The sequence below is a fragment of the Myotis nattereri genome, assembly GCF_964212035.1.
Source record: "Myotis nattereri genome assembly, chromosome: 15".
Classification (NCBI taxonomy): Eukaryota; Metazoa; Chordata; class Mammalia; order Chiroptera; family Vespertilionidae; genus Myotis; species Myotis nattereri.
Window position 1 is genome coordinate 34,730,108 of NC_138090.1, and position 72,089 is coordinate 34,802,196.

Sequence of the window (72,089 nt, forward strand, 5' to 3'; positions counted from 1 at the left end):
AGAGTGTCTGTATCCGAAATGTCCCATGAACAGGATTCAGTGAAAACAATCAAACAAACGCCGGACGCGGAAACGGGGAAGGCTTGGTTTCTGTAAGCTTCTTCTCTTACCGGGACTGCATGGTCTGGTCAGCTCTTCAGGCTGCCCCCTTTAGGCTCAGTCCTCTGTGATCACAGCACTGAGCTCTCAATTCCCCCGGCGGCGCCAGGAATCCCGCGGTTCTCCTTTCCCCCGTCAGGGGCTGTGCCTGTCCCAAGGGACGCGGCTGCCGCGCGGTCTCCCTCCGACTCTCTGGGTTCAGAGGTCTGGCAAACTTTCCTGCCCAAATCCCTGGGTTTTTTTTACCTTTCCTGGGGAGTTCTGCTCTTCTAGGCTGCAAACCGTCTCACCAGCTGAGCAATTTCGCCAATTCGGTGTGGGTGTTAGTAGTTTCAGCTGCTGACTCCATTTGCTCCGGGACACGACCTGGGACGCGTCTGCCTATATCGCCGCCATCTTCCGTCCTCAACAATTACTTTTAAGGCCAGTTCTGAAAATGTAATCTTTCTGTGTGCCTCCACCAGCTTTGATAAATACACAAACTTGTTATTAAAGTAATGCTGAAATCAACCTATTTTAAGTCTCTAAAATATGAACAACTGTCCCTCATACCACACCCAAAGTTAAAAAAAAATACCTTTAAGTCTCCAGCCAAAGACATGGTTGTTGGAAAAACATTAATTTGTCAAGTCCAACATTTACATAGTATCTTGAAGAGAGGGCAATCCTATTCCTTCAACCTCAAGCTCAATGAAGGCAGTGGCCACCTTCTTCTGCATCCCCCTAAAGGACTTAGACCTTAACATTTAGAATAGTTATTGGTTTACAGGTACGCAGGTGGGAGTGTGAACTCCACTTCCTCTTCTATAATCCTTGGTGTTGCCCTCCTTTCCTCTTGCCACCCAAGTCAGGTGGCCCAGAATTCATCTCGCCTCCCAAGCCTCCTTTCCTCTTATCCCCCTGGCTGAGCGGCCCTCCTTTCCTCTTGCCCCCCAAGACCCTGCCGGCCTCCCTTTCTTTTGCCCTTTTGGCTCATTTTTCTCCTCTTGGCCGCTTCCTCCTGGTCCTCCTCCCTTATCTGCTTATTGGTGCCCTTGTCACATCCAGCTGAGGCTTTTTTTCTGTTCCGGACTCACAGCATCTCCAAATGGCTCTTTTTCTCTGCTACCAAGTTCCTGAAAAGGGGTTGAAATGTCCTCTTCTTGCCGGGATCAAACCTGCAACCGAGGGAGATGCCCTTGACCATAATGAAACCTGGGATCCTTCAGTCTGAGGGCCAAAGCTCCAGTCACTGAACCAAACTGGCTAGGGCCCAATTGTTGTTCTTAATCCCTTCACCTTTTTCAGCCATTCCCCAAACCTCCTCCTCTCTGGCGACCATCAATCTGTTCTCTGTGTCTGTGAGTTTGTTTCAATTTTGTTTTTCCATATTTTTTGTTCTTTAGTTTCCACACATAAGTGAAATCATATTGTAGTTGTCTTTCCCTGACTGACTTACTTCACTTAGCATAATACCCACTAGGACCATCCATGCTGTCGCAAATGGCAAGATTATTTATGGCCTAGTAATATTCCATTGTATATATGTATCACAGCTTTTTTATCCACTCATTTATTGATGGCACTTGGGTTGCTTCCATATCTTGGCTATTATAAATATTGCTGCAATAAACATAGGGGTGCATATATTCTTTCAAGTTTATATTTTGTATTTCTTTGAATATATACCCAGAAGTGTAATTGCTGGGTCATAAACCAGTCCTTTTAAAATATTTGAGGGAACCTCCACACTGTTTTTCATAGTGGCTGCACCAATCCGCATTCCTGCCAACAGTGCATGAGATTTTCCTTTCCTTCACATTCTTACTAGCACTAGTTGTTTATTCATGATAGCCACTCTGATAGATGTGAGGTGGTATCTCATTGTGGCTTTAATTTGCATTTCTTTGATTAGTGATGTTGACATTTTTCATGTCTCTTGGCCATTTGTATGTTTTCTTTGTTGAAGTATCTATTCAGATCCTCTGCCCATTTCTTAATTGAATTGTTTGGAGGTGCTTTTTGGTGTTGAGTTCTTCATAAATTTTGGATATCAACTCCTTATCAGACATATCATTGGAAAATATATTCTTCCATTCAGTAGGTTTTCTTTACATTTTGATGGTTTCTTTTGCTGTGCAGAAGGTTTTTAGTTTGATGCAGTCCAATTTGTGTTTTTTTTTTCCCTTTGTTTCCCTTGCCCGAGGAGATAGATCACAAAAATTCTGCTAAAAGAAATGTCAGAGAGTTTCCTACCTATGTTTTCTTCTAGGAATTTTAGTTTTGAGTCTTACTTTTGTCTTTTATACACTTTGAGCTTATTCTTGTATATTATGTAAGAAGGTGGTCTAGTTTCATATATATTTTTTGCATGTATCTGCCCATTTTTCCAACAATATTTATTGAATAGACTGTCTTTACCCCATTTTATGCTCTTGGCTCCTTTATTTAATTTTAATTGACCATATAGGCGTGCATTTATTTCTGGGCTATTTATTTTGTCCCACTGATCTATGTATCTGTTTCTATGCCAGTACCATGCTCTTTGACTACTATGTGGTCATGCCTAGTAATACTTCAATTCTTCTACCGGTCACACGTCTTAAGATGATATGTACAACTTTTAAGAACAGCCTTATGAAGTAACTATACCAGTGGAGATATAATTTAGTAATCATTTCTCCCCTTTAAAAAATATTGAAATTTTGTTAAATTGTTCACTAATAAGCTTGACATTTAGCTATGACTCATTTAATTTACCACATAATGCATGTTTGCATTAAGTTTACTCAAAATATGTATTATATTCTAAGGTGTGGTGCAAAAGTGTAATCCACAGTATGAATATTCCAAACATTGAGAATGTCTAATGATTATGAAGTATGTTTAAGTGGACAACTGGAGTGACTTCACAGTAGTCAAATATGCATATGCTGCAATAGTTTCTTGTTTATTACTTTCAGTGGTAAGTTATTTTAGTTTTCAATGTCTAAACACTATATTTACACACATTTTTAAAAAATTTTTCAGAGAGGGAGAAATAGAAACATCAATGATGAGGGAAAATCATTGATTGGCTGCCTTCTGCATGCCCCTTACTGGGGATGAAGCCCAAAACCTGGGCATGTGCCCTGACCAGGAATTGAACTGTGACATCCTGGTTCATAGGTCAATGTTCAACCACTGAGCCATGTTGGCTGGGCCACTAGTTTATTTTGTTCATTAGATTTCTTGTTCGCTTATTTTGATTTTTAGATTCAATTGTTGATAGATATGTATTTGTTGCCATTTTATTCATATTTTAAAAAATCTTTTCTTCTTTTTTAAAGAATACCCTTCAACATTTTGTGTAATACTGATTTTGTGTTGAGGAACTACTTTAGCTTTTTCTTGTCTGGGAAGTTCTTTATCTGACCTTCAATGTTAAATGATAGCTTTTTTGGGTAGAGTAATATTTGTTGTAGGTCCTTGTAATTCATCTCTTTGAATGTTTCTTGACACTCTCTTCTGGCCTGCAAAATTTCTGTTAAGAAATCAGCTGACAGTTATATGGCGCTCCCTAACTGCTTTTCTCTTGATGCTTTTAAGATTCTCTCTTTGTCTTTAACCTTTGGCATTTTAATTATGATGTGTCTTGGTATGGGCCTCTTTGGGTTCCTCTGCACTTCCTGGATTTGTAAGTCTATTTCTTTTACCAGGTAGGGGGAGTTTTCTGTCATTATTTCTTCAAATATGTTTTCAATATCTTGTTCTCCCTCATCTCCTTCTGGCACCCTCATGATTTGAATGTTGGTACACTTGAAGTTGTCCCAGAGGCTTCTTACACTGTCTTCATATTTTTGGATTTTTTTTTCTTTTTACTCTTCTAATTGGGTGTTTTTTGCTTCCTCGTATTCCAAATAGTTGATTTGATTCTCGGAGTCCTCTACTCTATTGCTGAATCTCTGTCCATTATTTCAGTTAGTGAACGCTTAATTTCTTTCTGGTCCTTTTTCATGTCTTTGATGTTCTTACTAAGATCTGTAAAAGTCTCACTAAGATCCTGGAAGCTCTCATGAAGATCCTTGAGTAACCTTATAATCATGGTTTTGAACTCTGTATCCAGTAAACTGCTTGATTCCATTTCTTTCATTTGTGATATGTCTCCACATTTTGGCAGCTTCCCTGTGTTTGTTTCTATTTATTAAGTAGAGCTGCTATGTCTCCTGGAATTGGTAGAGTGGCCTTGTGTATTAGGTGTCCAGTGGCTCAGCCTCCCCAGTCACCTGAGCTTGGAACTCTAGGTACACCCATGAGTGGACTGTGTGCACAGTCTTGTAGATAAGCCTTGACTGCTATTGGCATCACTGGGAGGAGTTGATCTCCAGGCCAATTGGCTGTGAGGACCAGTTGTGACTACAATGAAAAAGCTGCTGTGCAGAAAACACCTCTATGACATAAGACAGTGATGGCAAACCTTTTGAGCTTGGCGTGTCAGCATTTTGAAAAACCCTAACTTAACTCTGGTGCCATGTCACATATAGAAATTTTTTTGATATTTGCAACCATAGTAAAACAAAGACTTATATTTTTGATATTTATTTTATATACTTAAATGCCATTTAACAAAGAAAAATCAACCAAAAAAATGAGTTTGCATGTCACCTCTGACACGCGTGTCATAGGTTCGCCATCACTAACATAGGACTTGCTTCAGTGGGGCTTTGGTGCTCACTGTATCTGCTCCTTGAGTGTGTCACTTATGGATATGTAGAGTTGTATTCTGGTGTGGTCTGAAGCTGTCCACCGGGTGTACTGGCTCTAAGGCCTTCAGGGAGGTGCAAAGTCAGCCACTGCCTTGGGCCACTTAGCAGGATGAGATCTGCAAATGGATGCTATTTGTATTGGGCTTAGAAGTGCCCAGGTGAGGCCCAGCTGTGAAGCAAGGCAGGCTGGTGCTAGTGCCAGGTCTTGGCTTTCATTAATAGGTTTGGGGCATGCTGATACCATCTGCAGCTTTTTGAGAGATTTTAGCAGTCTGAAGCCTGAACTAGGACAGGACATTCATATTGAAAAACTGCTGCAAACAGCTTGGGTGGGGCTGCAATTTGGATGGGATCTCAGGGAATCACCAGGGCAAACAATTTAACCCCTAGAATGCCAGGGAGAGTGATTGTGCTCCTCCTGTCTTTCATCAAAAGTGCCGGGAGCGCTATCAAAGCTTCGAAATGGCGTCCAGTTCTAAGTCTGCTTTGATTAGTGATGACGATATTGCTAAATATGTCTATTTAGTAAAGGTTTCCTTAAGTTTTTGGATATGTAACTTCATTTACTTGCAACTCATAATTTTTTTTCCTAAACTGCTGTAAAATCAGCAAAAATGCCTTGGCAATTTTAGCATAGTTCCTAGGATATTGGTTGGCATTCAAAGGGTTAAGCCAGGCTGATGGAGACACAGATATAGATCTTACCAGCCAGCTCTGCAACAGGAGCAATGACCCCTGCAAGTACCCCCATCTGGGATTAAGCTACTCCCAAGTACCTGCCCTGATGCCAGACAATTCAGTCCAATATGTTTCTGGGTTCCCAAAAGCTGCCCAGTACTGGAGCTTAGAAGGATTAAGTCTAAGTAAGTTTGTGCACTGGCCCTTTAAAAGGAACACTTGGGTAGCAACCTCTGTATCATGCATCTCCAATCCCAACTGATCTTTACAGCCTGTGGTTACCAACTCTGGAACCCTGGGCTAGGACCCCTTGCTCCTGACGGGCAGCCTCCTCAGCAACGATTCCCGCTTCCAGCTTAAAAAAAAAGGGCACACATGGGTATTGGACTAGCCCATTCCATGCCTGTGCCCCTCCTACCAGTCTCAATGTGCTTACTTCTTTACTTCTCTAGTTGTAGGACTTCCATTCAGCTAGCTTTCAGGTGGTCCTGAGTAATGGTTGTTCTATATTTTAGTTGGAATTTTGATGTGGTTATAGGAGCAGTGTGTACTGACACCTACTCGCCATCTTGGGTCTCTTTACACCTTACATTTTCAAACAATTGGACAGGTCAGGTCACTTTATTCAGGATAAAAAATTTCTATTACTTTTCTATTAGACTACTACATTTGACTTGGCATTTTATTTTATTTTTTAAATACATTTTATTGATTTTTTACAGAGAGGAAGAGAGAGGGATAGAGAGTTAGAAACATCGACCAGCTGCCTCCTGCACACCTCCCACTGGGGATGTGCCGCAACCAAGGTACATGCCCTTGACCGGAATTGAACCTGGGACCCCTCAGTCTGCAGGCCGATGCTCTATCCACTGAGCCAAACTGGTTTGGCTTGACTTGGCATTTTAATTTGAATATTCATATACGATGAATACAATGTACTATTTTTTATAGCTGATTTGGATACTTTCCTTACCCAAATTTGGTCAACGGGTTATGATTCTTTGTATATTGAACACTTAGAAGATTTTATCTGTAAGATACTCTGGTAATGGAGGAATAACATGGTGTAGTTCTTTAATTAGTTTTTTCTTGATTCTTACTTGATTCAGGAAAATAATACTTTTCTAGGATTTCAGACAACTGTAAAAAGCTGAATATAAACAGGCACACTGCAAAATACTCTAAACACATGTTTCCTATGAATTACCAAATCACAGTTGAATGTGCATATACACATATATGCATATTGTAGTTTGCTTTATTGCATGTCACAGATGTTACATTTTTTTTTGTTTTTACAAATTGAAGGCAAGACTCTCCAAAAGCAAAAGTATCATGACTCATTTTAATGCCATACTCAATATATTGTAGTGCTCTTATACCATACCTGAAATATGTCCAAGGTATTAATATATGTTAAAGAAAGTAATGCTTTTCCACAATTTGTTATACTGTAAAAATATGAATATAAACAATGTCCCATCTTACTAAATAAAGTTGAATAAATGTGTATATTTATAAAAATATTTTTTCCTGAGACTCAAATATATTATGAAAAGTTGAGTATAAACTTATAACAGATATGATGGAGTTTCTTATTTCACACAATTCCAAGAACAGGGCAGTTCTGAATTGTTTCATCAGCTCAACAATGTTAAGGACAAAGGTAATTCCAGCCTATCCCATGCCAATCTGTCTCTTACCCCTCTGGTTGCAAAATGGCCATAATTCCAGGTATCACAGACATATAGGCATGCATTCTGTATAAAAGAGGACTATTTCCTCCTATTTTGTTAGGAAATAAAACTTAACTGAAGCTCACTTGCAGACTTTTGCTCAATTCTCTTATGGCCAGGACTGGTATACATACGCCAAGATGCAAAGCAAACTAGGTGAGCAAGCATCTCGCATTTAGACTTAAGTGGGTGGCAGGTAACCCTGGCAAAGGGAGAATAGTTAATACCAATGAATAGGCAAGCAACAGTATCAGCCACAATAATATTGTCTTATTCCTTTAAATATCCTCCACTTTTGTAGTTATATATCCTCTCTTATTCATGTGATTTTTTTCTTTATAGGATACAGTGTTTTTCATTTCAAAAAATGTTTTCAAGTTTTCTTTCATTTTTGGCCCTACAATTATTTTGTTAGAACTTTTCAAGATATGATGGTCAAATGCTTATTCATTCATTCTCTTATTCCTTCAATCATCAATGTTTACTGGGAACCTACCAGGAACAGAGAATAGGCAGTGTACCAAGTATAGTTAAGTGGGAAAGTATCCTGGCCTTAATTTTTTCTGTTTCCTACACTTATTGAAAGAAGTAAATTTTCCTCAAGTATCGCATTGCTATGTCCTGCAAATTTCAACATGTGGTCTTCTCTTTGTCATTCATTACTAATGATAATTTGCCTTTTAATATAAAAATATTTATACAGTTATCTTTTAAATTTCCACATAGAAAAAAATGGATTTAGACTAAGGTTTTGTTATTTTCTAATTATCCAGAACAGAAGCCATAGAGTGTGCCCTATGTCATTTTTTTAAGTTCTTAATATATCATCCAGGTCTTCACCCTGACCTCATAGCTACCCACTTTTATTCTACTGGGGTTCTTTATATTATGAATCTTCTGATGGGACAAAAATATAAGCTATGATAAAAGTTTGTTTTTAATTTTTCTCCAGAAGGAATTACTTACCATTCAATAAAGAAAGACATGAATTAAGATGTTCATAGAGTCACTGAACCCCAAAGGCTTTCCTCTTGTATAATCTCTAATAATACACACTTATGAAAATAAAAACGCTTATTAATAATAAAGGCAGCTCTTATCTAGCAGACTTTCAATACAATACAGACACTGTTCTACAGGATATAATGTAATTACTTAATTTTCACAATGCTACTAAAAATATGGTGCTAATATTACCAATTTGTAAATGAGAAAATTTAGACATAGTTAAGTAATTTGCCCTATAAAAAATGAGTTATAGTGGTGAAGGCAAATAAAGACTAAATATTGGTTAAATCTTTTCCCACTCTGATTTAGTTCAAGTTAATTTTAGAAAATAAGTTTGCAAATCTGAACAAGATTTGGGCTGGGTAAACTAATTTTCTACAATTTTAATATTAATATAGCCTTCATCAAGTATGACTATCAGATAAATAACTTGTTAGTTAAAGCAAATTGGTGTCCCACATATATGCCAATTATATTATAAATCCTTTTATTTCCCTTAAAGGTTAATGACCTTGATGTTGAGAAAGGTTTAAATGATTAATGTCTCTAACACATTTGCTGCCTTCACACTTTCCTTACATTCATGAAGGTTTTTGCCTTTGCACCAATTGAACTGATATCAAATAAATTTTAAAACACAAATAAATGCTTCCAATTCCTAACATTTATAAGGTTTCTCATCAGTAACAAATGCTCAATAAATTCTGGCCCTTAAATAAAGACTTTATATATACAGTACGAACTCTGATATTAAATTGTTATCCTCAAATGCTTTCCCACATTCCTTATAATCACAGGGGGTTTTGTTTGTTTCTATTTTACTACTATGAACTTCAGATTACAATTAAATTCTGAACTGTCCCTCATGTCTTCATTCATTCCTCTATGCTGCATGAATTTTTTGATGTTGACTAAGGTGTGATCCACGAATAAAGGCTTTTCCACATTGTTTACATTCATAAGGTTTCTCACCAGTGTGAATTTTCTGGTGTCGATAAAGTTCTGAGCCACGACCAAAGGCCTTCCCACATTCCTTACACTCATATGGTTTTTCACCAGTATGACTTCTCTGGTGATGAGTAAGTTCTGACCTTCGTATAAAAGCCTTCTCACATTCCTTACATTTATGGGGTCTCTCACCAGTGTGAATTTTTCTATGTCGAATAAGTTCTGTGCTACAAGTAAAGGCCATTCCACATTCCTTACATTTATAGGGTTTCTCACCACTGTGAGCTCTCTGATGTCGAATAAGTTCTGAGCCACGGCGAAAGGACTTCCCACATTCCTTACATTTATATGGTTTCTCACCAGTATGAACACTCTGATGTCGAATAAGATGTGAATCAGAGATAAAAGCTTTCCCACACTCCTTACATTTATGAGGTTTCTCACCAGTATGAATTCTTTGATGCAGATTCAGCTGTGAGGCACAACTATATGCCTTTCCACATTCCTTACATTCATAGTGTCTTTCACCAGTATGACTTATTTGATGAAGACTAAGTTGTGTATCATAACGAAAAGCTTTACCACATTCCTTACATTTATGGGGTTTCTCACCTGTATGGATTCTCTGATGTCGAAAAAGGTGTGAGGGACGGGTGAAGGCTTTTCCACATTCCTTACATTCATAGTATTTCTCATCTGTATGAATTCTCTGATGTAAATTAAGCTGTGAGGTAGATGGAAATGCCTTCTCACACTCCTTACATTTATAGGGTTTCTCACCAATATGAATCCTTTGATGTTTTGTAAGTTGTGAGCTAGAATGAAAGGCTTTACCACATTCCTTACATTTATGAGCTTTCTCACCAGTATTAATGCTCTGAGGTTTAGTAATTTCAGAGTCCTGAATAAAGGCACATTTCTCAGGTTCATTACTTTTTTTTCTTTCATGAATTCTCTGATGCTTAATCAAGTCTGATCTACTATTAAAGGCTTTCTCATAGTCTCCATACTTAGAGCTCTTTTCCTTATTATGACTGCGTTCATGTTGGAGGTGGTATGCTTGGTAACTGAAAGCTTCCTTACATTCCTTGCATTCACATTTCACTCCAGTATGAATTATCTGAGGAAATCTATTGACTGTACACTGAATAGAAGCAGACCTTTCTTCAGAGGTCATTACCACTGGTTTGAAATGTCCATCCTGTTGTTTCTCCAAGTAGCATTTGATTTCACTATTATCTTTGACCCTAGTGCACACAAGGTTAGAACTTATAGGTCTTTTTGTTATCTTTGGTTGCAATGATTTAATTTCATAACTACCCTCCTTTGGAGATAAATTCTTGGTTTCTCTTCTTGACTCCCAATCTGTAAGATAACAAGAAAATAGGAGGTATTTTTTATTGCAGGAAAAAGGAAAGTTTTTCTAAGGTAGAAATTACAAACTAAAAATAGCAAATAAATAGCTCTTAAGATTGCTTTGCAAAAACAAACAAACAAACAAACAAACAAACAAACAGGGGGCAGAGGAAAATGAGAATAGAGAAAAAAAGGTGAACTTATAGAAGTAGTTCTTTGGAGAAATGTCTATTTAGGTCCTTCACCCATTTTTAAATTGAATTGCCTGTCTTCCTTTTGTTAAGTTGTATGAGTTCTTTATATATCTTGGAAATTAACCTTTTGTCAGATGTATCATTGATATATATGTTCTCTCATACAGTGGGATCCCTTTTCATTTTCTTGTTGGTTTCTTTTACTGTGCAGAAGCTTTTTATTTTGATGTAGTCCCATTTGTTTAAATTTTCCTTTGTTTCCCTTGCCCTAGGACAGTGGTCGGCAAACTGCGGCTTGCAAGCCACATGCGGCTCTTTGGCCCCTTGAGTGTGGCCACGAAGTTTCAATTGCACTGTACGTGTGCACCAGCACGTGGTATTTTGTGGAAGAGCCACACTAAAGGGACCGCTGTTTGCCGACCACTGCCCTAGGAGATGTATCAGCAAACATATTGCTATAAGAGATGTCTGAAATTTTGCTACCTATGGTTTTCTCTAGGATTTTTATGGTTTCAGACTTACATTTAAATCTTTTATCCATTTTTAGTTTATTCTTGTGTATGGTGTAAGTTGGTGGTCTAGTTTCATTTTTTTTTTTTGCATGTACCTTTCCATTTCTCCCAACACATTTATTGAAGAGATTGTCTTTACTCCACTGAATGTTCTTGCCTCCTTTGTCAAATATTCTCCAAAGATGACATACAGATTAACCAAAGAAATTATATGCATAACCCATGGACATAGAGTGTGGAAGACCTGGGGGTAGAGTGGGGACAGGGTGGAGGGTGTCAATGGGGGTAAAAAGGGGACATCTGTAATACTTTCAACAATAATTTTTTTTTATTATTTAAAAAAGTGGTTCTTCACCTCTGGTGAGAAGCTGAATCAGCTGAGGAACTTGTAAAATACAATGTCAAGGAACCATCTAAGAGGAGTAGGACATTACAACTAACAGCAAGTCCTCCCATTTCTAGCGTCAAAATATATCCAGATTATGTCTACTTCTACCAGTATCTTTACCACCTATCCAACCATACTAAGATTAACATGCTATCATAATGGGTCGCCCTACTTCCACTGTTGCCTTCCTAATATTCCATACCCAGTATAATAACTAGCGTATCCTTATTAAAATAAATCAGATCATGTCATTCTTTGGCTCAAAAACCTCCACTGAATTTCTTTCTCAGGAAGAGTGAAAATACCTCCAAAGGAAAGAGCAAGAGATTCCTCCAGAAGAAGAGATAAATGAAATGGAGATAATAAATTTATCTGGTTTAGGGTTCGGAATAATGATGGTGAAGATGCTCAACAGTATTAGAAAAGATATAGGAACTATAAAAAAAGAACAGTTGGAAATAAAAAATGACATAGCACTAATAAAGAACACATTGGAAGGAATTCACAGCAGATTAGGGGAAGCTGAGGATTGGATCAGTGAATTAGAAGACAGGATTAAAAAAAATCACTCAATCACAGAACCAAAGAGAAAACACATTTAAAACAGGACAGAGTAAAGGAGCTATGGAACAATATGAAACATAACAATATTCACATTTTCAGTGTCCCAGAAGGGGAAGAAAGGGATAAAGAGATAAAGAGCATGTATAAAGAAATAATGGCAGAAAACTTCCCTAACCTGGTGAAGAAAAAAGTCACACAAGTTAAGGAGGCTCAGAGTCCCAAACAAGAAGAACCCAAACCCACATCTAGACACATCATAATTAAAATGCCAAAAATTAAAGAAAAAGAGAGAATATTAAAGGCAGCAAGAGAAAAGCAATTTATTACGTACAACAGAACTTCCATAGGCTTACAGCTGATTTCTCATCAGAAACTCTACAGGCCAGAAGGGAATGGCATGAAATACTTAAGGTAATGGAAAGCAAAGATCTGAAACCAATATTACTATATCCAACAAGGGTATCATTCAAAATAGATGATGAAATAAAGAGCTTCTCACACAATAAAAGGCTAAAGGAGTTCATCACCACAAAGCCAGCATTACAAGAAATGCTAAAGGGTCTGCTTAATAACAAGAAGAAATAGAGTCCTAACTGATTTGGCTCAGTGGATAGAGCATTGGCCTGTGGACTGAAAGGTCCCAGGTTCGATTTCGGTCAAGGGCATGTACCTTGGTTGCAGGCACACCCGCAGTAGGAGGTGTGCAGGAGGCAGCTGATCGATGTTTCTCTCTCATCGATGTTTCTAACTATCCCTCTCCCTTCCTCTCTGTAAAAAATCAATAAAATATATACATAAAAAAGAAGAAATAGAGAAATCTAGGCATACAGAATTAAAATGGTAATAAATAAGTACCTATCTTATATAATAAAAGCCTAATATACTAAGTATCTGGTCATCTGTTCAACCAATCAAAGCATAATATGCTAATGATATGCTAAGGTCGCTCAATTGCTTGCTATGAAATGCACTGACCAACAGGGGGCAGACAGTTGACCAATCGCTATGACATGCACTGACCACCAGGGGGCAGATGCTCCGATTGGTAGGTTAGCTTGCTGCTGGGGTCAGGCCAATCGGGACTTGGCAAGATGGGCTGGACATGCCCTGGAGCCCTCCCATGGCCTCTCCCAGGCTGGCCAATCTCCTGTATCCCTCCTCAGCCCCGATTGTGCACTGGTGGGGACCCTCAGCCTGGCCTGCGCCCTCTCGTAATCTGGGACCCCTTGGGGGATGTCAGAGAGCCGGTTTCGGCCTGATCCCACAGGCCAGGCCAAGGGACCCCACTGGTGCACAAATTTGTGCACTGGGCCTCTAGTCAATAACCTTAAATGTAAATGGATTAAATGCTCTAATCAAAAGACACAGGGTAACTAAATGAATACAAAAACATGACCCAAGTATAAGCTGTCTACAAGGGACCCACCTCAGAACAGAAGATTCACACAGGATAAGAGTGAAGGTATGGGAAATTTTTTTTCATGCAAATGGCAACAAAAAAACCTGGGGTAGGAATACTCATATAAGACAAAATAACCTTCAAAATGAAGGTCATCATGAGATAACAAAGGTCACTACATAATATTAAGGGGATTGACCTAAAAAGAGGATATAACCGTGGTAAACATATATGCACCCAATATAGGAGCTCCTCAATATATGAAAAAATTCTAGAGGACTTGAAGGTTGTGATCAACAACAATACAGTCATAGTAGGAGATTTTAACACCCTGCTGACTTCACTGGATAGATCTTCCAGACAAAAAATTAACAAGAAAATAGTGATTCTAAAAGATACACTGAGCAGATGGCTTAATTGACATTTATAGAATATTTCACCCCAAAGCTCCAGAATATACATTCTCCTCAAGTAGATCATTCACAAAGATAGACCACATGTCAAGACACAAAACAAGTCTCTTCAAATTCAAGAAGATTGAAATAATATCAAACATCTTCTCAGATCACAGTGGAATAAAATTAGAAATCAATTATATTAAAAGCACCCCAAAACATTCAAACACATGGAGGCTAAGTAGCATGTTATTAAACAATAAATGGGTTACCAAAGAGATCAAGAAAGAAATAAAAAACTTCCTGGAAACAAATGAAAATGAACACACAACTCAAAATCTCTGAGACACAGCAAAAGCAGTCCTGAGAGGGAAGTTCATAGCACTACAGGAATACTTCAAAAAACTAAAACAACACAAAAAGGGAACAAGAAAAACCAATAATAAACTAACTCTACAACTAAAAGAATTAGAAAGAGAATAACAAAAGCCCAGAGAAAGTAGAAGGAAATAATAAAGATTAGAGCAGAAATAAACGATATAGACTAAAAAATTAATACAAAAGTCAAGGAAACCAAGAGCTGGTTCTATGAAAGAATAAACAAAATTGATGAACCACTAGTCAGACTCATCAAAAGACAGAGAACATCCAAATAAATAAAATTAGAAAAGAAAGTGGAGAAGTAACCACTGACACCACAGAAATACAAAGGATTGTAAAAAATACTATGAACAACTATATGGCAAAAGCTGGATAATGTGGATGAAATGAACAAATTCCTAGAAAAATACAACCTTCCAAAACTGAATCACAAAGAATCAGAAAACCTGAGTAGGCCAATAACAACTGATCAAATAAAAGTAGTAATTTAAAAACTCCCACCCAACAAAATCCCAGATCTAGATGACTTCACAGGGGAGTTTTATTAAGCATTCAAAGAAGAACTAACACCTATATTCCTCAAACTATTCCAAGAAATCCAAGAGGAAGAAACACATCCAAGCTCTTTTTATGAGGCCAGTATGATCCTAATTCCAAAACCAGATAAAGACACTACAAAGAAAGAGAATTATAGGCCAATATCCCTGATGAACATAGATGCTAAAATTCTCAAGAAAATATTAGAAAGTTGGATCCAGCAATATATTTAAAAGATTATACACCATGACCAAATGGGATTTATTCCAGGGATGCAAGGCTGGTACAATATTCACAAATCAATAAATGTGATATATCACATAAACAAACTGAAAGATAAAAATTATATGATCATATCAATAGACGCAGAAAAAGCATTCGACAAAATACAACACCCTCTTTTGGTAAAAATTCTCAGCAAAGTGGGAATAGAAGAAGCATACCTCAACATAATAAAAGCTGTATATGACAAACCTTCGGAGAATATCATACTCAATGGGCAAAAACTAAAATCATTTCCTCTAAGAACAGAAACAAGACAGGGATGTCCATTCTCACCATCCTCATTCAACATAGTATTGGAAGTCCTAGCCACAGGGATTAGACAAGAAATAAAAGGCATTCAAATTGGAAAGGAGGAAGTAAAACTCTCATTATTTGCAGATGACATGATTATTGTACATAGAAAACCCTAAAGATTCCACCAAAAAACTACTAGATTTAATAAATGAATTTGGCAATGTAGCAGGATCAAAATCAACACCCAAAAATAGATGGCTTTTTTTTATACATCAGTAATGAATTCTCAGAAAGAGAAACTAAACAAACAATCCCTTTTACCATTGCAACAACAAAAAAATTATGATACTTAGGAATAAACTTAACCAAGCAGGTAAAAGACTTATACTTGGAAAACTCAGGAGGTTGTAAAAAGAGATAGAAGGTATAAACAAGTGGAAGAATATACTGTGTTTATGGATTGGTAGAATCAACATCATTAAAATGTCCATATTACCCAAGGCAATCTATTGATTCAACGTAATCCCTATTACACAGTTCTAGTACAAAAATTTATATGGAACGAAAAAGGACCCCGAATAGCTGCAGCAATCTTGAGAAAGAAGAATAAAGTTGGAAGGATCACATACCAGATATCAAGTTATATTACAAAGCCACTGTGATCAAAACAGCCTGGTATTGGTACAAGAACAGGCATATAGATCAATGGAACAGGACAGAGACCCCAGAAATCAACACAAGTCATTGTGCTCTATTAATATTTGACAAAGGAGACAAGACCAAAACAATGGAGTCAAGAGAGTCTCTTCAATAAATGGTGTTGGGGAAATTGGACAGATACATGCAAAAAAATGAAATAAGACTACCAACTTATACTATACATGAGAATAAACTCGAAATGGATAAAAGACCTACATGTAAATTGGGAAACCATAAAAATCTTAGAAGAAACCATAGGCAGCAAAATCTCAGACATATTTCATAGCAATATGTTTACAGATATATCTCCTAGGGCAGGGGTGGGGAATCCCTGGCATGCATGCCAAATATGGCATGCCAGTAAGTTTTGCTGGCACGCGAAACCCTCTCTTATAATCTTCCATTTACAATTTTTTTCTTAATATCGACTTTTTTATTTTTCAGATAAATTCAGTGTAGGTGCATCTTAGATAAATAAATAATTTTACATAACAAGTTATCTTAAAGACCATAGACATGGATTGACGAGAGAGGGGAAGAGCAATTTCTATGCCTCTGCCTTAACTCTCCCTGCCTTCCTAGATCCGACTCGTGTTTTGGTTTCATCCACATACGCTTGTGAATCTTTGTTCTCAGTGATGAATTTTGTTAAGTCTCGTAATAGGAGTAGCCTGACGGATGAAAGTAGTAGCTCATGCATATCTCTGAAGGTCACAAAATATAAACCTGATGTAAAATCTCTGTTATCAGTGATGCAGCAGCAAAAGTCCAACTGACAATATTAAACGGAGTCATAAAGTTTTCTGTCAGACTATCAGTGTACATGTATACATTAAAAAATAAATATATATTTCATCATCATATACTGTGTTTTCGTCGCTCGAATGAATTTTATTATTTCTTCAAGTTTCTTCACATACGTACACCTTAAGAGATATCAAGTAGGCGTAACATGTTCTCAAAAAATTAGGGTAGGCACACAGGAGAATTTTGAGTCAGAGATTTTGCTGGTTTTGGCACTCACTCACAAAAAGGTTGCCCATCCCTGTCCTAGGGCAAAGGAAACTAAGGAGAAAATAAACAAATGGGACTACATCAAAATAAAAGGCGTCTGCACTGCAAAAAAAAAAACCATCACCAAAACGAAAAGGGAGCCCACTGTATGGGAGAATTTATTTGGCAATGATACATCTGATGAAGGGTTAATCCAAAATATATAAGGAACTCATACAACTTAATAGAAGGAAGACAAACAAACCAATTAAAAAATGGGTGAAGGACCTAAATAGACACATCTCCAAAGTGGACATATAGATGGCTAAGAGACATATGAAAAAATGCTCAAGTCACTGATCATCAGAGAGATGCAAATTAAAAGGACAATGAGGTATCACCTCATGCCGGTCAGAATGGCTACCATCAACAAATCAACAAATGTCAAGTGCTGGTGAGGATGTGGAGAAAAAGGACCCCTAGTACACTGCTGGTGGGAATGTAGACTGGTACAGCCATTATGAAAAACAATATGGAGTTTCTTTAAAAAATTAGATATGGAACTGCCATTTGACCCAGTAATTCCACTTCTAGGAATATATCCCTAAGAATCCCAAAACACCATTCAGAAAGATTGCATCCCTATGTTCGTAGCAGAACAACTTACAATAGCTAAAATCTGGAAACAGCCCAAGTGCCCATCAGTAGATGAGTGGATACAAAAAGCTGTGTTACATTTATACCCTGGAATAGTATGCAGCAGTAAAAAAGAAGAATCTTTTACCCTTTGAGACAGCATGGAGGGACCTGGAGAGTATCATGCTAAGTGAAATAAGTCAGTTAGAGATAGACGTGTATCACATGATCTCACTCACATGTGGAATCTATGATGAAGGGAGTGAATCCAGAGACACGGAAGCATGGAACAGAGTGTGGAATTTCGGAGGGGTGGTGGGGGAAGGTTGGTCATTGGGAGGTATTCAACCAAAGACCTTGTATGCAGATATGCATAACCCATGGACACAGACAACAGGGTGTGGGCAGTGGGCTGGTGGGGGTCTATGGGAATAAAAAAGTGGGCATATGTAATACTCGCAACAATGAAGATTTAAAAATGAAGGAAGTATAAGAATATCTCATTAAATAAAAAATATCAGTAGAAATTATAAAAAAACAACCAAATAGAAATCTGAGTTGAAAAGTATAATAACTGAAATAACAACTTCATCAGTAGAGCCCAGTAACAGATTTGAACTGACAAAAGAGAGGATCTGTGAAAATGAAGATTGGTAAATAGAGAGAATATCTAGTCTATGGTACAGAAAGGGACAAAAAATGAAAAACAAAACAAAAACAGAGCCTCAGAGACCTGAGGAATATCCCAAGTGTTGAAATATATGCACAAAGAGAGTACGTGAATGAGAACAAGAAAGGCGTAAAAATACATTTGAAGAAATAATTTCCAACGATTTCCCAAATTTTTTTTAATATATTTTATTGATTTTTTACAGAGAGGAAGGGAGAGGGATAGAGAGTTAGAAACATCGATGAGAGAGGAACATCGATCAGCTGCCTCCTGCACACTCCCCACTGGGGATGTGCCCGCAACCAAGGTACATACCCTTGACCGGAATCGAACCTGGGACCCTTGAGTCCGCAGGCCAACGCTCTATCCGCTGAGCAAAACCGGTCAGGGCGATTTCCCAAATTTGATTAAAAAGATTAATATACACATCTAAGAGGTTCAACAATCTCCAAGTTGAAAAACTTGCTGTAAAGTTGGAATAAGCCTGATCAAAACCTAGACACATCAGAGTCAATTGATGAAAAACCTCAAGAGAGAAGTAATTAATCCCACATATTTTTCAGCAGAAACCATGAGAACAGAAAACAACTGACATATTTGATTTGGTGTTAGAACAAAGGGTTGTCAGTCAAGACTTTTCTATCCAGCAAAACCATTCTTTATAAATAAAAGGGAAATTAAGATATTCTCAGAATATTTTTAAAACAAAAAAATTTTTATCACTAGCAGATTTGCCCTATAAGAAATACTAAAGGGGGTTGTTTAGACTGAAATAAAAGGACAAAAGATAACATGAATCTGCAAAAAAATAAAAAGCACCAGTAAAGGTAACTATGTAGGTAAATATAAGACTATATAAAAGTATTTTTGTTTGTAACTCTTTGCTTCTTCTATTTGATTTAAAAGATAACTACCTAAAACAATAATTATAAAAACATGTTGATGGTATATTATTTTTCTATTTCTGATATAACATGTTAACATAAGCATAGTGCCTTACTAGTAAAACAAACCAATTTATTATCTTACAGTTCTAAAGGTCAGAAGTCAGAAAGAGGTTTTAATAGGTCAAAATAAATGTGTATACACCAGGACTGTGTTCCTTTCTGGAGGCTCTAAGGAAGAATCTATTTTCTTATCTTTTCTAACTCCTAAAGACTGCTCATTCCTTAGAGTAGCATGGCCCCCTTCCTCTCTGTACATTTCTTTTTTTAATATATATTTTATTGATTTTTTACAGAGAGGAAGGGAGAGAGATAGTTAGAAACATCGATGAGCAAGAAACATCGGTCAGCTGCACATCTACTGGGGATGTGCCCGTAACCCAGGTACATGCCCTTGACCGGAATCGAACCTGGGACCCTTCAGTCCGCAGGCCGACGCTCTATCCACTGAGCCAGACTGGTTTCGGCTTCTCTGTACATTTCTTATGCTGTCACATCTCTGATTCTTTCAGACTCTTGTGATTGCATTGAGCCCATGTGAATAACCTAGGATAATCTCCCTAATTTAAGGCCAGCTGACTCACAACCTTAATTCCTTATTCATAGGTTCCAGGGATTAGGATGTGGACATCTTTGGGAGAGTCATTATTCTGCTTACCAATATCTACTTATAATGTATTAAGATATAATTTGTATGATGATAATAGTACAAAGAAGAAAATGAGGGACCAGGCTATATTAGGGCATAGTTTTTCAATGAGATTAAAGTTAAATTAGTGTTAATCCAAACTAAATTATTTTAAGCTAAACTATAACAAATTCTCAGAGCAACCACTGGAAAAAGAACTAAAAACTGTAGTAAAGAAACAATCATAAAACTAAATGGGACTCTAGAATATGGCTATTTAACATAAATTATAGTAATATAAGAATGAAGTATAAAACAAAAAAACAAATGTAGAAAACAAATACCATAATGTCAGACATAAATCCTACTTTATTGATAATTACATTAAGTATAAACATATTAAATAGTCAAACAGATAGCAGATACAGGCAGGATGTATTAGAAAACATGATCTGAATATATGCTGTCTACAATAGACACACTAAATTCAAGAACACAAAAAGATTAAAAGAATGGAAAAAGATTAAGCAAAAGTGAGTTTCAATAGTTATACTTTTATCAGACAAAATTAAGACAAAATTGTAATAGAGACAAAGAAGGACCTCCTATCCTATCCTATATAATAGAGGTAACATGCAAACTGACCTCACAAGATGGCTGCCTGTGACCAGGCTGGCAGAGGGGTTACTGAGGGATGACCAAATGATTGAACAAGCAGGCTGCATGGGGAAACCAGGCCAGCGGAGGGTGGGGGGCAGTTAGGGGTGACCAGGCTGGTGGGGGCGGAGTGCAGTTGGGGGCAACCAGGCTGGCAGGGGGGACAGCTGGGGGCGATTAGTCTGGCAAGAGGTGCAGTTAGGGGCAACCAGGCTGGCGGGGGGGGGGGGGCAGTTGGGGATAATTAGGCTGGCAAGGGGGGGCAGTGAGGAGCGACTAGGCCGGTGGGGGGGAGGGCAGTTGGGGGTGACCAGACTGGCAGAGGGGGCAGTAAGAGGTGATCAGGCCGAAACCGATTTGGCTCAGTGGATAGAGCATCGGCCTGCGGACTGAAAGGTCCCAGGTTCGATTCTGGTCAAGGGCATGTACCTGGGTTGCGGGCACATCCCCGGTGGGGGATGTGCAGGAGGCAGCTGATCGATGTTTCTCTCTCATCGATGTTTCTGACTCTCTATCTCTCTCCCTTCCACTCTGTAAAAAATCAATAAAATATATTTAAAAAAAAAAAAAAAAAGAGGTGATCAGGCCGGTGGGGGGCTGGGGGGGGGCACTTAGGATCGGCCAGGCCAGCAGGGAGGGGGCAGTTGGGGGTGACCTGGCCAGCAGCGGGGGGCTGTTAGGGGCAACAAGGCCAGCAGGGAGGACAGTTAGGGACAATCAGGCTGGCACACAGAGGAAGTAAGGGGCGATCAGGCCAGTAGGGAGGAGGGGGCAGTTAGGGGCGACCAGGCAGGCAGGCAGGCAGATGAGTAATTAGGAGCCAATGGTCCAGGATTGTGAGAGGGATGTCTGACTGCCGGTTTAGGCCCAATCCCCGGGATCGGGCCTAAACCGGCATTCAGACATCCCCCGAGGGATCCCAGATTGGAGAGGGTGCAGGCTGGGCTGAGGGGAACCCCCCCCTCCCCCCGCATGAATTTTGTGCACCGGGCCTCTAGTTTTATAAGGAGGGTCAATTTCAGGAAACTATAAGTCCTAAGTATATAAGAACCTAATTCCAGAGCCCCAAAATACATGAAGCAAACACTAACAGAAATGAAGAGAAAAACAGACAATTCAACAATTCAATGATCTACTTTCAATAATGTATAGATCAACTAGTCAGAAGATCAACAAAGAGATGGAAAAGAAATAACTAATGGGTCTAAGAAGAAATTGCAAGAGAATTTGGAAAATACTTTTGAGTTGGATGAAAGGAAAACTGAACATACCAAAACATATAGGATACAATTAAAACAGATCTTAAAGGGAAATTAACAGCTTAAAATTTCTATATTAAAACACACACACACACACACACACAAGATCTCAAATCAATAAACTAATTATACACCTTAAGGAACTAGATAAATGAGAGCAAACTAAATCCAGATACTAGAAGAAAGGAAATAAGAAAGATTAGAGGGAAGATGAACAAAATAAAGAAAAATAGAGAAAAATCAATGTAATTGTAAGTTGATTCTTTGAATAGATCATCAAAACTGACAAACCTTTAGCTAGCTTGACCAAGAAAAAAAGAGAGAAGACTCATATTAATATCAGGAATAGAAGAGGAGATATCACTACCAACCTTACAGAAATAAAAAGGATTATAAGTTGATTAGTGGTTGCGTAGGTCTGTGTGTGGACAGTGACTACTAACAGGTATAGGGTTTAATTTGGGGTGATGAAAATGTTCTACAGTTAGATTGTTGTGCCAATTGCAAAACTCTGTGAATATACTGAAAATCGATGAATGTACTTTAAACAAGTGAATTTTACAGTATCCCAATAGCATTATATCCCAATAGAGCTGTTTTAAAAAGCCAGGATGGCCCACCTGCTGTGGCTCAGTGGTTGAACATGAACCCATGAACCAGGAGGTCACAGTTCAATTCCCAGTCAGGGCACATGACTGGCTTGCAGGCTCAGTCCCCAGTGGAGGGTGAGCAGGAGGCAGCTGATTAATGATTCTCTCTATCTCCCCTCTCCCCTCCTCTGTCTAATATCAATAAAAACATAAATAAAATTTTAAAAAGTAAGGCTAGTCCTGGCTGATGTGGCTCAGTTGGTTCGAGTATCATCCCGGACACGGAAAGGTTGCAGGTTCAATTCCTGGTCAGGGCCATTACCCAGGTTACAGGTTCGATTTCTGGTCTGGGTGTGTAGGGGAGGCAAAGTTTCTCTCTCACATTGACGTTTCTGTCTCTCTCCCTCTCCCTTCCTCTCTCTCTAAAATTAATTTTTAAAAAAATCCTCAGGTGATGATTAAAAAACATAATAAAATAAAATAAGTCAGGATAAAACTGGACCCAAAGTATTGGGAAAATGATTGTCTCCTGGGAAGGAGGAAGGCACTTCCTTCATGAAATCAGAGGGAAATATAAGAAAGGATAGCAAGAGAGTATTAAGTGAAGTAAAAATTAGAGGCCTGATCTTGATACATCCTTACTTTGTGTTCCAGATCTCAAGCCTTTTCAGGGAGCTTTCCTCCCAACATCACAGAAGTGCTGCCTTCTCAAAGTCCCACCTGCCATGGCCTTCTCCATACGAGTCACCATCACTCACCTGGGCACCATTCTTTTGCATCCTTCCTTTTAACAATCCAGGGCTCTTTCCCCTGTTCCAATAAGGAGATCACATCTGGCTTAGAATCACAAAGTCCTGCTCAAGTTAAAAAAAAAAAAAGGTTGTTGTGAGTGTTCCAGAATTAAAATCAATCCATGATTATCAAGAAAGAAGAGTAAGTAGTTTAAGGGTGAAGGTCAGAGAAATTAAAAAGATAAAGTTGTAAAATGGAGCAGCCAAGTTTTAACTTCACAAGAAACAACTATTCTTCGGTAAGCAAGAATCATTAATTCAGCCAGGCACTTGAAAAAGTACTCACAAGAAATTGATAACAAAGAACATAAAAATTCCAGAAGGCCAATTCTGAATTTTGAGAGGCAGATAAACTTACCCAGTGAGATCAGGTTGTTATAATTTTCCAACATTATATCTCGGTACAAATCCTTTTGGGTAGAGTGCAAGCATTCCCACTCCTTTTGAGAGAAGAAAATGGCCACATCTTCGAACTTCAAGCCCTGAAACCAGAGATAAATATACTATTTGGGAAATTAATGGTCAAAATCTTTATAATAGAATAAAAGAAAATGGAGAAAGCAATTCAGTAAGGAAATTGCTTGGGAAAATAGGCTATGCTTGACCCTTCAGTATGGATGGGTCAGTGTGGGAACAAGAGTGATCAGAGCACACATTATTCTTGGTGCATATATCATTATTAAACATGCCTGCAACTATAAATGTTTCCTCTTGGCATTACCTCTTCCATTAGCCACTCAGGTCTGGGAATAAACAAAGGCCAGATAATTGGTGTTTCCCAACTAAGTAAAACTGTACACTGAAGTACACAGCACAATCTATCTTCAGCACATAAGACTTGTGATCATATCCTTCCCATTCTCCCAATAAATTTTTTAAAAGTTGGAATCATTAAAAAATGTCTTATAAAACTTCTATTTCTGAAATTGAATTTAAATATAACTTAGTGACTTAATCATATCTTCAAAACTCAAGCTCATTAATATGCCAGAAAATTAAATCCTAATCACTTTTTCAAAGGCTGCTGTCCTGCATCCCTCTGTTCTCCAACAAATGCTTAGGTATTCATTTTGCAGGGTCTAGCTTATATAAGGTTGGATTCTTCATGCAGGTGCAGTTTGTGGAGCCATACTCTTCATTAGTGTGCTTTCTCTTGATGCATCAAGCATCCTCCCTGGCTCTTTTCCCTCCATCTTGTTTTCAGTAAACCACTTCTTTTGAACCCGTTTCAGATCCTCTCTTGACTTCTATTGAATAGAGGCAAGAACTCCTTCAATCGTGACAAAAGCATGAAACAGGGCTCAACCTCATTTAGTACCAAAAATATGCAAATTTAAAATCAGAATAATATATCAATTCATACCCACCAACTAGCTGAAAATGTAAAAGTCTGACAATACTAAGTGTTAATAAGGATATGAAGTAACAGGATTTGTAAATGGGTATAAACATTGGAAAGCAACTGGGCAGTGTCAGGAAGGTTGAAAATGCATATACCCTATGACCCAATAACTCTATTTCTAGTAATATACCTAGAGAAAATCCTTACATATGATACCAAGAAACAAGTCCAAGAATGTCCACATGAATATAAAAGAAAAAAAGTATATTTATAAAATAACTGGCTATATAGTAGAATAAATTCACAATGTGAATGCATTTCCTCAATGTATACTGAGAGACAAGTAATAAAGTTGCAGAAGATTTCAAGCAGTATGATTTTATTTACATCAAATTTTAAACGAAATAAACACATATAGTTAAGACTATAAACAAAATCAAGGGAATGAAAAAATGAAACTCAGAAGTTACCTCTGAGGGGTGGAGAAAGGCACTGGATTTTGTTTTATTTTTGTTTTGAACAATAATTAACATTCTACTTCTTAAAATGGGTGCTCAGTCATTCATCATACCTTATACATTTTCTACTATTCAATCTATACTAATAAAAGGGTAACATACTAATTAGAACAGATATCTTCCAGACGTCCTTCCAACCAGCCACAGTGGCAGGGACCAAGGCAGAGGCAGTTAGGGGCGATCAGGCCGGCAGGGGAGGGCAGTTAGGGGGCAATTAGGCTGGAAGGGGAGAGCAGTTAGGGGGCAATCAGGTTGGCAGGGGAGCAGTTAGGGGCATCTGGCCAGCAGGCAGAAGCGGTTAGGGGTGATCAGCAGGCAGGTGAGCAGTTAGGAGCCAGCAGTCCTGGATTGCGAGAGGGATGTCCTGGATTGCGAGAGGGATGTCCCGGATTGGAGAGGGTGTAGGCTGGGCTGAGGGACAGCCACCCCCCCCGCCCCGTGCATGAATTTTGTGCACCAGATCTCTAGTCCTATATAATAAAAACCCAATATGCTAAGTGTCCAGTCCAGTCGGCTGTTCAACCAATCAAAGCATAATATGCTAATGATATGCTAAGGCCTCTCAACTGCTCACTATGGTGTGCACTGACCACCAGGGAGCAGTCGATTGGTTGACCAGTTGCTATGACATGCACTGACCACCACAGGGCAGACACTCTCACAATCCCAGACCCCTCAGGGGATGTCAAAGAGATGGTTTTGGCCAGATGATGGAACAACCAATTGCTATGATGCACACTGACCACCAAGGGGCAGATGCTCGATGCAGGAGCTGCCCACTGGTGGTCAGTGCGCTCCCACAGGGGGAGCACCGCTCAGCCAGAATCCAGACTGATGGCTGGCGAGCCTCTCCCACCTCCACGGCAACTGCTATCAGTTAGACATCTCCCGAGGGCTCCTGGACTGCGAGAGGGCACAGGCTGGGCTGAGGGACCCCCCAAGTGCATGAATTTTGTGCACTGGGACTCTAGTATTAAATAAAAGCAGTTTTAAAAAACAGTTACAATACAGTGTGATAAGAACTACGACAGATGCAGAATAAGGGAATGTGATCAGAGTCACTGAGGATAATTAGGAAACTCAAGCAGGTTTCATAGAACCCAGAGATAATGGTGGTAGGGTATAAGCACCTCTCTTGTATTTCTTGTGCAACACAGACAAGAGATAGCACTGTGTATTCTGGAAACTACTAGAGGCAAGTGAGAGAGGGAGCAGAGAGAGATGAGTCTGAAAAGAAGGATCACAGCCTTAGATGGTTAGATTTACTTTCACAGGTGAAGGGTTTTAAGCAGGTTAAATTAGCTCCTATTACAAAGAGAAGAATCTTGCTATGGGAAATGAGTGACTTAATTAGGTTAAAGGTTTGTAAAAGTTTCATGTAGCATGCAGATGATTAATTGGGGTCCAGAAAAGGAATAGGATCCCAATAAACAAAAACACTTTCAACAGCATTCCAAAGTACAGTAAACAGAGTAAGCTGAAGGTAGAGAGGCAGACTAATTGCATCCTGTGTGTCTGAGAAGCAGGAAATTAACTGGGGTAACTGGTGAGAGATTCTGGGAAAGGAATCTGTCTAGAAGTGATGCTGGAGAAATCTAAAGGGGCCAGGATAGATAGGTCTTAGATGACAGGTCATCCCTGGTAGGAATAAAAATACTCTCATTCACCACTTTATTCCAATACTAGGAATAGTGCTCTAGTAAACATTGACTGTGCTTTTTAGTGTACATCTATATATATAAAAGCCTAAGCAACCATTACAATCAAATGAACAGAACAACCAGTCAACCAGTCACTATGATGCGCACTGACCACCAGGGGGCAGACACTTAATGCAGGAGCTGCCCCCTGGTAGTTAGTGCACTTCCACAGCCAACCTCCCGTGGCCAGCCGGTGGGGTTGGCGTCCAGCGTCCATTCCTTCTGCGCCTGGCCCAGTGACTGTAGCCTCCTCTCCCAACCCCGCTGGGGCCTTTGGCCCTGGGCTGGGATGGGGAGCCAGGGGTGCGTGGCAGTGGACGCGGCCTCTTTCCCGGGGGGGTGGGGGGGGCAAGGGCCAGCTCCCTCCTCAGGGCCAACAGCCAACCTCCTGTGCCCCATCCCTCACCCCAGCCGGCCGCCTGCTGCAGTGGCGGTGCTGCGGCAAGGGAAGGAGCGGGGGGCTAGGTGGGGAACTGCGCAGTGGTGGGGTGCTGGCGTCAGCTTCGGTTTCCAGCGTCTGTTCCTTCTGTGCCTGGTGACCGTCATTTCCTCTTCTGCCCCGGGCCTCTTCTGCCTTCAGGGCCCGGGCTGAGACAGGTAACCGGGAATGGGTGATGGCAGACGCAGCCCCTTTCCCAGGGGGGCCAAGGGCCGGCTCCCTCTTTAGAGCCAGCGGCCAACCTCCTGCTCCCTGTCTTTCCCCACTGGCCAGCAGGCCCCAATCGGCCTGGCCCTGATCAGCCCTAATCACCGGCCAGGCCTATGGACCCCACTTATGCACGAATTCGTGCACCGAGCCTCTAGTCTATACATATAAGAACCTAAGCAACTGAACGACTGGTCGCTGACGTGCACTGACCACAAGGGGGAAGGCACTCAACAAGGAGCTGCCCCCTGGTGGTCAGTGCAATACCAAAGCCAATCTCCCGTGGTCCCTTCCCCAGTTGCCAGACCCAATCACCAGCCAGGCTGAGGGTCTCCACTTGTGCACAAATTCGTGCACTGGGCCTCTAATATATAATAAATACAAATAAATATGCAAAGCAATCCTATATAATAAAAACCTAGGTGGCATGACGCCCTTGTGTGACATCCTTGCGTGATGCTCTTGCACGATGTTGTCACAAGTTGGCTGCCACAAGATGGCTGCACGCACAGCAGAGGTGGGACCTGGTGATCACTCCACACAGTGAGGCCTGGGGGTCCCTCGGATCTGTGTGGCCTGGAGGAGGCTGGTCCCAGTGTCTCCGCCGCCTCATGCAGAGGAGGTGGGTCCTGGCAGAGGAGGTGGGTTGCAGCAGGGGAGGGCAGTTGTGGGCAATCAGGCTGGCAGGGGAGTAGTTAGGCATCAATTGGGCATGGGAGCGGTTAGGGAGTGATCAGGCTGGCAGGCAGAAGTGGTTAGGGGCCATCAGGCAGGCAAGCGGTTAGGAGCCAGCGGTTCCGGATTGTGAGAGGGATGTCCAACTGCTGATTTAGGCTCAATCCCACAGGGATCGGGCCTAAACCATCAGTCGGACATCCCCCAAGGGGTTCCAGATTGGAGAGGGTGCAGGCCAAGCTGAGGGACACCTCCCCCTGCCATGCACAAATTTTGTGCACCGGGCCTCTAGTATATAATGAATGTGAAATAGTTGGCACATTATCCTGAAAGTTATAGGGATTCACTGAATAAAAGAAGTCATGTGACTAGACTATTTTACTGGTGAGAAGTAAAAGCAAAGCCAATATAAGGTCAATGCACTATCCACTTCCACAAAGGTCTGATCTGGCACACAGACAATGGAGGGAGGTTGTAGGGCACAAAGGAGATAGAGTGATGACATTTGGTACCTATTGAATGTTGGAAAGATCTGGAGGTGGAGGTAGGAGTTAGGGAATCTCCAGGTTGCCAATTTAAGTGCACATTGAGGTGAATGTCCATTACCATCATATTCCCCAATCCTTGTAGCATACCATTATCCAGAGGAAGTTATGGGGAAGCTCATGGTCACATAACTAATCAGTAGTAGAAATATAACAGTACTAGAGGCCTGCTGTTTTTATAACAGAAATTCATGCACAGGTACAGTCCCTAGGCCTGGCCTGCAATCAGGGCCATCTTCCCCAGCTGCTCACAGCCGGCCCCGCCCCCCGCCACCACCTACCCCCGGTTTCCCATTCACCATCGGGTGATCAGAGCCTGCTGGTTAGGGGAAGGGACTGAGAGGTTGGCCATTCCCGCTTGCTAGCTGGCCCCACCCCCGCCGTGGGTCACCCTCTGTGTGTGGGGCAACTGGTGGGGCAGGGGCCTTGGCCTGGCACCACCCACATCCCCTGCCACCCACCCCCAGTTCCCCATTCGCCATCAGGCGATCGGAGCCTGATGGACCAAGAGGTGGTCAGTGCACCTCATAGTGATTGGTTGAGCGGTCATTCTGGTAGTTCCACCAATAGGGTCAATTTGCATATTACCCTTTTATTACATAGGATAGAGGCCCAATGCACGGGTGGGGGCCAGCCGGCCTGCCCTGATGGCGGTCCCAGATTGGGGTGTGGGGTCCCCACTTGGGGGCGGGGCTGGCTGGGACGAGGGACTGCAGGTGGTTTGCAGGCCGGCCACGCCCTCGATCAGGATGGGGTGGTCCCTGCTGAGGGGCGGGGCCAGCCAGGGCGAGGGGCCGTGGTTGTTCTGGTAGTTCTGCAGTTTCAGTTGCTGGGCTTTTGTTATATAGGACTAGTGGCCTGGTGCACGAAATTCATGCATGGGGGAGGGGGTGTTCCTCAGCCCAGCCTGCACCCTCTCCAATCTGGGACCCCTCGAAGGATGTCCTACTGCCAGTTTACAGGGATCAGGCCTAAACCGGCAGTGGGACATCCCTCTTGCAATCCGGGACTGCTAGCTCCTAACCACTCACCTGCCTTCCTGCCTGCCTGATTGCTCCTGACCACTCTTCCTGTCAGCCTGCTCGCCCCCAACTGCCTCCCCTGCCAGCCTGCTCACCCCAACTGCCCCCCTGCTGGCATGCTCGCCCCTACCTTCATTCCCTACTGGCCTGCTCGCCCCCAACTACCCCCTGCTGGCCTGCTCACTCAAAACTGCCCCCCGCTGTCCTGATCACCTCTAACTGACCCCCACTGATAGCCTTTTTGCCCCCAACTGGCCCCCCTGGTGGTCTGCTTACCCACAACAGCCCCGCCCCCCACCAGCCTGATCACCCACAACTGCCCTCCCCTCTTGGCCTCTAACCACCTCTACCTCAGCCCCACCACCACAGATTTGTCCAGAACATCTGGAAGGTCTCCTGGAAGGTCTCCCAGTCTAATTAGCATATTACCTTTTTATTAGTATAGATAGAGGCCTGGTGCATGGGTGGGGGCTGGCTGGTTTGCCCTGAAGGGTGTCCCGGATCAGGGTGGGGGTTTCCTTGGGGCATGGGGTGGCCTGGGCAAGGAGCCTATAGTGGTTTTCAGGCCAGCCACACCCCCATGGGGTGAGGGTCCCCGCTGGGGGGTCTGGCCAGCCTGTGTGAGGGGCTGAGGGCTGTTTTCAATCTGGCCACACCCCCTTCAGGGTGGGGGGGGGGGTCCCACTGGGGTGCCTAGCCAGTCTGGGCAAGGGGCTGATGGCTGTTTGCGGCTGGCCAAGCCCCCCAGTGGGGACCCTCACCCCATGAGGGTGTGGCCAGCCTGGGTGAGGGGCTGCTGGCTGTTTGCAGGCTGGCCATGGCCCCCCGCGACCCAAGCTCCCAGAACCTCCTTTTTTTCTTTCTTTTTTTTTCAGCACCTCCTTGAGTGGAGGGAAGCAGGTATCTGGGATTTATTTATCTTCTATAATTGAAACTTTGTAGCCTTGAGCAGAGGCCAGGGCTGGCCAGGGTGGGCAGGAAGCTTGGCTTCCTCCATCGCTGGAAGCAACCCAAGCCTCCTGCTCGCTCCAGCTCCGTGGCCGCCGCCATCTTGGTTGGGTTAATTTGCATACATGCTCCTGATTGGCTGGTGGGCGTGGCTTGTGGGTGTAGCAGAGTGACACCAATTTGCATGTTTCTCTTTATTAGTGTAGATAGCCTCACATTAATACAGAGAAAGAACAATAACCACTCTGAGGGAAGAAGGAAAGAGGGAGAAATGGACAATCAAAGGTTGAAGGTCAAGGGGAGCTAGAGTTCCTTCTTTACCAAAATGTACTGAGAATGAATGGGGAGGATGTAGTTCTTTTCTAAGAATCATAGGAAAGTTCTAGCCAGGATGGCAATGGGAAGATAAATTCAGCAAGTTCTCACAGAAGACAGAAGAAAAGTCTAAGAGAAAGGAAGAAACAGATGTATCTAGAAAACAAATATTATTTCTTAGTCTTTAGAGAGAAAGGAATTCTTGAGAACTGACTGGACAACATTAATGAAGAGCCACACTCAGACACATCTAGGGGGAAAAAAATACACCTGAACATACTACAAATAGTATGCCATTCTTTAAAATAGTTTAATCATAGAAAAAAGCCTAAACACCCTAAATTAGGAATGTGACAGCCCACATTTTTTGATCATATCTCACACAGGTACTTTAAACATTAAAATGTATAAACAAAAAAAAATGTACTTTAGGAAAATAAGAATAACTTTTCTATTTTTATAGTAGGGAAGAACTTTTGGCATAACATAAAGGGAAGAAAACATTTTTTAAAAACTCTGAATTTGAAACACAAACAAAAAATAGATCGACTATGAAAAAACATTTCTAAAACAACTTATAAGTCATAAAGTGAAATATGCTTGACATATAAACTTATTTAAAATAAACCAAGAAAGATAATACTCTAACAAGTGGGAAAGGTAATGAGTAGACAATTTAGAAATCCCAGTTATATCATTTAATATGTAATTTTGGAACAAGTGACTTAACAGAATCTATTTCCTTATTTCTCAACTTAAAATATTAGCATATTTCATCAGTTCTGAGATGATACTGATTTATACATTAGGAAAAAAAAAATGCCATCAATGAAACTATGACTTGCCAAAAATCGTAAAACCTATCACAATGTGAAAATAAAGTGCATCATAGAATTAATGAAATATAGTCAGACCTGTCTTATGGGTTGTTATGTGGATTCAACAAGATAAGATATGTGAAGAATTTCAAACTAAAAGTGGCTTAAAGCAAACACAATAAGTTAGTTGCTTCTAGCAGTAACATGATCCCATTCTGAAAACAAATTTACATACCTAAACATATGTGCAGACAAAATAATTTGAAAATAGCCCTGGCCAGTGTGGCTCAGTTGTTAGAGCATAGGCAGGCACATTGAAAGGTTGCAGGTTCCATTCCGGGTCAGGGCCCTGGGGGGTAGTAGTCAGTCAATGTCTCTTTCTTTCTTTCCACCTCCTGCCTCCTTTCCACTCTCTCTCTAAAAAAAACAAAAAACCCACAAGAAAAAAAAAAAAAGGAAAAAATATTCTCTGGTGAGGACTAAAAATAATAAGGATAATTTGAACCCAGCTGGTGTGACTCAGTTGTTGAGTGTCAACCTATGAACCAGGAGGTCATGGTTCAATTCCCAGTCAGGGCACACGCCTAGGTTGCAGGCTCAATTCCAGTGTGGGGCACGCAGGAGGCAGCCAATCAATGATTCTCTCTCATCATTGGTGTTCTCACTCTCCCTTTCTCTTTGAAATCAATAAAAATATATTTTGAAAATATTAACAGTGACTATCACTAAATGGTGGGACCATGGATGACAAACTTGTCTTAATAAGTTTTGAAATATTTGCAAGAATCCTATATTATCTCAGTCATTAGAAAGAGAACAATTAGGTTATTTCTATCTTGGGGAAAAAATGTCTAGAATGAAAAGTGCAGGCAGGCATCCCAGGCTATTATAAATTTGGAAGCAGTCCTGGACAGTTTTTCTCAGTGGTTAGAGCATCAGACCAAAGTGTTGCGAGTTCCATTCCTGGTCAAGGGCATGTACCTCAGTTGCTAGTTCGATCCCCCATCGCAGTCAGGGTTTAAGCCAAGACAGTGGGTTGATATCTGTCTGTCTCTTTATCTCCCCTTCCTCCCTTCCTTTCACTCTGTCTAAAAATCAATGGAGAAAATATCCTTGGTGAGGATTAAAAAGAAATAAATAAATTTTGGGAACAAATAGGCTAGTGCATGAGACACTGGAAGGGACAACAAAGAAATCAGGGAGATGGCAGTGAGTAACCTTATTCTGTTGGTCAACTTCCCTGCCAAATCACTGAGGCACATTTGGACTGTTGCAGGGGTGGGGAATGTTGGGCCCCTGGCCATATAAGGCCCATGAAATCATTTGGTCTGGCTCTGCCAAGGCATTAGGGGTGAATTAATTAAATGTTTGACCAAATATAGCAGGCTAATTTCTAAACTGGTAATTTTGTATGGCCTGTAAAAGATGCTATAAATATCCATATGGCCCTTGGCAGAAACAAGATTCCCCACCCCTGGACTATGGGAATGAACAAAATCCAGGGAAGTGAAAATTCTAGAACAAAGCTCTGGTTTAGGCTTCTGTCTGGTTCAGGAAAATTCTCCATAAATGTGGTTTCCTTCTCTCTTCCCTTTTCTCTAAATCACTAGAGTAAATCTCTTAGATAGAATCCTGAAATATTATGGTGTTCTGAAAACCAAGAAACCCTTTCCAAGAAGAAAGTGCCACATACAACTTACCTCTGCCATGGCTTTTGATGCACACCGGCTCTTCTTTCCTCCTGTTCTGGATTCTAAGAGAAGAAAAAAGGTGGAAAGAGATTAGAAAACTAGGAGACAACAGGCTCTCCCAGGTTCTGGAAGGAGGCCCAGTTAAAACAAATCCCTGCCCCACCCCAGGCACTAAGAGGTCCAAAGCCAAAGAAGCCTGCAACTTCCACCATCCTCTCCATCATATCACAGAAGCACAGTGGCCTTAGGGGTCCAGATGGGAGTCCTGGGAGAGAATCCTAGACTGTGGCTGCCTTCCTCCATAAAGCCTGACTTGGGGTTCTTCCAAGCCCCGTAGATTATACTGAGCCCAGATCTGTAGCTCCAAGACACAGGGTAAGTGGATCCATCTGCCAGAGCACCCACACCTCTAGGCTGGGGGCACCTCTATGGGGCGAGATCCCTGGCGACCAGGGTGAAAGAACAAAAAGTACAAGTGGGAGGAGCTCCCAGGCCCAAGCTCTACAAACCGGCTGGACAGCAGAAACAAGCTCCGGGCGAAAGCTATTCACCGGGCTGGAGAGCAAATGGCGGCGGTTTGTCAGCAGCGGCAGGGCTGGAGAGTGTAATTGGAGATACAAAGGCTGGAAATGCAGGCGGGGTCTGGGGTAGACGCCCAGAACCCATCCACCGCCGGACACTCCCAGCGTTGACCAAGAATGGACAAAGAGGGCGCCTTTCCCAGTTCTAGACCCAAAGGCAGAGACGGAGTCGTGGCCACATGGGATTCTCACACCAGGGCCACAGAGAGCTCCGCTCAGATAGTGCACTCCGCGTGTTACCACAGGCACTGCTAGCCCTGCGCCGGGAGTCGGCTCACGATACAGGTAGGGAAAGGGTCGCACGTCCTTGCCGCCGAGGCAACACCCGACCTCCTGACACCGCCAGCTGAAACCACGTCCACCCCGTGCACGCGCGACCGCTACCTCCCCATCCGGCGGGAGGACACGCGGCCACGGCGCCCCAGGTCTCCCGGACGTCCTTTCTTTTACCAGCGAGGGCATGCAGCCCGGACACGCCCCAGAGACACCCAGCCCCGCCCGGGGGTGCTTCATGTCCACTTACCCGGGTGTCTGAGCGAATCCGCCACTAACCAGTGAACTAGTTTGTGACGCGCTTCCTCAAACTTACCACAGGCCAGCCAACTCTGGCTGTAAATGGATACGCCGCGGAGCCGTAGGGAAATGTAGTCCACCAGAGGGAAATCCAGCGGGGGTCCGGCCGGCTCAGGCTTCCCCGCCGGCTCAGGCTTCCCCGCCGGCTCAGGCTTCCCCGCCGGCTCAGGCTTCCCCGCCGGCTCAGGCTTCCCCGCCGGCTCAGGCTTCCCCGCCGGCTCAGGCTTCCCCGCCGGCTCGCAGCCCAAGCCTTAGTGAAGCTCAGTGCTGATCACCCAGTACACCTGAGCATCCTCCGAGGATCTGGGCGACCCGACAGGTCTGGGCAGCGCGAGGTGGCTGCTGAGGATTAAGAACAGGTGGTGGACCCTCAAGGCTTCTCAGGTATGTAGCCCACAGCTTGGGAAAGGGCGGAGCGGTCCTCCACCAGGATGACCCAGAAGTTAAACCGTCTCCAACAGTCTTCGCCCCAAACTTGGAGATGCCCAGAGATCTCTAAAAACTGTAGTTAAAAGCCGGGAAACCGACTGTCCAGAGTTCTCTCCACAAGGAGCAGGGCTCTGAGCGCAGGGCCAGCAAAGGACTACTCTCCACCACGTCACAAACTAGGAGTCGTCCGGACCTGGGCGGTTCAGCCCCCGGAGACCCACAATCCGGTTGCGCTGGGTGCTCAACTTTCAGCTGAGAATTTTTTCCCTGTACCTGGGCGCTGCTGGGAAGTGTAGTCCTTAGTCCGGAACGCCATAACACTGCAGCCCAGGCTTTTCAGCACAATTTGAGCGGCTGGATAGTGGCTGGGTCCACCCTGGAGGCATGCGGGAAGTGTAGTTCGGGCCTTGGGATTTGGGGATGTGCCCAGACTGAAGGCAGGCGGTCTTGAGCTCTGGGTGAGGGAATCTGAGAAGGGACTGGGAGGACAATCCTGGGTCCAGAGTGGAAATAATGGAGTACCAATACAAAACTACTATTTTTATGTTTTATAAATACATAAATACATATAGAAAGGCACTTAATAAGCTCTCTGGAAAGTTACACTAACATTTGTTAACAGTTTATTTTTAGGACGTGTAATTGTGATACTTATTCTTTTTACTTTAAGAGTATGCTCATATTTGGGGCATTATCATGTCCTTCTTATGAAACATTGCTTATTAAATTTAGTTAAATATAAAATGAGTAAGTATACACCTGAAACCAATGTACTAGAAAACAAAAAAGTGGACCAGATTTTTAAAATTCACAATTTGGTTCTAAGAGATCAATTAAACGAAATATTGATAAACAATAGCAAAACAAAAAATTAAATCAAAACAAAAACATTAGAAAGGTTAAACCACACAGCATTTCACAGAAAGTTGAGGCTGTTGGGTATTATGTGCAACTCTATAACCACAGTAGAGGTAATTGTAGATTTTCTAGTAAAATTTAAGTTATTAATTTTAGTAAGAAGTAGAAAACCTGAATGGAACAATAACCATAATAAAACTTAAATGTCTTTTTTAAAAATATATGTTATTGATTTTTTACAGAGAGGAAGGGAGAGAGATAGAGAGTTAGAAACATCGATGAGAGAGAAACATTGATCAGCTGCCTCCTGCACATCTCCTATTGGGGATGTGCCCGCAACCCAGGTACATGCCCTTGACCGGAATTGAACCTGGGACCTTTCAGGCCGACGCTCTATCCACTGAGCCAAACCAGTTTCAGCTTAAATGTCTTAAAATATGTACTAATGAAAAGTATCCAGATGATTATAGCTGAGTTTTAGCTAATTTTTGAACTCATAATGATTATGCAATTTATTCAGATCTTAGAAAATGGTGGAATGTCCTCTAATAATTAATTTTGTCTAACTAATATAAAATCTGATAAAGACAGGCTAAAAGAAAAGTATTACCCATCTTGTATTAAAAGATAAACTGAAGCATGTTATAATTTTCAAGAGTTTATGTGAGCATAGATTTGAATCAGATAGAGTGCTCCACCAACAGGAGCTAGTGAAGAGATTTTTATAGAGAAGACCCAGAAGCAAAACAAGGAAATTATTTGGTTGGTACAGCTTAAGCATTCGCCTTATTTTGGAAAGCTAAATTGGATGTTTGTGATTGGTTGTTTTTAAATTTTATTTTCTCCAAATAGAGTCATTCACCCTGGATTAGTTTTTTGTTTGTTTATGTAGGGACTGAAGGCAGTATAGCTACCTAAATCTAATGGTGTCCTTGTTTAATAACTTTAACATGTGTAATTAGTTATTGATGCAAAAATTCCAAATAAGAGGCTGATTTCAACAATGTAGTTTAAAATTTGTAGAATGAATTTCATCAAAATATTTCATAACATTGGAAGAACCGTAAGCAATCCAGTGACAAAATGCATTGTATGAACAAATTAAAGGAGAAAAAGAAATATATATATTAAATGATGCCAATAAGATAATGTGGTAGATAGAATAATGTGGTAGATAGAATAATAATGTGGTAAATAGAACACTTCAAGATGTCCAAGTCCTAATCCCAAGAACCTGTAAATGACTATGTTATTTTACATGTCAGAAAGAGACTTTGCAGAAGCACGCATTTAATTAAGGCACATTAGAGATGAGAAGATTATCCTTGAATATCTGAATGGCCTAATGTAATCACAAAGGTCCTTATAAGAGAAAGGTAGGAGCATCAGAGGCAGAGAGGTTGGGCTTTAAAGATGGAATAAGATGCATGAGCCAAGGAATACAAGTAGCTTCTAGAACAGTGATGGCGAACCTACAGGTCTGGGTAGCGCGAGGTGGTGCCACGCGAACTCATTTTGGGTGACACGCATTGACAGAGACAAAAAATTGCATAATTCAAATATTTGTCTCTCGCAACGGCCAGAGTTGGGCATCACTCGAGGATAATATTACTCACGTTACTCATGATCAATAATGCAATTCTAAAACCGGATGTAAACATGTACATCGGTGTTTCGTAGCAAAGATACATAGTGAAAACATCCAAGATACATTGTTCCAATATTGACATTAATATAAAAAGGTTAAGAATTGCACTATAAAGAGATTAATCTTTACTCATGACATCAAAATGCCCACTTCTGGAAATGGACTCGTTATTGTCAACATGTGCCTCTGGTAAGCTTCCCATGCATTCGGGTGCATTCGGCAAATGGACGCACTTGATTGCCATGTTCATTAGGAGACAGGAGTGGGAGGGTTAGAAGAAAAAGATATACAGTGCAACAGTGTTCAACAAGACATTCTGCATGTCGGATAATTGATTACAGCACCATATATTTGTTGGTTATACATACTATCTTTGAATTGTTTTGCACCAGGAGTCAGTGCAACAACACTGAAAAAAGTTAATAGGTAAGAAACCTATCAACCTTTTATAAAAAATGCCGTGATTTATATTTATTTATTTTTGCAGCCTCGTGATGGAGAATCAAAAAAAAAAAAAAAAGCAAGATTGAATGATAAAGAAAGTGGAAGTAGCAGAAGCTGACCCTTTCAAGACATATGGACCGAGATGTACGAGATTGTCGACAGAAACAACAGGTCATTGTGCATACTGTGTAATGAGATGGTAGTAAGCAGAACGTGGAATTAAAGAGACATTTTGAGACTAATCATTGTCAGCTCTTGTAAAAAGTATCGATGAAAGGAAGGAATACATTTCTAGGCAGCTACACCTCTATAAAAGTCAATCAAATTCCATCATTAAATTTGTAAGATGCTCTACAAATTTAACATCAGCAAGTTACTGTATTGCTCACTCCATAGCTCAGCATGGAAAAGCCCTCAGTGACGGAGAATTTATTAAAGAAACAATTCTAAGATGTGCACCAGCTCTATTTCACAATATGGAAAATAAAGATGATATTATTAAAGAATTTCTGAGTTACCACTCAGTAGAAATACTATCAAAGACAGAATAATAGATCTTAACAAAAACATACAACATCAATTTAAAAAAGACTTAAATAGTTGTAAATATTTTTTTATTTCTCTTGATGAAACTACTGATGTCACATCAAATGCTCGGTTGGCCATTATTGCTAGATACTCTGGTGGTCTCACAATGAGAGAAGAGTTGATAAAGTTAGAATCAGTGCCAATAAGTACATCAGGAAATGAAATATGTAAAGTTGTTATAAAAACATTCAGTGACCTAAACATTGATATCTCTAAAATTGTGTCAGTCATGACAGATGGGGCACCAAATATGGTGGGAAAAAATGTGGGATTCCTGAAATTGTTTATGGAAGCTGTTAGACATTCACTTGTACCTTTTCATTGCATTATCCATCAGGAGGTGTTGTGTGCCAAATCGGGATTCTCAGAATTGAATGATTTAATGTCAGTTGTAACAAAAATTGTGAATTTTATAGCTTCTCAACCCCTTCACAAGCGAGAATTTTCTGCACTTTTACAGGAAGTTGATTCAAGATGCAGTGGACTACTGATGTTCAATAATTTGAGATTCCTGAGTCGAGGTAAAGTACTTGAGCAATTTGTGGAGTGCTTTGAAGAAATTACAGTATTTATTGAGAATAAGGATCTGGCAAACTTTCCTCAGATCAATGATCATAAGTGGGTCAGCAATTTGATGTTTTTTTATAGATCTCTCTGTTCATATGAATGAACTGAACTTAAAATTAAAAGGTTTTGGCAAAAGTATTGATGTTATGTTTGGATACATCAAATCTTTTGAAAGTAAACTTAAAATTTTCAAGCGAGATTTTGAAACTAAAACTTTTAAGTAATTTTCTTAAAATTACTTTTTGTCCTCTGGTGAATAGCTTTTCGCCTGCATAATTTAGGATAATATAGTAAACTCGTTATTTGAACAGTTCAACAAAAGATTCAACCAATTTAGAAGCCTAGAACAGACTATTAAAATAATTAAGTATCCGGATGTAGTTGTTTACAGTACTTTGGAATTAAAGGATTTCCAATGGATGCAAATTGACGATTTAGAGATGCAACTTGCAGATTTTCAAGGTAGCATTTGGACTCATGTGTTTGTCGACTTAAGGTCAAAACTTGAAAATCTGGAACGAAATCGTTTGAATAATGAAGAAGAGTGCAACTATGAACAAGAAATTTTGAGTGCTTGGACAGAGTACCTGACACTTTTAGCGACATAAAAAGTCTAGTGATGGCTTTGCTAACAATTTTTTCATCAACATATTTTTGTGAGACTTTGTTCTCAGCATTAAATAATATTGAAATGAACAAAAGAAACCAGCTAACAGATGAAGTTAGTGGCGCTTGCTTGGCCTTGAAGTGCACCAAGTATGAACCTGCAATCGAAGAATTAGCAGACAAACTTCAGCACCAAAAAAGTCACTAATTTCTAGTTTTTGTACCATTTGATTATCATTGTTTTTATTATTATTTTTCCTAAATGTACATTGTTTTTCTGTTTTTGTTCATTTTATACATATTTTTGGTTGATTTTTCTTTGTTAAATGGCATTTAAATATATAAAATAAATGTCAAAAATATAAATCTTTTTTTTTTACTATGGTTGCAAATATTAAAAAAAAATTATGAATGTTTCTATATGTGACACGGCACCAGAGTTAAGTTAGGATTTTTCAAAATTTTGACATGCCGAGCCCAAAAGGTTTGCCATCACTGTTCTAGAAGCTGGAAAAAGTAAGGAAATAGATTCTACCCTAGAGCCTCCAGAAGGAACGCACTTCTGCCAATGCCTTGATTTTAACCCATAAGAGGCATTTCAGACTTCTGACACCAATCTCTGGAGGAGGAAATCTTCCCTCAGAGCAGGAAGAGAATGGAATGACCTGTCATTCATCAGAAAGTCATGTTCTTAATAAGTTAGTTCTGCTGCCTTACTTCCTGAAATACTGGTTCCCCCCACTCCAACCAAGATATTCTGTATTCCTTCCTCTGCAAAATTTTCTTATAGAAACAAATTGAGAAACTATTTCTAGTTCCCTAGTTCTTCTGTTCCAGTGGGATCTTTTGGTATATCCTCAAGCAGTTCAGTGCCTTCCCATATTTATTTCTTCCATATGATACAGTCACCTAATAGCCAAATTTTCTTTGTTTATTTTGAAAAATTTTAAATCTTCAGAGGCATTAAAAGAATAGTACAAAGAACTCTTTTTAAGGTCTTTATTTATTTTGCTTTATTGATTAAGGTATCGCATATGTGTCCTTATCCCCCCATTTCCTCCACAACCCCCCTCCCCCACTCATGCCCTCACCCCCCTGGTGTCTGTGTCCATTGGTTAGGCTTATATGCATGCATACAAGTCCTTTGGTTGCTCTCTCCCTTACCCCTATCCTCCCCTACCTTCCCTCTGAGGTTTGACAGTCTGATTGATGCTTCTCTGTCTCTGGATCTATTTTTGTTCATCAGTTTATGTTGTTCATTATATTCCAGAAATGAGTGAGATCATGTGGTATTTATCTTTCTCTCACTGGCTTATTTCACTTAGCATAATGCTCTCCAGGATTCCTTCTTTTTTACCGCAGCGTAGTATTCCATTGTGTAGATGTACCACAGTTTTTTAAACCACTCATCTGCTGATGGGCACTTAGGCTGTTTCCAAATCTTAACTATGGTGAATTGTGCCTCTATGAGCATAAGGGTGCATATATCCTTTCTGACTGGTGTGGGGTCACTGGATCAAATGGGAGTTCCATTTTTAGTTTTTTGAGGAAACTCCATACTGTTCTCCATAGTGGCTACACCAGTCTGCATTCCCACCAGCAGTGCATGAGTGTTCCTTTTTCTCCACATCCTCTCCAGCACTTGTCTTTTGTTGATTTGTTGATGATAGCCATTCTGACAGGTGTGAAATGGTACCTCATTGTTGTTTTGATTTGCATCTCTCAGATGATTAGTGACTTTGAGCATGTTTTCATATGTCTCTTGGCCTTCCTTATGTCCTATTTCGAAAAGTACCTATTTAGGTTCATTGCCCGTTTTTTGATTGGGTTGTTTATTTTTCTTTTGTTAAGTTGTTAGAGTTCCCTGTAAATGTTGGAGATTAAACCCTTATTGGAGATAACATTGGCAAATATGTTCTCCCATGCAGTGGGCTTTCTTGTTGTTTTGTTGATGGTTTCCTTTGCTGTACAGAAGCTTTTTATTTTGATGTAGTCCCATTTGTTTATTTTCTCTTTATTTTCCATTGCCCTAGGACAGTGGTTCTCAACCTTCCTAATGCCGCGACCCTTTAATACAGTTCCTCATGTTGTGGTGACCCCCAACCATAAAATTATTTTCATTGCTACTTCATAACTGTAATTTTGCTACTTTTATGAATCATAATGTAAATATCTGATATGCACGATGTATTTTCATTGTTGCAAATTGAACATAATTAAAGCATAGTGATTAATCACAAAAACAATATGTAATTATATATGTGTGTTCCGATGGTCTTAGGCGACCCCTGTGAAAGGGTCGTTCGACCCCCCAAAGGGGTCGCGACCCACAGGTTGAAAACCGCTGCCCTAGGAGCTGTATCGGTGAAGATATTGCTTCAGCATATGTCTGAGATTTTGCTGCCTATGAATGCCTCTAATATTTTTATAGTATCCCGTCTTACATGTAAGTCCTTTACCATTTTGAGTTTATTTTTGTGTATGGTGTAAGTTGGTGGTCTGGTTTCATTTTTTTGTTTGCATCTGTCCAATTTTCCCAACACCATTTATTGAAGAGACTGTCTTGACTTCATTGTATTTTCTTGCCTCCTTTGTCAAATATTAATTGAGCATAGTGGTTTGGGTTGATTTCTGGGTTCTCTGTTCTATTCCATTGGTCTACATGGCTGCTCCTTCTCGTACAGGTGTGGGCTTCTTGTGCAGCTGCTGCTCCTCAGATGGTATTGAGCTGCTCATGTGGCTGCTGCTCCTCAGACAAGGTCAGGTTGCTCGCAGAGCTGCTGCTCCTTGTATGGGGGTGGGCTTCTCACATGACTGCTGCTCCTCAGACTGGGATAGGCTGCTCGCACAGCTGCTGCTCCTCTGATGGGGGCAGGCTGCTTATGAGGCTGCTGCCCCTTGGATGGGTGTAGACTGTGTGCAGCTGCTGCTTCTTGGACGGGGGAGGGCTGCTCGCATGGCTGATGCTCCTCTTACAGGGTCAGGTTGCTTGCAAGGCTACTGCTCCTCATATGGAGGTGGGCTGCTCATGCAGCTGCTGCTCCTCAGATGGGGACAGGCAGTTTGTGCAGCTGCTGCTCCTCGGACTAGGGTGGGCTGCTTGTGCAGCTGCTGCTCCTCAAACGGGAGCGGGATGTTCGTGCGGCTGCTGTTTCTCAGACAGGGACACGCTGCTCACGGGGCTGCTGCCCCTCAGACGGGTGTGGGCTGCGTGCAGCTGCTGCTCCTTGGTCGGGGGCAGGATACGCGGGGCTGCCACTCCTTGGATGTGGGTGGGCTGTTCGTGTGGCTGCTGCTCCTTGGACGGGGGCAGACTGCCATGTGGCTGCTGCTCACGTGGTCGCAGTGCCCTAGGCTAAAGCATTGGGCCGGCCAGAGGGGAGCATGCTTTGGCACTCATAGGAGACTGCGCCTGGGATGGCTGGAGTCTCAGTGACCATGGAACAGCAGCTTGGGCAGCAGGTCCCTAGCAGGGGTGGGGGTAGAGTCTGAGGGCACTCTGGGTGGAGGTGAGGCTAGGCTTCCAGTTACAGCAGCTCTATCCTTCAAAAAGGTGTGGCCTCTGTGGAAGAGCCAGCCACTCCAGGACTGTTTGCAATGGTAGCAGAGACTTCCTGGTTAGGAGAGCCTTGTCAGCTTTCCCCCGAAGGTCCTGCAGAATCTAACTGTGCCTCACTCACACGCACACACCCCACATGTCCACACACTCCTCTTTTTTTTTTTAAATATATTTTATTGATTTTTTACAGACAGGAAGGGAGAGGGTAGAGAGTTACAAACATCGATGAGAGAGAAACATTAATCAGCTGCCTCCTGCACACCCCCTACTGGGAATGTGCCCGCAACCAAGGTACATGCCCTTGACTGGAATCGAACCTGGGACCCTAGAGTCTGCAGGCTGACGCTCTATCCACTGAACCAAACCGGTCAGGGCCCATGCACTCCTCTTTTGCTCCCTCCCTTACTCATGCTCTCTCCCTCACTGCCACCTTCTTACTGCCTCTGTAGTTGGGTCTGGAGTGTTATTGACCCATTTGTGGATGGAGTCTCCTCTCTGGGTGTCTGGTTATGTGGCTTGCTCTCTACCACATTGGCCAAACAGGACAAAATGCAACTTGGCAAGACACGACACAAAGGGAACAAAACATGAATGTACTCACGACATTGATGACCCCAATATAAGTGACCAGCAGAGAAAAGAGAATTGAGGGAGAGAAAAGAGAGCACAAATGATATCAAAGAGAGAAAAAATGGTATGAGAGAAAAGAAAAAGTAAGAAAAGGGAAAAAATATATATGGGGAGAAAATACCAGAGAACAAACATATAAACCAAAACATACAAACACCAAAATACCCAGTAAAGAGAGTGGAGGCAGAAACTTTAGAGGCTGAGCTTATATATAGAAAGTAAGGTTAAGGAACTGGATGAATATGGGAGGACCTCAGTTCAGTATAGAGGAAGTAGAAAGAGGATGAGTGGATAAGAAGAAAGAGAAAGAGAAGAAAAAAAATAATAAAAATTAAAAAAATTAATTAAAAATAGGATAAAAAATTAGAATGATGAAAAAATAATGTGAAAAGAAATAGAAAATAAAGAAACAAATAAAGAAAAAAATGAAAATAAAGATAAAATAATAATAAAATAAAATAAAAATGAAAAAGTGAAGTGTCGTTCCTTTCTACCGAGTTTTAATTCTCCATGAGGGCTGGTTTAAGTTCCCACTCTTTTGTACTGTCTGCTGCTTCTCAGTTTCCTATTGCTGGGACTGAACAGCCTCTGTTTAGGCTGGTCCCTGAGGTCTCTCAGGGACTATTCAGATTTTTTTGTATCCTTTGTATCACTCAGGGTGTAGTCTGAGTATGGCTGTATTGGTGCCTGGAGACTGCAGGGAGGGACTATCTCTTCAGGAGAAAATGGCTGCCTAGGTCCCTCACATCAGGCATGACTCAGCGCCAGGCTCATGGCCACCTCTCCCTGACCTTTCCCTCTCCCCAGCGTCTCCCCGGGCTCCACAAGTCCGCACCTCCACCTGCACCTCAGCCACCAGTGAGTGTATTTGAAAGGTCCTATGAACTAGGTTTAGAAAATAAAAGCAAAGACTAAAAAGAGGGGAAAGAGCTGCGCCACTGTGAGCCCCTCTCCCCTCGGCATGGCACTGCTGGGGCAGCCATCCAGGCTGCCCTGTCTGGGCTCAGTCTCTCATGGCTGTGGACTTAGATCTAGAATTCCCTGCTGCCAGCAGTCCTGTGGACCTTCTATCCACATTCAAGCACTACACCCGTCCTAAGAGACAGGGACTTGGTGCCGTGCAGCTTCCTTCTGACCCTCTGGGCTTGGAGGTCTCTCAGTTCTCTCCAGCCAGATCCCTAATTTTACCATTCTCCAGGCATCCTCTGCCTGTCCTGGCTGTGAATTGTCTCACCAGCTGTGTCTACTTCTCCTATTCAAGGTGGATGTTATTCAATTTAGTTGCTTGTTCTGTCTGCTCTGGGACACAGCTCAGGACACATCCAACTATTCTGCCTCCATTTTGTCCTCTCCCCCCAAAGAACTCTTATACAGTCCCACTGAATATTCTGCTGCCTAAAGAATAAATTGTTAAGTTAACTTCCAACAACTTGCATATGAAGTAAAAATGATGAGAAAGAAAAAAAATGTGGTTAGTATATACAGATAAACATATATAACAAGAGAAAGAGAAAACCTGCAAAGCTATTAGAGGCCTCATCTCTATAACAGGATGTGAGATCATAGTTGCTATCTAAGGCTTTCTTCTTCAATGACCCATTCCATTATTTCCATTTCACCCTCAGTGATAGGCTCATATACTAGGTTCTTTACCTGATAGAAGGGCCTAAACCAGCCGTGGGCAAACTACGGCCCGCGGGCTGGATCCGGCCCGTTTGAAATGAATAAAACTAAAAAAATAAAAGACCGTTCCCTTTTATGTAATGATGTTTACTTTGAATTTATATTAGTTCACACAAACACTCCATCCATGCTTTTGTTCCGGCCCTCCGGTCCAGTTTAAGAACCCATTGTGGCCCTCGAGTCAAAAAGTTTGCCCACCCCTGGCCTAAACCCTCCCTCCTAAGATTCTAAGTTCTCAAGCATTCTGTACTTTTTGTCCTTTTTTTTGCTGTCATTTTCCCATTAACTTTTACTATTGGGCATAGAAGTAGTAAAAGGAATGCCAGAGAATTTCCTGGGTTTCAGATATAGCCCCCATACCTCCAATGTATAGCAGTAACCTGATTCCTCTTTGGTAATTAGGATCAGTTATTCCAGCCAGTAGATTAATTTTTCTACTGGGCTTCAGTGGTGTAAGGAGCACAGTATGTTCAAGAGGTAAACCTCATCTTTCAATTCAATAAAACCATTGACATTGGTGTGTTCCTAGATGGAAGCATTGCCTCGTTGGGGACTAATATATCCACACTAGAAGCCTGGTGCATGAATTCATGCACCAGTGGGGTCCCTTGGCCTGGCCTGTGGGATCGGGCTGAAACTGGCTCTTCTACATCCCCTGAGGGGTCCCGGATTGTGAGAGGGCACAGGCCAGGCCAAGGGACCCTACTGGTGCACAATCGGGGCCAGGGAGGGATGCAGGAGGTTGGCCAACTGAGGGAGGGGCAGCAGGAGGGCTCCAGGGCATGTCTGGCCCATCTCACTCAATCCCGATAGGCCGGAACCCAGCAGCAAGCTAACATACTGGTGAGAGCATCTGCCCCCTGGTGGTCAGTGCATGTCATAGCAACTGGTTGAACGATTGACTGCCCCCTGGTGGTCAGTGGTTGAGTGGCCTTAGCATGTCATTAGCATATTACACTTTGATTGGTTGAATGGACGACCAGACGACCAGACACCTAGCATTTAGCAAAGCTCAAATTCTGTGAGCAGCTATTAGGTATTATGGTGAAAGAAGCCACTCCCACTTTACTCCTTTATTCCTGGAGTATGTATTTTTGGGCATGGGGGAAGCCATAATTGTCTCTGATTTCAAAAATATTCAGCATCCTGTAAAGGAGAACATCAGCCTTTCAGGGTGATGTCTCCAACTGGCACTGAAACTGAATCTTCAGTAAGCCATTGCACCTTTCAATTGGGCCAGCTGATTTCAAGTGATGGAAGATGTGATAATATCAGATATGACCAGCTAATTCCATGGGCATGAATGCATTGCCATACTACCTTTGCTGTAAAATGAGTTTCTTGTTCAGACAAAATGCTGTGTGGGATGCCATGATTGTGGATAAAGTATCTGTTGTTGGTAATGCTGGCAGAAAGATTAGGCAGGGAAAGATAACTTCAGATAATGTGTTCTATGCTTGTGAGGATGAATTTATGTCCCAACCATGATGGAAGAGGTCCAATGTAATTGACCTTGTATCAAGAGGCTAATGGTACTCACAAGGAATAATTCCATATCAGGGACTCAAAGTTGGTCTCTGCTATTGGCAAAAATTAATGGGAACAACTGTGCTAGTTGATTGTGTCCCTTTTATTAGGAAAGCAAATGCTTTCAAACACCTCTCATCCCTAAATATTTCTGTATATATCTGATGACCAGATTCATGATACATTGTTGCCCTTAGGCACAAGGTAGGTTGGGAAATAAAATATAGAATTATTCCAGCATCTATAATGGAGATTCTGCTAAGAAAATGTGGGCTGAGGCCGTCTGTTGTAGCTGTTAAACATCAGTGTCTACCACAAGCACCTACCAACTAATAATTGGTTTCTTGAAGGAAAGATATAAACTTGGGCCCAAGAGTGAAGATTCCAGGTAAAGAGACGATGTTTTTGAGCTTAAGACCTGAGCAAAAATTCCAGTTAGAACTAAAAATTTCTGCAAATCATATTCTTTGGAGGGAAGTAAGAGGACCAGACCTCAAAAATAGAAATCACGCTTGGGAGGAACCACTGGAAACACTTTGAGGAAGGGCCAAGGTGACATTCTTCAGGAAGTGGCAGAGGCTAGTGATGCTTTAAATGGAGCATTTATTACCAGGGTAGAAGAAAGAGTGTAGACTCTGGTGGGTGGGAGTTAGGTAGCACAGGAGAGAGAAGTTCCTACTCTATAACTTGAATACCTTATTTGTCAGAAAAAAATATGAAAAAATATATATACATGCTGTTAACTCAAAGTGTTAAAATAGGATGGAGAATTGCTATTTCCTTAACATTTTGTTTGTCTATGATAATAGAACTACAAAGAGTTATGAGTATTTTGACATATCATTCACCTTTTTGCACATGTTAATGAAAAATATGAACAGATTTTATGTTGTTTCCTTTTATGTTTGTTTAGATTACATTTATGAAAATCTAGTTTTATGTTAGTTAAAGCTAAAAATAAAAAAATGGGGCTGCCCTAACTGGTTTGGCTCAGTGGATTGAGCATCGGCCTGCGAACTGAAGGGTTCCAGGTTCGATTCTTGTCAAGGGCATATACCTTGGTTGCGGGCACATCCCTGCCGGGAGCCGGTCCATCCTTGCTGTTTCAAGGGACCTGGCATATATGGCATATTGTTCTTAATATGTTTGCTCACCTTCTTGGCACTATGTGTTTTAACCAAGGTCACCTCTCTGAGAAAGGTTGTTTCCCCAGGTAGGGATTTTCCCCTGAAGTTAGGGAGGGAATAAAACCCCTTAACTAAGTGCCAGGCAGGTAATTAATCACTTTAACTATGAACAATCATGCTTAAGCTACATAATCTTTACTCCCTGGAATGGAGATAAGAAACACCCTAACCTTTGGAATAGAGATTGATAGGATTGGAATCAACTGGTGTAAATACAGATGTAACAAGACAACAAGACACAGAACCTAGACACAGAACCTACACAGAACCTAGAGACAGAAGAACTTCGCTGGAGAGAACATGGCAAAAGATCCTGGACAGAAACTGGCAACAGAACCTAGAGACAGAACCTAGAGAGAACATGGCAAAAGATCCTGGACAGAAACTGGCCACAGAAACTGGAGACAGAACCTAAAGACAGAACCTAGAGACAGAACCTAGCGAGAGAATATGGCAAAAGATCCTGGACAGAAACTGGCCACAGAACCTAGAGACAGAACCAAGCAAGGAACATGGCAAAAGATCCTGGACAGAAACTGACCACAGAACCTAGAGACAGAACCTAGAGACAGAACATGGCAAAAGATCCTGGACAGAAACTGGCAACAGAACCTAGAGACAGAACCTAGCGAGAGAACCTGGCTACAGAACCTGGATAGAACATGGCAAGAGAACCTGACTAGAACCTGGTGACTGAACCTGGCTGGAGAACCTGGACAGAACCTGGCTGGAGAACCTAGCGAGGGAACATGGCTACTGAACCTGGCTGGAGAACCTGGAGAACCTGGCTGGAGAACCTGGCTGGAGATCCTAGCAAGAGAACATGGACACAGAACCTGGCTGGAGATCCTAAAAAGAACTTCGCTGGAGATCCTGAACAGAACTTGGCTGGAGATCCAGACCAGAACTTGGATGGAGATCCTGGATAGAACCTGGCAGGAGAACCTCTCTATGCTGATCAACAGAACCTGGCTGGAGAACCCAACTATGCTGATCAACTGAACACTGTCTCCATGTCATTCCTTCTTCACCGACTCCGTCCATACCTTTGGGGACCCCTGGACCTGCTGGGGTTGGACCCCAGCACATCCCCTGTAAAGGGTGTGCAGGAGGCAGCTGATTGATGTTTCTCACTCATCAATGTTCCTAACTCTCTATTCCTCTCACTTCTTCTCTGTAAAAAAATCAATAAAATATATTTTTTTAAAAAATGGGGCTGAAGTTTTGTATGTCTTTTGTTTTTCAAGCAATTTGTTTGTTATAATTTCCAAAATTATTAGTTCACAACACATTGAAATTTTTAAAAAGCAAAAACAGTAATCCTGTCTTTCACCACAGATAATTTGAGAAGCACTACTTTAAAAAATAAATGATGGGATGGGATCTTTACTTGGTCCTCTTTGAGGAAGTGGTTTTATGTATTTTAGATAATATAAACAAAGACTCCCCCAAAATAAGATCACATTTACATCCTTGATGAAAATTTCAAAGACTTCCAATCAAGATGGCAGAGTAGGTAACTCTGTGCTTGCCTCCCTCCACAACCACATCAAAACTATAACTGAATTATAAAACAGTCATAATTGAGAAGTACCTGGAAACTAGCTGAACAGAATTCCTATAATTAAAGACATAAAGAAGAAGCTGTGATGAGACTGGTAGGAGGGGCAGAGATGAAGAAAGGACAGGTCCTTCACCCATGGTGTTGAGGCAGGATGGTAAGAAGCTAGAAAAATTCTTTGGCAAGTGAAAAGGGGAAACTGAGACAAGATAATTAAACAAGGCCAAACAATTTGATCAATTTACAGCCAGCTAGTAAATCACAAGACCTTGCTTTTCCTAACCAAAATCAATTTAGAGCAAATAGTTTGTACTTTCCCTTCTTAACCAGAAAATAAAGAGCTTAAATCACCCTGATTGGGAAGATAGTTAGCAGAGACCCAATTAGTGCCATTTGTGCCAGTCAAATGCATTGGTGTGTCAGGGGAACAAGTAACAAAAAAACCTGATTAGAGGCAGATGGACTCAAGATAAAAGTAAAGCAGTGATCATCAGAGAATGACCCCAAACTCCTCAATATGCTCATTTTTATTAATTAACACATTGAAGGACACACCTGAAAAACTAATGAATATTTTGGTAAGACCCTCTCCTGACATCTCCCCTAGAATTCACACTCACATAAGAAAGATAAAAACCATCAAGACAAAGAATTCCAGTGTGGGCTCTCTCTGGAACATGCCCCTGCCTGTTCTTGAGCATGAATTTTTACTTTCTTTCTCCTAAACGCTAAGGGTCCCCAAAAGACTTGCAACCAGGTGAGCAGTAGGCAGTGGAAGCCCATCCAGGGCCTACCTCCTGAACCTGTCTCAAAGGCTCCCCTTCTTCTCTCATTTTCCTGTGAGTTAACAGTAGCCCTGCCTTGACTCACTTTTGTCACTGTGACTTTTACTTTTCAGTGATCTAATAGCAGCACCGCCTTGGATCATTTCTTTACTATAACATTTCCAGGGACCCAAAGCAGAGCACCACTTAGGCTTTCTTCTGTTACTTCCACCATAAACCCATGGACTTGTATTGTCAAATCTTTCCTGAATGAAGTAAGGAATCCACACACTACAGGCCAGCTCAAGGCAGACCCATTCCTGGCTTGGTCCCTGTCCAGTGACACTTTTTTGGTGACTTAGATGGGACATGGAGTTGTTTTCTCTTCTTTATTCTCTCTCTAATTCATCCTTTCTGTCACTTCTTATCACCAATGTAGGGGAAAACAACATGTTAGCAACAGAGTAAGTCCTTCCTCAAAACGTGCTTCATCAATGCTGAGATGGAAGATAAGCCTGCCCTTTGAACCTGGAATAACCCTCTAGTGAGTCCAGGACCTGATCACCCCTGATGTTCGAAAGGACCCTGTCCTCCCCTCATTTTGCCAGTGTGGAGCTGAGTTTCCTGTCTGAGCAGAGTTAATCAATCCTCAGGGCATCTACCATCAATATATTGTTGGTAAGGCTACTCTCAGGACTTGGGGTAAACATGTCCACAAGGCAAACACACTTTCACTTTGTATTCTTCTCTCTACTAGGGATCTGACTTGCATGACCTGGTTCAAGGCACAATTAAATGGGCTCCTGGACAATGTTACTGTTGTGCCTCATACTTTATGTCCTGGTCATCTGTTTGGAGCATTTTTTACAACGATTTTGACAACTTCATTCTTGTCATGTATCTTATTTTCTGTCACTGGGTTTCTCTTTCTTCTGTTTAAACAACTCTTTGAAGTGTTACATATGCAATTTCTTGAATTGGGGCCAAGACTTTCTTTGTTTCCATAGCTCATTCACAGCCTTTAAAGCTTTCATTGAAAGTCCAACAGGTTTTCCTGCCTAATAATAATTGAAGGAAAAGTATCATTTTAAAAAAACTCAAATAACTGAAGTCACCCATGCCTGATAACTCCCCTCCCTCTCTCCAGACTTCTTTAAAAATATATTTTTATTGATTTCATAGAGGAAGGGAGAGAGAGAGAGATAGAAACATCAATGATGAGAGAAAATCATTGATTGGCTGCCTCCTGCACACCCCCAACTGAGGATCTAGCCCACAATCCTGGCATATGCCCTGACCAGGAATTGAACTGTGACCTTCTGGTTCATAGGTTGATGCTCAACCACTGAGCCATGCTGGCAGGGCTCTCCAGACTTCTTAAACGTTGTCAAGGACAAATAAAAAATCTTGCGTTCTCTATAATTATTAGAAATACTATTTAGGTGTATAGTAAAAAAAATAAAAATGACTCCAAAAGGTCTGGACAAAAATATTTGATATTAAAGCTGGTTTGTTTGGTTAATGTATTTGAGAGTTATTAACATAAGTATATGTTTGTTTGGCCTGGGGGTACAAAAATAAGTTTATGTGATTTCTGCTACAATTTTTGTCAAGAAAACATCTTGAGTAATAGACTTCAAAATTTTATAAAGTTGTTAAGAACTAATAAATAGAAGTAACTGAAATAACATGAAATACTGAAACATTGATTCCTATAGTCTTAAATTCACCTACTTTGGCTTTTAATTAGAGGAGCTAGAAAACATAATTGGAACTATTAATGAACATCTTACACTTTATTAGAAATTTATATATTGTGAGATTGACCAGAGAACTTATATGCACATATAAGTGGACACAGTGCAGTGAAGGCAATGGAGAGGGGAAATGGGCACAGCAGTCAATGGGGAAGGAAAGGGGACTTTCAACAATAAACATAGATGGACATGCTCCCTGGACAAAACTGGAATTACAAGTAAAATACAGAAAAACTTCTGGAATAATCAAGGGAAGACTCGCTGGAGAAAACCTGGTAATTGAGGACAGAAAGTGGAGACCACATAGAGATTGATAGAAGAGACAAAGGCACGAAAGGACTGGCCAGGCTCCCACAAATAGCAACTAAAGTTCTGGAGCGATATCTCAGCTGTGAGGGGTTGCCACTGAGAACTCTGGTATGTAATCCCCAAGCTGGGCCCACCAGCCCAGAGTACCAGAACTGAGAAGGGTACCCACATAACATCAGGCTGTGAAAAGCAGCAGGGTTGCTGTTGGCCAGGGAGAGATAGCTGGAAATGCTGGAACCCTCTTAAAGGGCCAATGCACAAAATTCCCTGTGGAGCCACTCACCTTGTGCTCTGAAAAATGGAGGGAAGAGTGGACTGGAGCTGTGTGAGCAAAAGCCAGGATCAGGGGCTCTGGGATTAGAGCTCAGCAGACACTCATGTTTCCTATGCTGAATAATTCCCTAACACTGTGGAAGTCATCTTTCTCATACAGACAGTTGTTATACAGGCAGCTTTGCCTGGAGGTAAGATAGCTGAGCCACCCTATTGGAAAATACCTTGCCCTACAGTGTGGAGTTTCTGAGACCCATTTAGAGACTGAGAATGACAATTAGCCTCCAGGCAGAAGCAATTGCCCCACCCTGTTTAAAAGAACTCTTGCCCCACCTGTGGATGATTCCCTGAGGGCAATTTATGATGGAATCCTATCAATCTGTAGGCAGAGGTCTCTGGAGGATTTGAGTCTCTGCCTGATCTAATTAGTGAGAAACAGTTTTTGACACTGTCCTGCACCAGAGATTGAGAGGTGTAGCAAATCTACTTAATAATGAGCCAATAAACCAAACAGGGAGCCAAAATGAGGAGACAAAGAAACAACCCCCAAATGAAAGAACAAGAAAATTCTGCAGAAGAAGAGATAAATTAAATGGAGATAAGAAATTTATCTGATATAGAGTTCAGAATAATGATGCTACAGACACTCAACAGCATGAGAAAAGATACAGTAACTATGAAAACAGAAATAAAGAATAACATAGCACAAATAAAGAACACATTGGAAGGAATGCACAGCAGACTAGGGAAGCTGAGGAATGGATCAGTGAATTAGAAGACATGGTAGGAAAAATCACTCAATTAGAGAACCAAAAAAAAAAAAAACCCAAACAAAACAAAACCCCAAAACAACCAATCAAACAAACAAAAACCCAGGAGGAAAGCTTAAGGGAGCTGTGGAAAACCTGAAACATATTATTTGAATAGCAGGTGTGCCAGAAGAGGCAGAAAGGCAGAAAGGGGTGGAGAACGTGTTTAAAGAAATAATTGCAGAAAACTTCCCTAACCTGGTAAAGAAAAAAGTCACACAAGTTCAGGAGGCACAGAAAAACCCAGGCAAGAAGAACCCAAACAGGCCCATGCCTGGACACATTATAATTAAAATGCCAAAAATAAAGACAAAGAGAGAATCAAAAGGCAGTAAGAGAAAAGCAATTTATTACCTACAATGGAGTTCCCATTGGTTGACACCTGATTTCTCATCAGAAACTCTACAGGCCAGAAGGGAATGGAATGAAGTGTTCTAGATAATGGAAAGCAAGGATCTGAAACCAAGATTACTATATCCAACAAGGCTATCATTCAAAATAGATGGTCAAATAAAGAACTTCCCAGACAAAAAAAAAAAAAAAAAAAAAAAAAAAAAAAAAAAAAAAAAAAAAAAAAACTAAGGGAGTACATCACCACCAAGCCAGCATTACAAGAAACTCTAAAGAAAGTGCTGTGATGACAAGAAGAAATAGAGAGAGAAACCTAGACATAAAGAATTAAAGTGGCAATAAATAAGTACCCATCAATAATAACCTTAAATGTAATTGTATTAAATGCTCCCATCCTAAGACATGGGGTAGCTGTCTGGATATAAAAACATGACTTAACTATATGCTGTCTACAAGATACCCACATCGGAACAAAAGACACACATAGGATGAGAGTGAAGGGATGGAAAAAAATTTTCCATACCAATGGAAAAAAAGAAAAAACATCTGGAGTGGCAATACTCATATCCAACAAAATAGACTTCAAAATGAAGGCCATCACAAGAGACCACAAAGGTCACTACATAATACTAAAGGGATTGATCCAACAAGAGAATAACACCCTGGTAAACATATATTCACCCAATATAGAAGCACCTTGCTGAGAACCAAGATCAACAGTAATTAATATAAATTTGAGAGGTCTAGTCAGAAGGCTGAATTGGGCTTTTTGATATTCACGGGGTGAATATTTGCATTTTATTACTTACTGCCTAAAGCAAACTCCCCAACCTGATAATCTTACTGTTTACTAAACAATCACCTTTGATATATCTATTTGCATTCCTAAAACGCAATTGTGTTATTCTAGTAAATAAAAACATGGGAATGGAGATTCAGTGAAACTTGGCTACTACAGCTAAGCTTTCCCTGGCTTCCCCCATAATTTCCAAATTTATATTTCTTGTCTTGTGTCTTAATTTGCACATCAGCCCTTTCTCCAAGCCTTTGAACCCGAAAGCCACATGGGCTGTGGCTTTTCACAATTGGCGCCTTGAACTGGGACTTGGAGAAAAAGAATTTGCCTGAGTGGAAAAAAAATCACTGGATTGGTGGTGGAAGATTAAACTGAGTGCAAAACTCTTGTCAGCTTCGGAAGCCCATGGATCCATAAGTGTTTGAGTTATTTCTTTTGTTTCAGCCAGTTCATAATGGGGCAGAATTCGTCGAAAGGGGAGAGACTTGCTTGTAGACTTTTGGCTTGCATGCTAAGGAATAAGGGAGTTGCAGTGTCAGAAGATCTTCTTTTACAGTTTCTACAGATTATTATAGAATATAATCCATGGTTTTCTGATGAAGTTACATTGGATATTGAATGTTGGGAAAGAATAGGTCAGAACTTGAAAGAAGCTCAGCAACAAGGGAAAAGTTTGCCTCCAAATTGTTTTTCCTTGTGGAAAACGGTGTTGCGTTTACTAGAGCCTTTCAGAGATGAAAGACCTCCTCCCTTTGCACCCTCTGCTCCTAAAGAGAAGCAGAAAGATGGATTGGAGGAGTATCATTCTTGTCCTGATTCTGAAACATTTAAGTCGCCAGTAATAGAATCACCTATGCAAAGAGCCATCCGAGAAGGATTACAGGACATGAAAGTGGAGGATAAACTTGCTTTTCCTATTATACAGGCAGCTAACCTACAATTCCCAAATCAAATAATAAGACAGCATGAAAGATTTGACTTTAAAATGATAAAGGCCTTGCGTGATAGTGTGATTCAAAATGGCCCAACGGCTCCATTCACTGGAGAAATTGTAACTAACATTTCTGAAGCATTCCTAGCTTCTTATGATTGGTATTCTCTAGCCCTTGCAACTCTGGATGGAGGAGATTATTTGCTTGGAAGGGAGAATTTTAGAGAAATGTCAAGAAGAACCTTCTTCAAATCTCAGACAGAATGTTCAAATAACTTTTGAGATGCTTTCAGGACAGGGGCAATTTAGTGACGTCCAAAATCAGCTCCTCTACATCCAGCAGGCATATGAGCAAATTAGACTTTGTGGAAGAAAAGCCTGGTGGACTTTACTAGCAAAAGGGGAACCTGAAGGAGCCTTTAGTAAGTGCATGCAGGTGCCCATTGAATCATTCTCTGATTTTGTAGCTTGCCTCCCTCGAGCAGTGAGATGGCAGATTCAACATGAGACAGCAGGAGATATTTTGACTCAGCAATTAGCTTATAAAAATGCCAATGCTGATTATAAGAAATGTCTAACGCCTCTAAGAAAAAATAGTACCATTACAGAAATTATTCGAGCATGTCAGAATGTGGGGTCAGGCTTTTTTCATGGAAGCTTATTAGCTGCCGCAATTACAACAAGAAACAAATCATGTTTCAGCTGTGGACAGCAAGGACGTTTTAAAAAGGAATGTATGCAATCAAAAAGGACACAAGGTTATGCTCAAGGAGAAGGCATGAGCATTCTGCCTCCCAACTCAGATAATGCAGGTTTATGTCCCAGGTGTCAGAAGGGGAATAATTGGGCCAGTCAGTGTAGATCTAAATTTCATAGAAATGGCCAGTCATTACATCAAGACATAGGAAATGGCTGGCCCCAGGGAAACAGCCGGAGGGGCTCCTCCAGCCCCATTATTAAATAAGGGGAAGTTCCACCCTGCCAGGGCCACAGAAGATTCCCTTCTTCAAGTCACTCCAGAAAGAAATGCTGGCTTTGATCTTAATAGCACAATAACAATCACCCTGACCGCAGGTATGGCTAGACAAGTTGTTCCTACAGGAATCTGGGGACCTGTGCCACCAGGAATGTTAGGTTTAGTCCTAGGAAAGAGTGAAAATATGCTGTTTTTCCTGGAGTCATAGATTCAGAATATGAGGGAGAAATCAAAGTAATTTTAGAATGCAAACATATTATGCAAATTACTCCAGGACAAAGAATTGCTCAGCTCCTGCTTTTACCTTATATTCAGCAAGGTGAAGTTATAAATAAGAAGAGAGGTGCCGAACCGGTTTGGCTCAGTGGATAGAGCGTCGGCCTGCGGACTGAAAGGTCCCAGGTTCGATTCCGGTCAAGGGCATGTACCTGGGTTGCGGGCATATCCCCAGTGGGAGATGTGCAGGAGGCAGCTGATCGATGTTTCTCTCTCATCGATGTTTCTAACTATCTCTCTCCCTTCCTCTCTGTAAAAAATCAATAAAATATATATAAAAAAAAAAAAAAGAAGAGAGGGACACAAGGATTTGGAAGCTCAAATATATATTGGATACAGGAAATTAGCAAGACCCATCCTATGATCAACCTAAGAATAGAGGGAAACTGTTTAAAGGTTTAGTAGACACTGGAGCAGATGTTAGTGTTATCAGTCAAGAATTCTGGCCTCCAAGTTGGTTTATGGTAGAAGCTATGGGCTTTATTACAGGAGTTGGAATCCTGATAACATGCAATGCGGTGCTGCAGTGTTAAAGTGGCAAGATGAGGAAGGACAAACAGGATGGTTTCAGCCCTATGTAGTCTCTGGAATTGCAGTCAACTTATGAGGCTGAGATGTTTTAGAAGGTTTATAAGCTTGTATTATTACCGGCAAGGGAGAGCAGTTCACAGGAAGACGAGGATTAGAATATCAGCCTTTTTAGGAGTTGTTGGGGGCCAGATGTAAGCTGGCAAGGTCCTTGCACCTGAAGGGGCTAGCAAGGCTGGGACCCTTACCCACACAGTTTTCCCAGACTTGTTTGGATGGCGGTTATCAGTAGGATGAGAGAAACCTTTGTAGAATGAGAGCAGCCTTTCATAGCTTACCAAGAAGTCTGTAACTATTTACTGAGATATGCTGTACTGAGAACTTGTCCTTCTGCTGTGTCTCTCCCTTAGAGATTAAGAGGAACAAAGAATACATTCCTCTTGACAGACCTCCTATTCAGTGTGTTATGTATAAATAGGATTGTGTGGCTAATAAAGTTGCTTTCAGTTCCTCAAGAACTGGAGTCCTCCCGATCCCGCTTTCCTGTCTTTCTTTCTTTTCTCAATTCCCACCTCCCTACCTCAGCCCGGCTCAAATTGTCAGGCTGGCCCTGACAAGGAGTGGTCACTGCTAAATCTCCTCACCCCCCATGCTGAGCCTATACAGTGGAAAGATGATAGACCTACACTGAGTGGCCAGATTATTATGACCACACCATTGCCAGAGTCCATTCATTGTCTTTACTAGCTGAGTTTAGACAGAGACCCCCCCAAAAAGGCTAGTAACCTTTGAAGTTCTAGTAAAGGTCAGAACTGTGAACTACCCAGTTAATTTAAGTAAAAATAGTTGAAGCATCTCCACCTTAGTTCACTTAATTCCTTAGGTACTTATGTAGATCTTTGTTGATTATTGTTGATCAGATACTCCTGGAGATCTGTTGATGAGCTAATCATATACTCTGCCTATTCCTGAAAATTGTCTGCTGATGTGTGTCATTAAAACCTCCTTACCCTAAGGGCTACTCCAGATGAATAAAAGCTTGGTGAGACCTGAGCACGGAGAGGAAGTCTTTCCGGACTTGCCCGCCTGGTCCCCCGGTATTGCAAAATTATCTCGTGTCTCTTTCTTTCATTTGTTGTGCGGCTCTTCTTTCAGATACCGAACCCTACTCCACGCGGGTCGTGGAAGGAATCACTCAGCACCCCATCAGTACTTCGTTGGGCCACCTTTTGCCTTCAGTACTGTGGTGATTCTTCTTGGCATTGACTCCACAAGATGTTGAAAGGTGATGCAAGGAATCTGACACCATGCTTGATGAATAGCACTGTCCAGTTGTGAAATTTGATGGTTGTGGAACCAGCTGCCTGCTGGCTCTTTTAACTTCATCCCACAAATGCTCAATTGGATTGAGATCTGGTAATTGTGGGGGCCACCTAAGCAAGGAAAAGTCATGTTCTTGAAACCACTCCTGCACAATACGAGCACCATGGCATGAAGGAAGTCATCTCCATTGGGATACGCCATCAATATGATAGGATGAACTTGATCAGCAACGATACTTAGGTATGTTGTGCTATTCAGACTTTGTTCCACATGAATTAAAGGGCTCAAATCATGCCAGGAAAACATGCCCCAGTAGGGAATGTGCTGGGCTGCATATCTGGCGCTCCAGCCAGACGGGGCACGCCGTGCTCTCTGTTCCTAGAACACATAGATAGGAATGTGCTGATGCTTCAGCCAGGCAAGGCACTCCATGCTCTCTGTCCCTAGAACACATAGATAAGAAGGTAGTCACTGTACTGATACTGTACTGTGTCAGGAACTAATTGTGTACACAAGGTTTTGTAACTAACTTTGTGGTTTTTGCAAATAAAAATGCTGTAACTCCTGTAGTCGGCACTGCACTTCAGCCTCTGCTTCAGCAGGGTGCTGTAACTATAGTCACTGGCCAGCTTAATAAAGGCTCCTAAATCTTGATCTGAGTCCCTGGTGGTTGTCTCCACTGGTTGCCCCATTACATTTGGAGGCCCCCAGCGATATCCACTCTGGCCAAGTTGCCAGTGTACACCCCGGATGCCCCAGGTGAGGACACTCCAGTCTCCGTCCTGGGTCCCAGGCAGGCGGAGTGTTTTGCTCCCAAAACTGCAATCTGAAAACAATGAGCCACATGGACCTCAGCGGAGAGGTAAGAATCTGGTATCTGTGGAACATTCCCTTTAGGATTCAAAAAAGGGCTGGACGCAGCAGAACCTCGGAGTCCGACTGCCCGGATGCAACGGCGTCTGGGGGGTCCTGGTCTGGGAAACCTTGGGTTGCATTTGTCTGGTTTGTTTTGTCTTTGTTCTTTGTTGTTTTTGTCAAAATGGGCCAGGGTCAGTCGTCTTCCTCGACCCCCTATCAGTCAGGCCCACTCTAAGTAAATGGAAAGGGAGCTTGATCACCTCCCGGGAAGCCATAGAGCTCCCTTAGGCAATTAGTCAGGAATTGGTTGGATTGTTTAAACTCTGGGTAAATATCTGGTAGAAGTAAAAACTTGGGCTGTCTGGTATATAAATGTGGGACTTTGGAGGTGAGTGGATTTGGATTCGATTGAGGAATTATGAGTGAACAGCTTTTTGTTTGTGTGGGACTAGCCAATTTGCTACTCCAGTCTGGGCTAGTCTACTGAGAGAGTATGAGTACGGGTGTTTGTCTGTCTTGGGTCTGCGTGAAATGAAAGCTACTTTGATTTAGTCTGCATTTCTGTTGATTCATCTAGCTAAATGTTTGGACTGAGCCCATAATGGTCTGTAAAAGTCTCTAGCAGCTGCGAGATTTATTTTTCTCAGAGTCCTTTGCTCTCTATTACAGAGGGAATCAGCCCACTTAGCTAATAAAAATTTCTGCCTATCAGTTGCTCTTATCTGAGTTGTAAATTTGCTCTATTAAATTGAAATTTTAAAGTTCTAGGGTAGATTTAAAGGCTAAAAGAAAGGCTGGCTAGGTTCTGAGATTGCTTGTAAGAAAAGCAAGAGAGAAGTCTTTTCAAGTTAACTATTTTCTTAGCAAATTAACAAAGTAGTAAATTTCAAAGAACAAAGAACTTATTTATGGTTTTCTTATCTCTTTTGGTGGATGGAGACTTCCAGGGTCAGGGCTTACAGCTCCACAAGGGTGGAGAGATTTACTGGCCCTGACCCTGCCTGTGACATCATAGTCCAACATTAGCCACCTGAGGAGGAACTAAGGCTGAAGTTATTATTAACTGTCTATGGACCCCGTTAATCCTGGTTGTGTGTTTTGTTTGACTTGCCGCTTTCAGTTATTTATTAGGATCCTCATAGAGGACATAACCTGGTCTTTCCCTTCCTCCCTCATCCTGATTCTGACAGCATCTGTAACTGGATTAAAGATATTTTCTTTCAGGAGGCCCTCCAGGGTTTCAGTCTGCAAGAAATCTCCCTATACTCCCTTATCCTCATCCTCTATCTTTCCAGGCCGACTAAGCGTCATTTTTCTCCACAGGTTGGATCCCAGCCTCCAGGAGGGAGGACTAATACAGCAGTAGTCTGTGGTTTTCTCTGAAACTCCCACTGTTTAAAGAGAGACAAACAACTGGACTGGGGGATTGGTCGGAGAGGTCAAGAGTAGTAAAGGAGGAGGATTTAAGATCCTCTAAGAGTAAAGAGGAAAAATCTGTGAGGGAAAGCAACAGGCCCTGGGCTGAGAGATGGGGAGGGGGGGTGTCGGCAGTTAATTATGAAGCAGGCTGCAGGCATAGGGGTTACCACCAGGTGTGTTATCAGGCTGTGAGCACAATTAATCTTTCTCTGCCCTGGTTTATTCTTTTTAACCCTTCCAATACTAAATTAGATCAATACCTGTTCTTAGTTTTATCACAGAAGGTCTAGGTATATTTTCTTGAAAGTAAAAGTATATTTAAAATGTGTTCATAAATATTAATCTAAAAATGCTGACTGTTCACTTTTGGTAGTCATTAAAGGATTGAGGTTTCTAAGAATAAGAATTCGAATACATTAAAAAACAACTAAACTCCCAGGGGCCAAGCAGAGGAGAAACGGAGCTGAAGTCCGCAGCTGCCCTGGTGATTTAGAACTGTTTGCTAGGCAGACTCAGCCCCGAGATCCAGGACAAAGAAGGGGGCTGGATGCCTGAGCTGCCTGCAGTGGCCCTAAAATAAAAGCAGCAGCAGCAAGAAAAGTGGGGGGCAGCAGAAATTTATCTGACACTAGAGCTTCCCTGCTGCTGCCCAGTGAGTAATGAGTGTTTTACAACAAGCAATACAAGACTTAGGCCTTTGGCTTGCTGGCTACAGCAGTTAAGCCAGAAACCAGTGACTGCTACTAGCCTTCCTGCAGCCCCAGGAATAGAGCAGAGAGCCTGGGATCTATGAACATTGCAGATAGAACTAGTGAAAGCTCCCTGTTTGCAAATGTACTGAAAGAGTTCAGTACCTGTTGCTGCTGGAAGAGGAGGGGCTGATATCCCCTTCCAGTGCACTCCTTTGGGAAAGGCCTGATCACTGCTCTGCCACAAAGGGTACTGGTGGAAAGACAAGGATAGCAGGGCCCTGTAACTAATAAACAGGGTTAACAAAAGGGCAAAGAAAAGGGCACTCTCCCTGGACCTTAGAGCCATCAGGACTTTAAAATTCTCCAAGAGAGGAGGAGTCTGACTCAGATACTGGCCAAGACCCCCTTGGGTTAGGTGGACTGGAAGCTACATATTGAACTTATAGACTGCAGTTTGTTAGGCAGAGGTCCAAGCCCAGTTGTATAGGGATTAAGCTGACTTTATACAGTAAAAAAATTTTCTCCTGTGCCAGAATACATTTTAAGGAAATTGGACAGACTGTGTTTGTGGCTAGAAAGAACTGGCCGCAATGCACAGCCCTGACAGTGGCCTGCAGAAAACTGTATAATAGACTTAGATGATGCCTGCATCTTCATGGACATGGCTCCAGAGAGACAAGGACAACTTAGCATTGTATAAGAAGGTCATTTCCCTAAGATGTTTGTATAGCCCTACCATGTGTCATGTATGATAGCAGAAAATTTGGCTGCCTGAAGTAGCCACATTGCCCATATTGTACCTCATTATGTTGACATGTTAGATTAACCTTAATTCTCTTACAGATTTGAATGCAGTTGTCAAAAGGGCAGGTGCCCAACTGGACAAAGAAGAATACCCATCAGGTTTTGGTCTCTATTGAGAGACAGTTGGCAGCCTGTATACTGTCTTGCAGGCCTGTGTGCCATGCCCATGTCAGGGGTGGCACAAACCTCAACTATAGGAAACTGGGGAAGGCCTGTCTGGAACAGAGGGAAATAGTGAAGTGGTGAATACTAGCCCTCTGTTACAGGAATTACAGACCCTGTGAGGTCCTGTGACATGTGAGACCCTGTAAAGAAATAAAGCTCCCTTAGTCTATTCTGAGAGAACAAGTCAAGTAAGGGGAGCCCTACTACAGGGACAGCTGTAACTATATACTTAAATATAGACACACTGTAAATTTTTTCTTGCCATTTGAAGACAGTTATATTACTCTGAAGAGGCCATGAAAAGGACTGACAAGGAAAATCAGAAGATCTTAAGGCAGGTCAGTAGCCCTTTCTCCTTATGTAATTCCTCTGAAATTTGGTAATACTTAATAAATAAATCATGGCAATAAATTTCTTTGCATATATTCAATAAGACCAGTTTCCAATAGTGGTTTTATTGACCGAAAACTTTAACTGGAGTATCATGTTTTAAAGAGCCCTGTCTGAGCTATAAAGACTTAAAGCCAATAAGAGTACCATAGAGAAAGCCTGGTATCCTGCTTGGTAGCCCTGAAAATAGCTGATGCTGGAGCATCAGGCCCATGCCCTACCATCACTGGTGGTTGGTCAGAGTACAAGAGGAGCAATAAGGGCACCTCTGTGTCCTTGCGGAACCCCCACGCACTCTGGGCCATGACAAGTAGGAGGGCTGCTGAGAAGGGCCTTAAAGCAAGGACAATGGGACTAGGCAGAGCCACTGCAGGTGAGGAATTCACCTAACTTAGCAAATACTGCAGGCAGGCCTGATGGCAGCTGGATGGCTTGGCTTCCTGGCCCTATGGGGCACATTAAGATTCAATCATGAAATTCCATCAAAGGTAGTCAGTTACCATTCTTATTGTGTTTATGCAAACAATCAGGCTAAATTTAATACAGTAAATAAATTAGTATTTTAATAAACAGAGGTATAATTTTAAGGAGAAAAACTCTATTTCAATAGAGGTTATTAAAACTGAAATGGTTTCTTTCTCTTCCACCAGACCATTTGTTACAGTTTGTCTCTGCCAGGTCACAAGCCCACCTCCTTCTATGCCCAGGCCTCATAGTCCCTCTGACAGACAGCAAGGATCTCTTTGCTCTGAGAGAAAACTCCGTCCCACCTCAGCACAAAGCAGTTACAGAAGAAATCCAATGTCCATTTTCCCTAAAAGAATTCAGAGCCAGGGTCCTTGAAGTAATATAGTAGGCAGTTAGATAGACATGAGCAGAGCAAGGACAATGGGCCAATTGGCACTGCCAGATGTAACTAAGTCTTTCCACCTCTATGTATGTAAGACAAGGGGACTCCCCAGAAGCAAGAGGGAACCAGTTTTCAGACAAAACAGCCAAAGAGACTGCAAAAAGACCAGTAGGGCCACTTGAAGTACTGGTAGGAGTACCACCCTGGAATCTACAGCCAAACCCTGTTTACACCTCAGAAGAAAAGGAAACAACCACAAAATTACACACAAAAGGGACTTCCCAGGGATGGCTACTATTACCAGATGGAAGGCCTTTTGTTCCAGAGGCTTTGGGCTGAATCATCGCCTCCCAGACACAACAAAGTACTCAACCTGGGAGGAACCAAATTAGCTGAACTCCTGGGAAGGGAATACTACATACCAAGGCTACATCGGATAACCCGGGATATAGCCAGAAGGTGCCAAATTTGTGCCCAGTCCTTACAGGCACTCCAGACCAGCTCAGCAGCTGTGTACCAAATCGTCCGGGCAGCTCATCAGGAAGCCTATGTGCCCAACCCAAACAGCCCACCTGTGTGTGCCCCTGGTGATTTGGTCTGCGTGAAGTGACATGATCCAGGTACTCTTGAGCCTCAGTGGGAAGGGCCTTTCCAGGTCATCCTAAGCACCCCAACTGCTGTCAAAGTTGGGGGAAAGAAGTGCTGGATTCACCGCACACAAATCAAGAAGGCTGAAGACGCATCAGGACAATGGACTGTAGAGCGCACAGCAGACCCACTCAAGGTCAGACTGAAAAGAGACCCTGTCTAGGCATCCTCCTTTTATGCCTCCTGGTTTTGGCAAGTGGGAATCCCCACCAAGCCCCAGTTTACTCCTGGGAGGTCACCTGCACGCTGGATGGTAAAATCATTGGGAAGGCCACCACCTCAGGGCCCCCGAAGCTACATACTGATCTTTGCAAAATATTTGGGAAAGAATGGAACCACCCCCTCACCATAAGGGGATCTGGGATATTAGTGGGAAATGCTGGGTATGTATCTACACAGACATATGGGTGTGGAAGCCTTAACCTTGAACAAGACCTATGGCGAACCCAGCACTATGTCTTTCCCCGAGAAGGGCCCCCGGAGTGTAGGGGTGAAGATGACTTTTACTGTGCCTCTTGGGGCTGTGAAACCTTAGCCCCATGGAAGACCACTGACTCACTACTCTGGTTTACCAGGACAGTGAGGCCTGGGGCACCCACGGCCAACTGCTCAGTTGGGGACTGCAATCCAGTAATGCTACAATCTTTAGACTGGAGGGAAGACTATTGGGAAGGGGGAAAAATATGGGGGATTTGACTATATGTGTCAGGCCGGGATCTGGGCGAACTTTTCACCATTCAACATCGCACCCTTCCCCTGGTCCAAAACCCTGTGGGCCCCCTGCACCCAATATTCCAATCTGAGCCCCCATGGCCCCCTAGGCCTATGCAAGCTCCAACCCTGCCTCCATCTGTTCCAGGAACTCCTTACTGGAACAACAAGGAGACACTGGAGCCAGCCCCAACACCAACCGGATCTTTGGGGGAACTTAAACCACCTCCGGAAACATCTCACAGGGGTTCAGTGGGGACTCTAGAGGTTATGTTCCACTTCCTTAACAAAACTTCACCCAATATGACTAAGGACTGTTGGTTATGTCTAAACCCTGAACTACCTTATTATATAGGGATCGGGGCAAATATCTCTTTTGGATCAAATGCTTCTGAAATTCGCAACTACTCAGTTGAAAGCTTGCCCGATGGTCTCTGCATGTGGGGCCGCCAGTCTTACCTTAGAGGACTTACAGGGAGCTAGTACCTGTATAATCCCGGTAAATTACCCCTAAAGTCCTCTCCGTATTCTTCTTCCTGTACCCAGGTAATAGAACTTCCTAAGGAATATGATGAATCCTTAAATAGATATTTTGTTGCACCAGAGGGTACCTGGTGGGCATGTAATAATGGAATTACTCCCTGTGCTTTCCCCCCAATATTACTATCAAAATCAGATCCAGGCATTTGCATCCTAACCCACATACTCCCACAGGTATATTACTATTCAAGAGAAGGGGGAAGGGAACATCTATGGTTAGAGCCCAGGCTGTACAAAAGAGCACCCATCTTAGTTCCCCTCCTTGTTGGACTAGGCATAGCAGGATCCACAGCTGTTGGGACAGCTGCTCTGGTAACTGGACAGCAAAACTATAAGGAACTAGGGCAGCAAATTGACGAGGACCTCAGCACTCTTGAAAAATCTGTAGGACAGCTAGAAAACTCTCTAAGCTTTTTAGCAGAAGTAGTTTTACAGAACCGAAGGGGGCTAGACTTCCTATTCCTTAAACAAGGTGGATTGTGCCTAGCTTTGGGAGAAGCTTGTTGTTTTTATACCAACCACTCAGGAGTTATTCGGGAAAGTTTAAGCCAGCTTAGAAAATGCCTCTTAGAGAGGAAAGAAGAAAAGTAGAAGGAAATTGGTATAAAACCTCTTTACTTGGTTGCCCTGGTTAACCACCCTCCTGTCAGCCATGCTGGCCCACTGGTCCTACTCCTTATAATTTCACTGTTCGGTCCATGCCTCGCTAAATGCTTACTTAATATTATTCAAAGCAGAATCCAAGCTGTCAAGCTCATGGTCCTCCACACCCACTACCAACAAATCCCTAAAGAAGGCTGGCAGGAAGCAGAATCAATGATTTGATTCCCAATAAGACCAGTAGGGAATGTGCTGGGCTGCATATCTGGCACTCCAGCCAGACAGGGCACGCCGTGCTCTCTGTTCCTAGAACACATAGATAGGAATGTGCTGATGCTTCAGCCAGGCAAGGCACGCCATGCTCTCTGTCCCTAGAACACATAGATAGGAAGGTAGTCACTGTACTGATACTGTACTGTGTCAGGAACTAATTGTGTACACAAGGTTTTGTAACTAACTTTGTGGTTTTTGCAAATAAAAACACTGTAACTCCTGTAGTCGGCACTGCACTTCAGCCTCTGTTTCGGCAGGGTGCTGTAACTGTAGTCGCTGGCCAGCTTAATAAAGGCTCCTAAATCTTGATCTGAGTCCCTGGTGGTTGTCTCCGTGGGTCGCCCTATTACAATAGTAGTAGATCTTAAGGATTGTTTCTTCACCATCCCCTTGGCACCACAAGATAAACAAAGATTTGCTTTTTCAGTGCCATCTATTAATAATATAGAGCCCATGAAAAGATGTCAATAGAAAGTTTTGCCTCAAGGAATAGCCAATAGCCCTACTTTATGTCAAAAATATGTAGCTCAAGCTATTCAGCCTTTAAGGGATAAATATTCCCAGTGCTATATTGTTCATTATATGGATGACTTGCTCCTAGCAAGTCCACGGGAAGAACAGACTTTAGCAATGTTTTCTCAATTAGAAAAGGAACTTTCTAAATGGGGCTTAAAAATTGCTCCAGAGAAAGTACAGAAAAAAATGCCTTTCAAATATCTAGGTACCATAATTGAAAACCAATATACTAGGCCTCAAAAGGTAGAAATAGGAAAAGACTGCTTTAAAACCTTAAGTGACTTTCAAAAAATTATTAGGGGACATTAATTGGTTAAGACCTTATGTAAAAATATCTATAGAATAAATGACATATTTATTTAATATACTTAGAGGTGACTCTAATCTTTCCTAACCCTGAGTATTGACAGATGAAGCTAGAAAGGAGTTATAAAGAATTGAGCAGGCAATCTCCTTAACCCAAGTGGCACTGGTGCTGCCTGAATTGCCTTTATTGGGACAAATTAATCCTACTGCAAATAGTCCCACTGGAGTCATCTTCCAAAATAAAAACTCTCTTGCTATTATTGAATGGGTCCACCTAAGACATCAATCCTCTAAAACTGCACTTACATATATTGAACTTATGGCTCAGTTGATATTTCAAATTAGAAAGCACTGCAGACAGCTTAAAGGAGAAGAACCCCAATGCATTTACCTTCCCCTCACTGGGAAGCAATTAGAAATTTTATTTCAGACTGATTTAAATTGGCAAATTGGACTGAGTGGATATTCAGGGGAACTTAGTTGTCACCTACTAAAAGGCAAATTATTACAATTTCTATATCAGACTCCCATTATTATACCAAAAAATACTAGGCAGGAACCTATTCCTGAAGCATTAACTGTTTTTACTGATGAATCATCAAATGGAAAAGCTGCTTATCATACAATGAATTTAGACTGAGTCATCTAAACTAGTCATACTTCTGTACAAAGGATTGAGTTGGAAGCTACTAAGGCTGCATTACAGAATTTTCAAGATCCTCTTAATATTATCTCTGACTCTTCTTATGCTGCAGGTTTATTAAATAGAATTGACACTGCTCGTTTAAAATGGATCAGTGACAAAAGTTTATTTTTACTATTTAAGCAAGTTCAGCAGATTGTGCAACAGAGACAATATCCTTTTATACTATTCACATAAGGGCTCACAGTTTATTACCTGGCCCATTGGCAACAGGAAATACACATGTTGATCAATTGGTTGCTTTATTAAAACAGGCCTCAGAATCTCATCAGCTTTTACATCAGCCTGCCAAAATGTTGTCTAGACAATTCTCAATCTGTCAACAGCAGGCAAAACAGATTATCAGAGAATATCCCATTTGCATGTTACATCTACCTCAAGGGCCTAACACAGGAGTCAACCCTAGAGATTTGCTAAGGGACCATATCTGGTAAATGGATGTGACATGCTATACTTTCTTTGGACGCCTTGGGGCATTGGATGTCTCTGTAGACACCTTTTCAAAAAAGTCCTATGGGCTACTGCATCTACAGGGGAAATGGCAAAACAAGTTATTAATCATTGCCTTGCTGCTTTTTCCATCATGGGAATTCCAAAAAGTATTAAAACGGATAATGGGCCTGCTTACACAGCTGTCATTTCCAGCAATTTTGTAAAAAGTGGAAAACCAGCACATTATAGGAATACAGTGGGGCCTTGACTTACGAGTTTAATTCGTTCCGAGACCGAGCTCATTAAGGAGCTCGTTAACTCAAATTACTCTATCAACTCAATGCAAAAAATCGGCCGAGAGACAGCTGGTATCTCAAAAAACTAGTTAGTCAGGACACTTGTAAGTCAAGGCCCCACTGTACCATGTAATTCCCAGGGACAGGCCATTATTGAGTGCCAATATCAGTGGCTATAATCCCAATTTGAGAATCTAAAAGGGAGGATTACGATGGAGAAATCACCTGTGAGTAGGCTGCACCAAGCCTTAATTACTTTAAATTTTTTCACTTGTGATGCTGATGGCAAGACACCCATGGAGTTACACTGGTGTCAGAATAAAACAATGGAAAATGGTCTAGTTAAATGGAAATATTCTGAAACTGGTTTATGGAAGGGACCCGACCCACTGCTAACATTTGGTCTAGAGTATGCTTGTATATTTCCAGAAAATTTCTCCAAACCTGTGTGGATTCCTGCAAGAAATATTAAACTGCAACATGGATCTGAGAGAAGAATTAGCCAGATTAATGAGGACCTTGGGCCTGGAGCCACACCATGCAGCTGTAGACAATTGTTGTAACGTACCCCGCGAATCACAGAAGGACGCCTCAAGAAGTCGAATTAAAGAGTCACATTTATTGCAATCTGGGACTATGAGGGGCCATTCCCAAATCTCATAGCGATAAGATGGTGGCAAAACCAGACTTATATAGGCAAAGGTCACAAAGGTATTGATTACACCTCAAGGTTTGGAATGAGGCACCTGGCTCGCAAAAAAGCAGATTACAGAAGCAGAATTAAGCATGTTAATTATAGTTTCGGTTCTCAGGGTCACTGAATTGACAGAAATACATTATCTAGAGCCCTTGGGTAACTTGGGTTAAACTTAGGCATGTTATCTAAATTACAGTTTTGGATCTCCGGATCACTGAGTTGATAGAAACACATTATCTAGAGCCCTCTGGTCTCCTGACCACTGAGTTGTCAGGACAATTTAGAGTTATTGTGCTGTCCTGGTCTTGGGACCACTGAGTCACTGAAACACATTATCTGGAACCCTCGGGTCTTGGGATAATTGTGCTGTCCTGGTTCCCAGGTACAGAAGAATGTGCTTCGATAACCAGTAAGATCACAATCAATGGGATAGTCACGTTACAATCAATAAGGCATTCAATCGAATGGGATGATTTATACAATTCAGAAAATCAAAGTAACTTTTCTATTGTTAAGCCAAACAACAGGGTTAGAGTTAAACTACAGTTTCCACCTGAAATGGTTGCTACCATACTTCACAATCAGCTACCCCAGACACAAACAGCAGCCCCAGGCAACACATTGAAGATAAGGAGTGGAAGAAGAACATGGCAGATAATGAACAGCCCAGAGATGACTTGGGGAGTGATAAAGAAGATGGTCCAGAAAGCTGAACGAATTTGTGAAGGGACCAAAACCCCAAGAATGCCTGAAAACGTCTTTCTTGCCATGCTGGCAGTCACCAGCTGAGCGGTAATATTTCCAAGGGCTGATGGGGAAGTCCTTAGGGGTAAAACCCCTTACGTGGACTGATCCCCTGCCTAGTATAGTAAATATATGGGAAAAGTATAATTACACGGGTGTCCACCCCCCCCCCACCCCCAGTTTCCCTTGTATCAAACTACTGCTCCTTTGTGTGTAGAATTAAAGAGAGGTTTTTCTGGCCAGCATCACACCAAAGGAGGGGGAAGGGAAAACCTAAATACAATTACTAACACTGCTTGTTTCTGGGAGAGGCAAAGAGAATTTAACATTACTAAGACCACCCCCCACTAAGCCATTATGTAAAAAGTCTTATGAATGGCACCCACCAGCAGCAAACTTAAGAACAGTTTTTTCTTTTGTGGATGAAGCTCCTAGGGGTCTGCGTATAGTAATAATTAATGGAAATCAGCTGCTGCACTTGCACCAGTAAAATGATATAGTTTAAAATGATAACTTCAATGAAAAATCACCTTGCTGGTGCTTAAAGTAAAAATAACACCACCCTTGATATTTTGGAATTACAGCAGCCATTGTATAATTATTTCAGGCAAACTTTCAAACTAATTCCTTAGATGCCTGGCAGTAATTTAAAGAAAGAATTTACTCCTTTACTTTTGTCTTATAGCATAACCACTATTACCTGTCTCATTCTTGTTCTTATTTGTTTAATTTTAGTCTGCAAATGTGGGATAAAAGTCTTAAAAGAATCTGAGCTCTGCAAGCGGCATATCAACATCTATTAAGAAATTAAAGAGGGGGAAATGCTGAGAACCAAGATCAATAGTAATTAATATAAATGTGAGTAGTTCAGTCAGAAGGCTGAATTGGGCTCTTTGATATTCACAGCGTGAATATTTGCATTTTATTACCTACTGCTGACTCAATGGCCTAAAGCAGTGGTTCTCAACCTGTGGGTCACGACCCCTTTGGCGGTTGAACAACCCTTTCACAGGGGTCGCCTAAGACCATCCTGCATATCAGATATTTACATTACAATTCATAACAGTAGCAGCATTACAGTTATGAAGTAGCAACGAAAATAATTTTATGGTTGGATCCCAACATGAGGAACTGTATTTAAAGGGCCAGAAGGTTGAGAACCACTGGCCTAAATGAAACTTCCCCAACCTGGTAATCTTACTGTTTACTAAACCATCATCTTTGATATGTCTGTTTGCATTCCTAAAAGGCAATTATGTATTCAAGTGAATAAAAGAAGATGGGAACAGAGATTCAGTGGAACTTGGCTACTACATATAAGCTTTCCTGGCTTCCCCCAATAATTTCCAAATTTATATTTCTTGTCTTGTGTATTAATTTGTGCAT

At 41.6% G+C, this 72,089-nt stretch overlaps 1 protein-coding gene across 1 annotated transcript; it reads right to left on the reverse strand.

Moving 5' to 3' along the window:
* Positions 1–7,583: 7,583 nt before the first annotated feature.
* Positions 7,584–33,587, reverse strand: LOC308530245 (uncharacterized protein). Its single transcript, XM_081106770.1, has 3 exons — positions 33,535–33,587; positions 23,273–23,787; positions 7,584–10,558 (listed from the first exon to the last, which is right to left on the reverse strand). The coding sequence occupies exon 3, from the start codon at positions 10,368–10,370 to the stop codon at positions 9,129–9,131; it is 1,242 nt and encodes a 413-aa protein (XP_080962896.1). The 5' UTR covers positions 10,371–10,558; positions 23,273–23,787; positions 33,535–33,587; the 3' UTR covers positions 7,584–9,128.
* Positions 33,588–72,089: the final 38,502 nt, after the last annotated feature.

Excerpts from the sequence above, each read along its gene's own strand:
- LOC308530245 (XM_081106770.1), bottom strand. The coding sequence starts at position 10,370 with ATGACCTCTGAAGAAAGGTCTGCTTCTATTCAGTGTACAGTCAATAGA.